Source organism: Glycine max, chromosome 6 (assembly GCF_000004515.6).
Source record: "Glycine max cultivar Williams 82 chromosome 6, Glycine_max_v4.0, whole genome shotgun sequence".
NCBI lineage: Eukaryota > Viridiplantae > Streptophyta > Magnoliopsida > Fabales > Fabaceae > Glycine > Glycine max.
The window spans coordinates 17205092-17266441 of record NC_038242.2 but is presented as its reverse complement, the minus strand read 5'-3'; the positions used below and the strand labels follow the sequence as shown (position 1 = coordinate 17266441).

Sequence of the window (61350 nt, the reverse complement as noted above, 5' to 3'; positions counted from 1 at the left end):
TACACCCAATTCATAATAATAACAATAGTAATAAAAGAACTTAAACTTTAAAATCAACAAGAAGTTGAAACTATCTTCTAAATATGACACAATCATGACTTCAAGTAATTTCGATCACAATATCAAGACTTTTGGAGCCTCTATGACAGCAATTGTACTGATCGGCAACTTTCCACAACAATAACAAAGAACACGACGACAAAATTGCGATCAAGACCACAATTTAAAACCTTGGACACAATGTTTATATATATATATATATATATATATATATATATATATATATATATATATATTCACACAACAAAATAATCAGAACTTACTTGTATATTCTTTATAAGGGTTTGCAGACTCATCAGCTTCCTATGTGGCCACCTCTGAATTCCTAACTCCCTACACCTTTTCTTCAAGTGTGTGAGGCCCACATTGAGCTCTCTTGCTGCTTTTGATATTGGCATGTAAAAGTATTGAGAAACAGTTGTTCTTGACAACATTTTCGCACTGCTACTAATTTTCTCTTCTCTGCATTTCTTAGCATTCAAATCCTCCTTCATTTCACTTACACTTTCTCCATCATTGCATGATGAAAACACAGGTTTATGATCAGAACCATCGATTTCGTTCCAATCAGAAAAGTCATAGTCTGCAATAGAAATTTATAAGGAACATTATCAAAACAAGGACAATGGATATACAGTATTATCAAGACTTGAAATGATGACACATATATATACTGATAATTGATAACCTTGTATGCTTAGTGAGGTTGGTTCAATGGGAAGAGTAGTTTCATACAAAATGTCATGAGGATAATAAAACTTCATAAAAGGGATAGCATCAAGATAGCTATCTTGCAAAGGAAATTCATGTGGCCAATGATACCCATCAGCGGCACTACCCCTGCAGAAATTAAACGTAATATTATAACATGTCAATTTTTTCATAAACTGGAATGTGTAGAGATTAGAGAAATTATGGGGACACAGGAGATTGTTTTACCAGCCGCAATAATCATATGAAGAAAATTGGCTCGTAGGTGCAAATGGATAATAGTCATCAATATCATAATTGGACTTCCAAAACGTTAGTTGCTGATTCTCCATGTCCAAGTTGACAGCATAGTACACTATGAAATGAGCACAGAGAATTTGACACTATATATTCGAAATAAGTAATTTCATGATGATCATGATGAGGATGAATCAATGAAATTAATGAGGTACAGTAATTAACTTTTGGAGAATGTGCGCGCCGCATGATTTAACGTTTAACGTGTGCGCTACTATCATGAGTTACAAGATGAATTCAATTACCTAGATATACCTTGATATTAATATTCTATATTATTCTACATAATGTGCAGCTATTATGCACATTGGTTCGATTTCAATTTTCATCTTTATGAACCAATTAGAAATGAACAATGTTTACAATAAATTAAAATTAGTACCACTAATTTTTAAGATGCATTAAATGTTAGTATTAATTTCATTCGTAACTCTCGGTAACAATAACTGTTTTCGGCCCACGTTTTATCTCTTTCTGGGAGAGAGAGAAAGAGATGATGAGAATGAATAATTAGTGGCTAATACAGGAGTAGTATATGATTGTAACTCTAATCCAATGAGAGATGAGGTTCTTCAACCCTTTTTTTTTTTTACATGAGGTTCTTCAACCTAAACCTAACCTCATAGTAATATTGAACTCAAAAGGTGATCCTACATATCAGTTATGATCAATTCATAGTTAACTTCATGTCCAATATGACTGAGAAATGAGAACGACTGATATAAGTATGTTCATCAGGGAGTAATAATAACCATTTTTATATGGGTTTTTTTCTTGATTTAATTTTTAAACTAAAAATAACAAAATTTGACTAAAAACCTCTATATATTAAGCATCCAACAATGTAATTATATACGGTTTCATTAACTATTGCCTTACGGAGTTACGGTTAATGATTAAAAAAATTAATAAATAAATTATCTTAATAAAAAATTAGTATAAAAATGCATTGATAATATTAAATGTTAAACTTTACAATAATAAATTTTTAGTTTTTATTATGGCAAATATTAATGAATATTTAAGGGTAGGGGTTAAAAACTCTAAAAGATTTTTTTATTACAAGGTATTATTATAAAACGTAATTTTAAATCAATGTTTCTATTTATTAATTTCTTTATCATCATCCTTACCAGTTAACAAAACTCTTTAGTTATCTAACATTTTTTCTTAAGATAAATAATTAACAAAACCCAATTACAGTAAAACGTTCAGACTGCATGTAATTAAATATTACTACCATTTGGGAAAAGCATTTTGAAGGCTACTTGTTCCTTTTTCTTCCGAATATACTGTAGTAATTCCTTATTTCCTACGGTTAATTAATTTTCTGCGTTTACTTCCAACTGAAGGCTCCGTTTAATTTCAACTTATGAAGGCCAAGGAAATGGACTAGAACTTTATTTCCACGCTGATGTGTAACGTAACGGCCACAGCGATCAAATTCTCCAATCACTGATACGTAACGTAACAGTTTTTACTTTTATTTTGAAGTTTTTATTTTATATTTTCACTTTTTATACTTAAAAATAATATTTTAGTTTAAAAAAAAACTAAGACTAACGTAATCTAAATCATTGTTCACAATTAAGTCGTGAGAAACATAATTTAGTCCACTAATGTGAATCAACTTATCAAGAAAATATTTAATGGAGACAAAAAATAATTTTTTTCATTAGTATCAAAGAAAATAATATATTATATCTTTGCAAAAGAAAAATATTATATATTTTTACAAAATATAAAATTTAAGATTAAAAAAATTCAAATTACTTATATAAAGCTTTTAAAAATTACAATTGAATGAAAGTGTGTGTTCCTCTTTAACTTTATGTATGTGTTTAATATTATAAGAAAAAATAATTAAAAAAATAAATGCTAAAATTAGTATATTTTTTATCTTTTAGTTATAACTTTCTATATTTATCAAAAAACTTATTTGAGAACAACACCTATTTTTTATGGGGACAAAATTTTTTTCCTATCGAATACATACATAAAAAAAATTTTATGAGCACAATTATCCCCACAATCCATAACCTGCATCTGTCCCTAACAGATAGCATCTGATTGGATTTGCCGAAACCAATGACATAACACAAACAAAATTCTAAAGATCAGTTGAAGACCCACCTCATTTTTTATCTCCATGAGCCAAATGGACTTGGACTAAAACATAAAAATTGCTAAAATTGACCTTAGTCCTACTCACCCAATTTGGATCACAAAGGTATACATCTAAAAAAACTTTGATGTATATTCGCAATAGTATAATCATTTAATTAAATTTCGTTTCAAGCCAAGCTAATGAACCATGTTCATAAACTAGCATAATTGATTTATTTTCATGGTATCATTTTGATATTTGGTTCATATGATTCAAACATGCAAACTCGAACAAACAATTCACAAACTTGATTCGACCCAAGTTCAATCTATCAAAAAACAGGTCATGTTCAACCCGAGTCAAATTTTAAAATTATTATTTTTTAAAAGTCAAACCAAACTACACATATTATAGTTCAGTTCGTTTTGATTCATTTCCAGCCATAATAAAAAATATGCAATTATATGGCCCAAAAAGCTTCATAACTTATAAAAAAACTGTAACAACAAAACTTGAAATGTAAATCAGCAGGAAACACGAAATAAGCAGGACAAGTATACAAAAAACATTTTAGATATCAGAATAAAACTCAGACCAGCAGCAACTATTGTATTTAATGTCTCCACTTTCCTCCTCTCCCATGACCACCACGTCCACCTCCTCCTCGTCCACCCCTCCCCCCTCTGCCACCCTTTCCTCCTCCATAATGCTTTCCTCCTCCACCACCACCACCACCCAATGCCTTGTTCGCATCAAATTTCAAATGCATCTCTTCCGGCAAGGGAAGAATGTGATCCACACACTTCCTGAAGCTAAAATCATCAGCAGAGTCATCCTCCCTGATGAGGAAAAAGCACCTGCTTTTGAAGGTAGGATGCTTGCGGACTTGGAAAGCCCGAACCCCTCCACCAATCTTTTTATCTGGCTCTGCATGGCCGTTCTTAAGCAACTCCAACAACATCAGATGTTCATACTGCCACACAAAACAACTTAATATTGATTCACATTTCACAGTAACAAGTAAATTCTAGTTGCAGCTATTGCAACATCAAAACAGAATCACAGATTACAGAGATATGAGAACAGCATACTAACACAGAACCATGTCAAATACCAATTTAAACATTTAGTAAAAATTTTGGCAATGAATTTTTTCATACAGTTTAATACTTCAATAGGGACATGCAAATATTCAGTGAAAGTGTGTTATCAATAAAACACTATGGTGGCAATGGAAAGTGATTCAAAACACTGGTGGCAATGGAAAGTGATTCAAAAACCCACGAATTGAAGCAACTAATTCTAATGTAGTTATGAAAACTTTTGCAAGGAAACTACATAAATTGATATTTGATATAATATGTAGATAAATTGCACCTAAGATGGCAACAATTGTTCTGCTCACAACAAGAAGGCACCAAAGTTATATACTTTTAATATGAAATCATAATCATAGAAAATCAAATACCAATCAACCCACATGAGATAGGGGGTTTATGAAATCACAATCATAGAAAATCAAATATCAATCAGTCCACGTTAGATAAGGGCAATTCAATTAATATCATGTTTGGCACTCAAATGACAAAAATGCACCTTGCTAGTTGCTATCAAAAAAACGGAAGAAAAAAGAAAAGGGGTTATTGGGGATACCTTGTTAACATTGAGATATTGAGGCCAGGTATGGAGAAAGTTGTAGAAGTAATGAAACATCTCCGAGGAAGAAACGAAGCTCTTGAATCCCAAGTTCACGGAACCACTTGCTTCCTTCTCTTCCTCTTCTTTTTCTGCTTCCTTTTCTTCTTTTTCATCGCGCTTCTCCAGCCGCTGTTCCTCTACGGACTGTTCCTTTTCCTCGGCCACCTTCTGCTTCTTCAAAACGTCGTCGTCGTCGCCCAGGGGCTCCTCTTCCTCCCTGGCGCGCTTCTGGTTCGGCTCGGCGCCGTTGTCGCCGGCCTCGATGTTCTCGACGTCCATGTCCACGGCGGCGGCGGCGGCGGCGGCGACGACGGTGTTGGGATCGACGACTTTCGGTGCTGCTTCTTCTGCCATGGAGGGTTTTGTGAAAATTCTAAAACCCTAGATTGTGATAGCGAGCGGGAAGTTACTATTGATTAGAGAGGAGAGGATAATGAGCGAATGACACTATGGACTCTGTTTTAATATTCCACTCAAGAGTTTAGAGGTTTCGGTTATAGGCCTTAGAGGTAATCTGGCCCGTTAAATACTACAGTAGATATGTTTCTCTCTTTAAAGTTGGATTTGAATTTTTTTTTTTTTTTGAAATAATCAAATTGATTAAAACAAAAAACAATGAGAACAAGGCGATCGCGCAGATCCAGCCCAACAACTCAAAACACTAAGAAATTAGAAGCCTAGCAATATATTCTCTCATCTTTTTATGAGTCCAACTTCTATAAACTATACTATCCATAATCTTTTTTCCTATGTGTGTATTATTGACTATACCCCTAAAACTCACTTCATTCCTATATTTCCAAAGCTCATACACAGTCTCGGTTAATGCGGTTTTGAGTAAAGTTGCTCTATGCCCCTTTCTTTTACCCTGCGCCATTTTTAAAGTTTTTCCGTGAGGGGCTGTTTTGTACGTAAATTGCATGGGGTCACAAAGCAAACCGCCAGTGAAACTGGCGAGTTTGCTGTCCGTGAAGGAATCGCCACTGGGAATGGCGATTTGGCCATGCATGCTGGAACCGCCAGTCAAACTGGCAAGTTCCAACAGCTAGGCGCAAGCGTAGGGGAGGTCAGGTCAGGGTGCAGGACACAGCGAAGCAGGAGTGGTGCAGCAGGGAGGCAGCAGTGGTGCAGAGGTAAGTCGTCAATCGTGTTGGCATTTTGCTATGAGAGAGAGGACTCGCCAGTGGTACTGGTGAGTCGCTTTATGAAAAATTTCACGTTATAAAAGAAGCTTCAACACTCCTCCATAGCTGCCCTTCGTTGCTTTCTTCTTCTTCCTAAGTTCCTCCTTGCAGTTTTGCTTTCTTCTTGTTCCTCCTAAGCGCTTTGTGTTCTTGGTAAGTATTTTTTAATGGTAACTTTAAATATTTGTTCTATTATATATATATATATATATATATATATATATATATATATATATATATATGTTAACTTAATTTTAATTGATATATGAAAATTATTTACATTAAGTTTGTTTATCCTCTTTGTAGGACATTGCCCTTCTTCTTCCAACTATGTGGTTTCTCTCTTCTTGGTAAGTGTTTCTTAACTTGATACCTGTAATTATTTTTCTGTATTATATATATATGTTAAGTTAATTTTAGTTGATATATTAATATTATTTAGGTTATGTTTTTTAAGTTATATGTTATTAGTTTTAGTTTTAGTTTTAGTTAATTTGATAATATTATTTTCTTTAAATTTTGTAAAATACTATGGTATTATTTGTTTTATATGTACATGCTACGTTTGAATTTTAAGTAGTACGTTAAAATATTAATATTATTTGTGTTATATTTATGTTATAAAATTTAGTTGGTATATTATTATTTGTTATACGGTGCGTTAGTTTTAGTTGATTTATTAATATGATTTTATTGAGATTTTTAAAATTTGTATGTTATTATTTGTGTTATATATATGTTTATGTTAATTTTAGTTGTTATGTTATTATTATTTGGTTTAGATTTTTTAGGTTTGTATGGTATTATTTATGTTATATATATGGTATGTTAGGTTTAGTTAGAATGTTAATATTATTTAGTTTAGCTATTTTAAGTTTTTATTGAAATATATGATATGTTATTAATGTTATATATATACATTGTTTAAATTTTTGTTTCTATAGTAATTTTTTTATTTATTTTAATTTATTTGAATAATATATGTTATTTAATTTTAATTTTATTAATTGGAAAAAAAAATTTGGTCATTTATTTAAATTTATGTATGTATTTTAATTTTTAATTTTGTTATTTGTAGAGTATTTTAGTTAGTAATTTAAGTTTTGCATCTATTTTAATTTAGTTGTATAATATATGTTATTTAATTTAAATTTTATTAAATGGAAAAAAAATTAGGTCATTTATTTAAATTTATGTATGTATTTTAATTTTTAATTTTGTTATTTGTAGAGTATTTTAGTTAGTAATTTAAGTTTTGCATCTATTTTAATTTAGTTTTATAATATATGTTATTTAATTTAAATTTTATTAAATGGAAAAAAAATTAGGTCAATTATTTAAATTTTATTTAAATTTTATTTCGATGTGTGAACAAGCTTGTTCTTGATTTTTTCTAAGTTCTTTAACAAGCTTTGAACAATATACTTGTCCTTCATTTAACTGTCTTTGGGTTTGGCGGCCACGATCAACAAAGTACTTTCGACACCTACTGTATGTTGATTTGGCCAACACTGTTATGGGTATGCTGCGACAATCCTTCAAAACTTTATTAATACATTCTGAGAGATTGGTTGTCATGTGGTCATATCGACGTCTTTCTCTATCATAAGTCATCGTCCATTTTTCCTTTGAAATGCAATCAATCCATGTTGCTATGGTTGGACTCAGTTGACAAATTTTTTCTAAATTTTGATAAAAAATGTGCTTGCAAGGAGTGTAGGCTGCATAAAATTAGTTATGAACAACAATTTTAAGTATATGTGCAACTTAAATTAACGTGACAATCAAATATGAAATCTTACCCAATTTCTTTAACATTTCTTTTTGTTTGGCATTATTGAATTTGCAATTGAAATTGCTTGCTATGTGTCGGACACAGTAAACATGATAACCGTGGGGAGGTTGCCAACCAAGTGCTTCATTAGCCACAACAGACTTTATACTCGCGTGACGATTAGATATGAGACAAATACCATTTTTATTTGTGACGTGTTCACGCAAGTGTGCCAAAAACCATGATCACGCTGTCAACGTCTCACCTTCGACCACGACGAATGCTAAAGGAAGGACACCACCATTTCCATCTTATGATGTGGCCATTAAGAGGGTCCCACGGTATTTGCCGTACAAATGTGTGACGTCAACTTGTATGATTGGCTTACCATACTTGAAAGCCTCTTTACATTAACCAAAAGTTCAAAACACTCTATGAAATTGACGGTGTTCGCGACTAACCGTATTCCCAATAATAAAATCATCATGTAGTATTTGAAAATATGATCCAGGAGAATGATTTTGCATGTGTGTTAGCCACAACGACAGTTTCGCATATGACTCTTCCCAATCGCCATATTCTATTGCAATGGATTTTTGTTTCGCCAACCAAGCTTTTTTGTACGACACCTTGTACGCAAATTCATTGTTAATCCTTTCTTGAATCAAAGAAACTTTTATTGATGGATCTTCTCTGATCATGCCTGTCAATAGAATAACAAAATTTAAATGACTTGTAGCAATTAAATCTGAATCAAGCTTCTCGTGATCTTGTGTCATGGTCATATTGAGATATGTGTGTGGTCCACCCCATTGTGTGACTTTCCAAGAATCAGTTTTTTTAGATAAAATTGTCCTCATATAGAAAGGGCAAGGACACTCCGCGCTTTTATTCAAGCAACAAATGACATACTTGTTCCATTTGCTTTCAACCACTTTGAAACTTTGATTCACCTTCATAACATATTGTTTGACTGCATTCTTGACCGCATCTTTACTATCAAAATCCATGCCAACATATAATTCTTGGCCAACATTAAAACTCGATGGCATCTCCAAACCACAAATGTCCTCCTCATCAGGATGACTCCAGTTGATATTATTATAATGCAAAACATCATTCCAAAATGGATTTTGAATTCCTTGTACACCTAATAGTCCAAAAAAATAAATTCAAATCATACTTATTTAGCATTAAATACAATTGTTTTGAAATGATAAATGTATTCACCTATTTTTTTAGAGGAAATTATACCTTTTGCTGGGTGAACAATTCTTACTGGTTGAATCATGTCGGTGACTTCATCGTCTGTATCAGATATACTGTCAATACTATCATCTTCGTCTAAAGACTCTTCCACGTATGAGTTAAACACAAGATAATCATCATCATCATCACCATGTAAATTGCTCACATTTCTTGGCGGTTGCGCCTCATTATTAGATAAATTATTTCCACATGATGTAAGTGAATTTGCAGAATGAAACATAGAACCACCAGCCACATCCTTTTTTACGTACAATTCGAGAACTGACATTTGATATTGTTGTTGAAAACTTTCGAGCATGGTTTCAACATCTTCGTCATCACAAATTTGTAACGCAACATATTTTTCAGACACTAAAAATCTACAACTAATAGGACAAATAATTTCATTATTTTCTAACTTTACCTTATCTCCAATTTTTTTCTTCAAAGCATTGAAACTAATTTCACGTTTAATCTGAATCGCTTTTTTGCTGCCTTCAAATATTACATCATCATTCTCTTCATATACCCTACCATTGAAATATAATACTGTTATAACCGACGAAAAGTCCCTTTACTAGAACTTGACATTAAAATTTTATTCTATACAAAAACTATTAACTTTAAATAAATATAATGGTAGACACTTAAAAAACATAAACGATTCCAACGTAGTAATTTTAAAGGCAAAATAAACCATAACCAAAGTTAGTATTATAAATAATTAATCTTAACAATAATAACTTCTAAATAAATAAACATAATTACAAAATTACTACAAATACATTAAAATAAAAATGATGCCAGAAACTTAAAAGTATAAATTTAAAAACGCAGAACTAAACAACACTTTAAAAGTACACATATTAATTACATACTACACACTTCATATTGAAATTTTAAATACCATTCAAGTTCAACGCTCATAAATTTTTAACACACACCAACAAACCATTAACATCAACCTAATCTAATTAAAAAAATTTTACTACAACCTCATATTAAAAAAAATTCCACACTCAAAATACTTCAAATAAATATGATGCTACAAAAAGCATCAACACCAACCTAATCTTATTAAAAATATACTAAAAAGTTGAAATTCAAAATAAAATTTTCGGACTCAAAATATTTTCTTCAAATAAAGATGATGGTACAAATTTCTTTTATTTTAGACATACACCAACAACCATATGAAATATAAAGCTAATTTAATTAAAAAATTATTCAAAACTTCACATTCAAAAAAAATTACTTGACTGGAAATTTTGATGCTACAAATTATTTGACTGCAAATTTTGAATTTGACAAATTTAAACCTGAACTACCAAATTTGGAAAGCTTATGGCTGAACAAATGTAAATGTGAAGAAGGAAATTTTGAGCTCAGAACTTTTGAAAATATTGGAAATTTTCAACACACACTGAAGCAAGATGAGGGACGTATATAAAGACACTAAATCGCCAATGCTGCTGGCATCTCCCATGTGCCTAACTCGCAAATACCAATGGCAACTCCAGTTTAGGCTAACTCGCCTATAGCCGTGGCAATTTCCCTTTAGCTGCTTGCGCTTGCCATCTCTAAAAAGCCTGAGCCTACCTCCTGTGCTGTGGAACTCGCCAGTTTGACTGGTGGTTCCCCATGCATGGCCAAATCGCCATTCCCAGTGGCGATTCCTTCACGGACAGCAAACTCGCCAGTTTCACTGGCGATTTGCTTTGTGACCCCATGCAATTTACGTACAAAACAACCCCGTCGTGGAAAAACTTTAAAAATGACCCCATCTAGGGAATAAGTTTCTAAAAGTGTCCCAAAGGGGGCAATTTGCCGCATGGGTTCTCCGGTCAGTTTAGGTTTGGATGATTTTTATAACTATTCAAACATTAGGTTAAATTCAAATTTTAGCCCTATATAAGAAAAAAAAGAGTTTTTGATTTTATCCCAACACGAGAAAATCTTTTAAAATTAATTCTTGTTATATATATAAAAAATAGGATAATAATTAGACCAATTTTATGAGTTATTTTTTAACAAAAATATTTATTTAAAAAAAATCTTCAACTAAAGTTTTTTATGAATTTTTCTTATCTCTTTTAACCTATCCTTTTCGTTTTTTTTTAATTTTTAATCTCAATATTTATTTTTAAAAAAATTGTCAATTGTTAAAATTAATCTTATATCACTAAGTTATTTATCATAAGTTTTAATTATATAAAAAAATTTATCACGTGTTTTTGGCTTCTTGCGGTGACGAGATGAATTTATCCCCCACCTTATTAAATGATTATTATTTTATTTAAAGCACTAAAGGAAATAATGCATTACCACACATTCCTTGATTGTCAAATTATTTTTTAGTTTATATATATATATATATATATATATATATATATATATATATATAATAAAATTTATATTTTAATTACAGATTCACGAATCGGTTCAACGGGTCAACGGTTCTATAAATCTAAACTCATAACCCGACTCGTACAAAAATGATTTTGATCGGTTTGATTTTATCCAAAATATATAAATAACTCAATCCAAACTGTTTAGATCAGCTCGGGTTCATAAATGACCCATACATATGAACACCCCTACAATTAATGGATAAAATGAAAATTTTGAAGGTATTGCAGTTGCTTTTGTTTTTCAGGGTTTTATAGATATTATATTTTCCGGATAAATATATTGTTATTGATGCATTGATTAACGAACTCAAAAAATTGAAAAGGGAAAAGCGAGATAGGAGGATATTACATTAGATCGTGGGTTACTGAATTGAAATTTTAAACCTTTTTATGTTTATATTATTTTTCCATTTTATCCTTTAACTAAGTACACAACTTTATTTATCAATATAAGTTAATATAAGTTTTGAAGGATAAAATAATCTAAAAAAGTGAAGAGGCAGTTACTTAAGGATGTATTCCCTTCATTTATTTTTATAGATTATAAATTATAAATTATTATTAGCATAACCACACGCATGACATGCACATTTCTATTGTGTTAAATTGGATATAAATTAATGACAGAAAACACATGCATTGTTGTATATTTGTTTTATTGTTTGGAAAAATATTTTTTATATTTCATTTAAAAAAACATATTTCAAGTTTTTTAGAATAAAAATAAAATTAAAGGAAATAGCGGGATAATTTGGAATTTTAAAATAAAAAAGAAATGATAATATTTAAGTAATACTAATTTATTTTAAAAAACTAAGAAAATAATGGGATAGTATCAAATCTTAAATTTTAAAAAAAATATATTTTTTCTAAATTACAATAGTTAGTTTATGATGTTGATCCTTAAAAGGGTGAAAAAAAATCTACTTTATTCAATCAAAGTCGCTAACAAATATGAATCTCATAATATTTATTTAAAAAAAATGATATATAGTTGTTAGTTTTTTAAAATTAAAATAAAAAATTAGACTGTATAAAAAAGCCAATAGAAAATTGGAGTAGTTTAAATTTAAAAATTAAAAAAATAGTGATTTCTTTTTAAAGAAACTAAGATGAGAATAGCGGGGTAGTTTGAAATTTTAAATTAAAAAAAATATTTTTTAAAATAACAATAGTTTAGTTTATGTTGGTTTTTTTTAAAATATTTCATGAAGTGTTAGTTTTTTTAAGGTAAGATGAGAATAGTGGGATACGTTACGTTGTTTATTAATTAATATTATGTTTATTATTATTTTTATTTTAATTTATGCTTGTTTTTTTTTGTTTTTTTAAGTATTTATTATAATGTTATGCTTGTAACGATAATAGATGAGAAAGATAAGGATTAAAATATATTTTACTTTTAAATGAAACGAAAAGTGGGGTATGATAAATTAGTCCAACGGAAACATACTAACATTTTGATAAAAAAAAATTATTGACATTTTGGTACAATGAAAAATTAATAACATTTTGATCTAATGATAACTTATTGATATTTTAGTCAAATGGAAACAAATTAACATTTTTGTCCAAAAAAAATATTGACATTTTGAGTCCAATGAAAAATTACTGACATTTTAGTCCAATAACAACTTAGTGACATTTTGGTCCGATGAAAACGTATTGACATTTTTGTCCAAAAAAATTAGTATCATTTTGTTCCAATTGAAAATTATTGACATTTTGGTCAAATGGTAATTTATTGACATTTTGGTCCAGTGATAACTTATTGATATGCTGGTTCAATTTATTCAGCAGTCATGTTGACAATCATTTTTGTGATATTTTCGTCCCTTACGAAGGCTCTTTCATTAACGGTGAACGAAAGTTAATGAATAGATGAATTTGTCGTATTTTTTTTTTCACTTCCGGGGATTACAATTTGAATTTTTATTTTTCTGATATGAATTTGTCAACGCTTTACACATTTAAATATAAAAGTGACTATTTACTCTAATATTATTAAGTCTAGTAAGAAATTAGTCAAATTACAAGGTCACACACATGCAAAAACTAATTAACTGAAACATATGGATAAATTAAATGTGATCTGATTTAATTCATAGTTAATTAATACAATAAGATATAATTAATTAATAATATATTTAATTAAATAAGACACCATCTAATGAAATAATTAATTACATCATACTAAAGTAATTATGTATAAATCTTATTAGATAATTATCTATAGATTTAAATCAAATAAAGTTTAATTACAAAATTATTTATATTAAATAAGATTCAATAAATATAAAATTTAATTAAAATTTAGATAAAATCCCCCATATATATATATATATGAAAGCGGTGAAAATGACACATTATAATTTCCTTATTCATTATTTAAATAAGTTTTTCAATTAATTTTAAATGATTTGAAAATATAACCAAAATGAAGTGCCCATAGAGCAGTGCCGGCAGCAAGGCAAGGCATGTCAGTATCGGTGACAAAGCACTGACAAGTCACCGACCATGGGCATTATATTATGCCCCTTCTCTTGTCAATACGACACATCAATGAAATTTGGGTATCTTTCTATCTACGTTTCACTCATTACAACAAATCCCACATTTTCACCATTAATCAATAAATACTAATTATATTTCTTCCTCATCAACTCCGTTCTCTCGTTCTCACTCTCTCTCTTTCCCTCGCCATCGCTTTTCTTACTCCACCACTTCGCCACTACACTTTTCTCACCACTACCCATTAATTTTCAGGTAATTTATTCATTCATTCTTTTTATAAACCAAGAAAAATTCCCAATTTTTCCATCAATCTCATTCTCATTTCTCCGTTTATTTATCACTGTTTCTCCTAATTCTGATTTAGCTCTAGCTTTTTTTGGGGTTGAAATATTAAGTTAGTTAATTAATTAATTACTGAGTGCATGCAATTGGTTCTTTTGATTCAGGAACAATGGGGGAGCACGTGGTTTTATCTGTTCTTGACTCTCTTATAGCACCTGCAACTTTGCAACCACAACATGATGGTGATGGTGATGCTTTAGGTTCACTCATTGAGGGTGCTACTCATGTTAATGATGTTGGGGAATGTGATACACTTGAAGAAGAAGAAGAAGAAGAAGAAGACCTTATCAAAATGGTGGAATGTCGCATTTGCCAGGAGGATGATACCCTTCAAAATTTGGACATACCCTGTGCTTGCAGTGGAACTTTGAAGGTATTCTTATACTAAACTTTCCAATTTGAGCAATGAGGAGACTAAGCAATGAAATTGAGGTTTTTTTGGATTGTTGCTTTCTGTATACATTCTTAGTAAGCAATAAGGACAATGGATTGTTGCTTTCAATGGGAGAATGAGTTATGCTAGCTAGCAGTGAAATTCTTTGGGATAAAAGTACTAGCATGATGTTTGTAATAAGAGGGTTTCCTTTTTCTTCAATCAATGGTTCAGATTTCAGAGGCTTGACTTTTGTAGCAGTTATTGTGTGTATAAGAAATTGTGGGACTGCAGATTGATGTATTTCCACGTGAGATAGTTTGAATTGCTATAGTAGTACAGTTATATACTTTTCTCATATCTAATAATAGGTTTTTCTATAAAATATTTTGGATTTTTTATTGTTGGTCACTTGACTATTATTACTTGATCTCCCGGTTCACTCTCGTCATTGTAAACTCTGCCCAATTTGACAATTGCAATAATAGGGGTTTCTTTTTATACCAGTTTGCTCATACGAAATGTGTTCAAATATGGTGCTACGAGAAGGGTGATACAATTTGTGAGATCTGCAATCAGGTGGCTTGTTGAACTCTTTACATTAATATGATATATCTTGTGTTAAAAAGCATTTATATTGTAATTGACATGTATCTTAGTTGAATTTTAGGCATTGTATATTTTAAGGAGTTTTGTGTTGATTTTCTTGTGGCTGTGTATGGAGTAGGGGTATGTGGGATACACCCAGAATATTGATAATTTTGCATATAGATTATATAATGTAACTATTGTAGGAAACATTGTGGGAAAGCCCTGATAGACTCTACATTAATAGTTAATTAGAGTATCTATTTGCAACTTTTAATTCTGCCCTGTTGATGATTTGTTTTGGGAATGAGTGCCTGCCTAACATTGAGGCATGTATAAAAATGCCAGTGCATTTTTTTTCCTTCCTAGATGCTTGGTGTGCAGTTGCCAAGATTATGTGTGTACGATAAATTTAAGGCTTAGGAAACCCTAAAAAATCAGCTTGGAAGGTGAGAACTGTCCAAGCCTTATAAGAACTACTAAGGTTATATCTCTATGTAATGTGCCCCCTCACCCAACACAATGAAGGTGCTGGAGGCTGCATTAAGGTGGGCTAGGGGGGTGGCCACTGGCCACAAATAAGATGGGTTTCACACAGAATTAATTTTATGGAGAATCTCAACATAGGAAAAGGAGAATGCCCTGAAAGAGCAAAAAAAGACCCGGCAATAATAGATGGCTGTAAGTAATGAGGTGAAAGAGAAATGAATGGCTTTTAAGTACCAGAAGCTGATAAGTTGGAAAACAATTACGAAGTCATAGATATTGCATTTAGTAGTTGCTCACATTAAGTTATAGTTTTTCACTGAAAAATTTACTTGACTTACAGCCATTCAAACCTGGTTATACTGCAAATTCACCTGTCTGCCATCCTGGAGATACTTCAATTGATATCAGGTAATTACACCTTTTGGCTGTTGACTTGATGTCTTTCAGATGTTTTATTCTTTTTAACATACACAGGAGTTTATGTGCATGTGTTCATTCATATGTAGATATGGTGGCAATTTGCTTGCTCGTATTTGTTTTACTTTTAGACTTCATTATGTTAAGTGAGACTAAATTTAAGAGATCTCTGATGAAAAGAATGGAGAATTTGTTCGGGGGTTAGGTGGGTTTAAACTTATTTATTGGTATCTTCCCTTTTATGCTAGTCAATATTCATTTCCTTTTTATGTACTTTATACACCTGCAATATTATGAATACCCCTTGACCATGCCAAGCAATCATTATCTGACCTGTGAACTGTAGATCTATGATTGAACTATGATATTGTGTCTTCCTATATGTAACTGCTTTTTGTTCTATGATTTAATATATGCTTATGCATATTGCACAGTGATGACTGGGCAACCACTAGGAATCCTTTAGATTTGCACAATGCTCGACTTTTGGCTATTGCAGCTGTGGACTACCAAGTTCCAGAGACTGAGCACGAAGATTATGTCAATGCTGGCACTGGTGGAACCACATTGTGGCACTCTGTTGGTCTAATTGTAAGTCTTTTTAATTAGTTCTTGAAGTTCAATAGTATGGTTTTCAGATGTTTTATATTAGGCATGGGAATTTAATATTCTTGGATTTTTTCTTTTCTATTATCCACCGGACTACTGCACCTTTTCTGGTTGTTGTCCTTCAGATCTATTTATGTTAAGGTATATGTGGTACCTACCCATGTATTTTTGTTGGGTCTTGGGTGTATGATTGCAATATTAATTTTCTTATGATGGCTTTTCTGGGATGTAGTGTCTGATGCAGTGCTTTTAGGTATGCTGTTAATTCTTGGGAAATAAGTCCCAATATTTGTAAATCTTATGTATTAAATCTTTTTCATGGTCAGTTTCCTTAGTATGTTTGGGTCTGTCCCAAAATTTGCAGTTAATGGCTCTTTTACTTCTGAGGCATGCTGCTCCCCTCTTCAATGCTGATGTGGAGAAAGCTATAGCATATTTTTATGTAAGTTGTAATCAATGTGATTAGTCATGATGTATTTTATATTGCTGACTGATGGATTACATAATACTTAATGTTTTCCAGTTTTTCTTTCTTGGCGCGGCTGCTGTTATCCTTCCATGCTATCTTGTGGCCTGGATAATTCGCATAATACAGCATCAAAGGCAAAGACAAGTTACTACCCTGTGCTTATTCTAATATTGAAGTATTTGTATTATTTTCATTTCCGTTTTTCCGTTTTTCATATTTTGATTAATCATATGATGCTGTTTGGTAAGCCATTTAAGATTTAACTGAGGGTACTAATAGGAATTCCAACAACATATGGTGCACATGGCATGGTTCTCTTATCACTGGTGAAAAACAATGAATGCTGAACTATTTTGCTCGTCTATAGTCTCTACTAGAAACCTTGAAAGTTGATAGTAATTGCAGACAAGTTTTAGAGATGGGAAATGTTTATGTCTGGATTCTCTTCTCAAGATGTGCTTATTTTAGTACATCTTTGCTTTCTGCTATATATTCTTTTTATTGAGAACTAACAGGATCATATATTTATTTTGGATCAGCAATCAGCTGAAGAACTTGCATTTATGCTACAGGCAGAGGAACAATAAGGTTAGCAGTTTGCAGTATCACCAGGACCTGTTTTTCACTGATTAATTCCCAAAAGTATTGTGCAATGCCATCCCTAACACAAGGGCCTTAGAAATTGTAGTTGTCTGATCAGTGGTGCAGCAGAATAAGATCTGATGGATCTGCTTCTGGTTCTCCATTTGTATCTTTCTCTGGTTACATTTATATTCCCACTCTCTCTCCCTCTTTCTCTCTTCTGTAAATAGGTATATTACATACTTTATCTCATCAGCCCAAATACAGCTTTTGCTGTTGCTAATTGTGAAATTGATGTTAAGTGAAGGTGTTCTTCACCTATGAAAATATTTGCATAAAAATTACATTTTATTTGATATCCTTAATATATTCTGAAAATAGAATAAATTCACCTAACATGTTGCTCTGCATTTAAAACCACTTGTTTCTATAGTTTGAATCTGCAGACTACTTAAACTCTATTTGCTGGCTTGTCAATCAACTTCCTGACAAGACTAGGCCCATTTTGGCTAAACTTGTTCAGAAATATTTATGGGAGAAAAAAATTAAGATAATAAAATATATTCCTCTCATAAGTTAAAATTAGTTTATCTAACTTTTTTTAGAAGTTCATAATAACTTCTCAAAACGTTGAGATGCATAAATTATTTTTAACTTGTAGGAAAATTTTGATTCATTTGATATTGTCTTCTTCTATAAGAGCTTATTGAAAAATTTGTCAATGTTGTCTCAAAGTGGAGTATTATGTGTATCATAAAAGATTATGATAGTTATGCATAAGTAAATATCGGGCATTTTTTGGGTATCTTTTCTGATTTTGGTTTTCGGTACCTGTCATTTGTAACAGTTGTCTAATGAAAACCGTTGTAATTAGTAATTGGTTATACCATTACTGATTTTTCATGTACCAATTTGAGTTTGCTGTGTGTGTGTGTGCGGGGGCGTGCGTGTGTGTCTTTTTTTATTCTTGGTTGGTGAAACTAGTGAGAGGAGGATACAATAAACTGATAAAGTGCAGGCACAGCCCACTTAGTGAGATTTTATCCAAAACAATAATCTCCAAAAGTTATGGCTCTTGGTTTTCTTCCTTCTTTTTTTTTTTCAATGTGCTTGGGAATAAATGTTTATGTGGTCTTGGATCATGATGTGGCTGTTGTCTTCAATATTCATCAATCGTTACATTATACATAATCGAGTTTTTCTGGTTACAAGAGAATTAATAAAATTTGATAATGTGTCACATAAAAATTGATCAAGATTATGGGGATCCTTGATTATGTAGTAATTTTTCACTCCCTAATATGATTTAGTGGCTCCTTCATAAAGATATTAGTCATGGCACATTTTACTCAACATCATAGGATAAGATAACTATAAAAATATAGGTTTTCCTATGTAACATGAAAGTTTACTGTTAAGAGATATGCACATGTGACATGCCGTTTTAAGCTTTTAATATATATGTGATAAGCTATAATCATTTGGTCCAAACTATTATGGTTCAGAAACTATATTATCATTGATGAATCTTGAAAGCTGTATTCGCGGAGGAAGGATTGTTTTTGAAAGCAACAGTTCATTCATTTCTTTTACTTTTTTTTTTCCTTGAGAAAACGGTCAGATAATTCTTTTACTTTAATACAGCTCTAAAGTGGTCAGAAAGAATATCTTAGTTGTTAGCTATGCTCTTCAATTCACCTCCGTAAATTTCTTTCCTCTTTCATGGTTATACTTCATTAAGCATATGAAGTAACTTATTCACTGGAACCACATAAATTTATAAATTAGAAAAGAAAAAAGGGGGAGAGATAGAGAATACAACTAGGAAGAAGATTGTTTAATTGTGGTCCTCATGGATAAGTGAGAAAAATAAAGGGGAACATAAAGACTGGATTTAGAAGCTAAAAAAATGTGTTCTTTTAAAACTTTGAATGGAGGGAGTGGGTCACAATGGTGATCTTTTAAAGCAAACTTATTCTTAAAGTAGATAAATATAAGGATGCATTCATTCTTAAATTTTAGGGAAATGTTTTTTTTAATCATATTGTTAAAGCAAAGTATCCATAAGTTTTTCTTATGATTAATTTTTACTGAAAAATTTGACTGAATATTTTTAATAGGATATTTCTCTTAAACATGATTTTTTTTTATCTACAAAATTCGAACTTAAAACTTTAGTTAAGGAGATCAAATTCAATTTCATTCAAACTAACAATTAGTTGGTTTGTGAAATGTTTTTAAGTGTGTAAATATATCCTTACACAAATTCAATATGAAATACTACTTGTTATTGTTATGCGTTTTTTTTAAATAAATATAATAAAAAATAAAAAATGAAAGAGAAATTGGCAGAAATCAATAGTGGTTGTGCTTTAGAGATGCTGAACATTTCGTTGAATAATTTTTTGTAGCACTGAAAATTTCTGTACTTAAATGTTTTAGAGATCAGTTCACTTCGGTAGAAGTGTTTTGAATCTAGGCAATACAAATAGAGGGAAGAAAAGCATAAAGGAAATCCACTGAGCACTATAAACCAAGACTAGGATTTTATTGCATGGAGTGAAGAGCTTGGAATTCTAAAGACTGTTAGCTTAAAGAAAGTTGTTGAACATGAAAGCCTGTTATTGGTTGGTTTGTTTTTTCTGGAGTGGCTGCTATTCCCTACCTTCCAAAATTCTCTACTTTTAATGGCTTTCTTGTCTCTGTTGCATTAGCATTCTAAATGAGTCACTTACTCCTACATTTTATCTTGGTTGCCATGTCACCATTCTAGTTTGGGTGACAACACCTCTTACATAAGTAAACTTGATATTTAACAAAAAAAAAAAATGATAAACTTGATACTATAAATGCTTATTGGTTCGTTGGTCTTGTTTTCTAGTTTTGGATTCTTTCATTAGCGTCCTTTTATTTTATATTTTGTGTTTGAGTGTGTTTTTCTAAAATTAATTTTATAATTGATTTTGATTCTCATTAAAATTAAGATAAAGTGAAAATTTTTATATTTAAATGTTTACTGTAAAAACACATTAGTAGTTAAAGTCGTATAAAACTTCTGATTCAACACAAAAATTATAAAAATAAATAAATTTAAAAAAATTCAGGACCTAAAATCAATTTTTTAACATGAAATTAAATATGTGAACATTTACCTAAATCTAGGTTAGTCGATATTTTTAACGTGACTTTGGATGATTTGATTTAAAATCATACATGCACTAAATTAACTGCACCTTTTAGAGCATATTTAAATTAATCTTAATTATTGATTTGAAATTAGAGTGTGTTTAAATTTAAATTAATCTTAATTATGTTATGGATGCGGATTTTTTTTTTGTTGGCAATAAGCCCAAGCGTGCCTTTAGAGCATTTCTAGTGGGTGAAATTTAAGTTATCTTATGTTAATTGATCTCCATTATACCACATTATAATTAAGTAACTTGTATATATTTTGTTCTAATGGTATAATTTTAAGTAACTTTTAAATTATCCTTAAATTATCCCTTTAAATTATCTTTAAATGACAGAAAATATTTTTTTTACTCATAAACAACTGGTGCTTATGCAAGCAACCGAAACTTAATTTTAAACAACAACAACCTAATATGACATGTAGATAATTTTCAATGATAAAAAAAAGCAACAATGTCTAAAAATAAGCAACCAAAGTTGGAGATACTCTTAGAGTATATTAAGCAAAAGTTATTTAAGGTTCTTACACTTAAGAATTACTACTTTCGAGCTTAAATATAAGTCTTTTTTGATTAATTTACACCTATTAAAAAGATAGTTAATTTAGTTAATAACATTAAATTTATTAATAATTTGTTTTATATTTTCAAAATTACTCTTAAAAATTATTAGGATTTATCATTTCACTCTTTTCACTTAATTATTTTTTTATGTGTGTTAGTCATCTTTTTTAATCCTCTAAAGAAAGATAATGAATTTATCTTATTAATTTATAACATTTATGTAATGTAATTAAGGATATTTTTGTTGAAAAATAATTAGTAGAAAAGACAAAATGCGAATCTTATAAAAATAGGCAATAAACATAAAAGAGTCTAATGTATATGGACAAAGGTAATACATTAGTTTTTATACAGTTTCCTCATTGAAGCTATTGACATGACAACTCTTCCCTAAGGACCGCTGCCTATATAAGTAATGAAACTTTGAGATAATTATAAGACCCATTTTAAGATGTTAGGATTGCACTGTTAAAGAGAAAACTTGTTATAGTTCTTAAATTTCATATAGCATTATACGACCCACCAAAAATTAGTTAAACAATTATACTATGGTTGCACTGCACTGTGGTGGTACTCTCACAGTCTCACTAGTAAAAGAAAAATCGTTTCTTTCGGAGAGGGGTTGTTTTGGATCACAATCACTTTTTATGATTCCATTGCCTCTTCATCCAGGTATATAATTTAGAGGGTTTAGTTTTTTCATGGGACACCTCAGAAAAAAAGAAACAGTTCTCCCAATAAAATAAACTCAGAAGGCTGCTGATTCAACTAAACTAAGCAATATGCAGAGAATCATTCCTCTCATTGGCATATATGTTATGTCATGTCTTCAGGATATGGACATGTCAGCAAGGGAAAAGATGACATGGCAAACTAATAAAGAGTTTGAAGACACACAAGGTTCGGTCTTTGTTTGGTGAAAAAAGACCTACAAATGATAGGGATGTAGGGAAACTGAATGAAAAGATACTTGGCTTCCCAAGGATATGTTGTTCCAATCAACTTTTTATTCAAACCTGTCACTGTCAGTCTTCTAAATCAGCCTTATATATTTGCTTCTATAGCATTTGCTTATGATTGGGGTGAATCTAAAACTTCCCTACATGTTCTAGGCTTCTTATGCCTTTTGCTTTTAGACTTCCAAATCCCACAGAAGATAGATAAACTGCAGCATTATTCTTGTTGCAGCTATGAGCAACAAGAAATAGGAGACAAAGACATAACAGTTTCAAACACACCAACACCTTCTCTTCTTTGCTTCAAACTGAGAAAGCTTTTATTTTTTCCCCCTCCAAATTGTCCATAGCAATAGACATGATGAGTTTCTTGACTTTGAGAGGGTTCTTTGTTTTACTTTGTGTTGGGATGTTAGCTTCTCAACCATGCATGGTTTCTGGCCTGAGAAGCAAAGATCTTGCTCTGAGATGGGATCACAAGCAATCACCACTTGCTCGAATAGCTCGTGTGGTAAAGGGTGTTGCAATAGAGGATTTGCAATCACAACTGGAGTTGGCACCTGCACCTTCAATGACAACATTTGATCCTAATCAATCAAACAAAAGGACTGTTCGAAAAGGGTCAGACCCAATTCACAATAGATGTTAACAACTTAACATGCTGTGGCTATTTCCTTTTTGCTATGCTTCTGAGAGATGATGACAAGTGAGCTACCTAATGAGAAGATTGTTCTTTGCTTCGGTTACAGTTTCTTAATGAGGTTGGTCGGTTTCGATGTTTCTTTTTCCCCCCAATTTGTTTTTTTTTTTTAGTTTTGTTGAGTCTATCTGTCAGGTGATGAATTGCTGCTGAAACATTGTGTAAAGAAAATCATAGATATTGAAGAATAGCTAGATAGTTTCAAGATATTGTTAGCTATCAAATACAGAATATAGTGGATTTCTCTCTCTCACTTTCACGCCCTCTCTACATCTATATATATACAAATGACTTGCTCTAGTACACTAATACCATCACGGTTTGAAATGCTTCTTTCTAGTTTCTACCTCAAGCACTCAGGTTCGACACATGTATCCAAAAGTACACTAATACCGATTTTCTGGGGAAAACAGATTACCAATGATTTGTGATTATAATTTAATTACAATATAATCATTGGAAGAATTTCACACAGTGAACTAATAAAAACTTATCATTAATATGACTTTTAATTATTATAAAAATAACAATTTGCAATTATACAACAATTGATGATTTTTGCATTTGAAGAAACATCGATTAGTGATTGAATAATAGCATAAACAACTTTTAAACTATTAGTATATATTAAATTCTTTTTTCTTTTAGTTTTTCCTAAGATTCATATGCCAAGAAGAGGACAAATAATGATGTATGATTTGACTTTAAAATAAAATCAACAAGATGTGTTATTCAGCAAAAAAAAAAAAAAAAGAAGAAAGAAACCAATGAAGAGAATGAGAAGCATGCTAGTGGCAAACAAATGAGACTAGGTTTGTGTCTTCCACTAGCATGTTGAACTTGACTGTGACCAAGGTCAACAGATTCTAATGTGACAGAATCTCAGCATTTCAGTTACTCTTAACACGAAGCTGAGATCTCTGGTATCTGTTCTTCCTGTGCAAATTGAACCTTATTGAAGATATCTTACGTTCAACTTGCTGCCATATCATATTCACTGCATCCCCAGGTTGGGATGGATATTGATACTCAAAGTGATGTGTAATCTGCTTCAATCTTTCCCACATCTTGCTCCACTCCTTCTGCGTGATTGACCGAAGGAGATTCAGCAGGTAGCCTTTCTTCATAGAGTCAGAGGCACGGACAAATATGGAAAAGTCTGAGTAGTCTAAGACATCTTCAAAGGGTAGCTCAATTTCATCACTTATGATCACAGGAACACAGTGGCTTACTATGGCATCAAAGAGGCGATTCGACGATGGGGTATCCCCTGCAATGTTGAGGCAGAATTTTGACATGGCCATGCCCTGGCTTGCCTGATTAATCCCATTTCCTCCTATGCTCCCAAATGTGAAATGCACATCTTTTTCATCTTTAAGGAGGTAGTACAGTTCTTGGCGAATGGCTCCTCCCTAGAGTTTTAACATGATAATTTAATCAAAATGAAGAAAGACTCATCTGGCACAACTAGATTTAATACAATAAAGTTGACAAGGGAAGTAGTAATGATGGAAAGATGGCAGAAACTATGTCATTGGAATGATTCTCAAAGCAATCTTAGCAGGATGTGTATTAGGATTCCAAAGAATTGATCCTAAATCATGTGCCCGATATAAGTTCATAGATGTCAAAAGAAAAGAAAATAAAATCAATAAAAATTGTTTTTGAAAACAACAACCAATGTGCTTTCTTATAGTTGTATCAGAATTGAAGGCTTATATACAAGTGATGACGGACCTACTACATTTTCTGATAAAACTTCCATGTGATTATATATTCAACTAATGCATTATTGTCAGCTTAGTGACACTGCTATTTAAATCTTGATTTCCTTTTGAAGTTCAATAAAAATATGATCTACGGTTGACATCTTGACAGAGGTGCAGTTAGTGCCAAAGAACATGGAGTTGAAGTATTTTTAAAAATAAATAAATAAATTTAATACCAAGGACAAGAATGACATGCAGCTTGTTGCTAAAAGAGGCAGGGTGACAGTAGAATATCTGTCATGTGTTGGTTGTCTATGTTCATATCAAATTAGTTACAAGAAGGTGTCAGGGTGAAGGTAAGTTCCTGGGATCAAATCTTACCTTCAAAAAGGCCCAGGCACCTGAGGTGTAGTGTGTGTGTGCACGCATGTGCGCTCTTAAGATGACATGAGTGAGTTATCTACTGGTGGAAATCTGAAGGGTTTCTGAGATCTACTAAGCCAAAAAATATAAAAATGTTACAACCGGGAAGTTGTTAATTCTGATTTCAATTCATTAACAAGTTAAGAAGGTAAAGCACCTTGACATAACCCCAATACTCAATACAATGGAACACAAACATTTTGCTAATCTTAAATGAGCATAATCAATAATTACTTTAGTCATCAACAAAGTTACCACCAAAAAACAGAATGGAATAATACTAATAGTCAATGTGGGAATTTTTTCATAATAAGATAGTAATGCATTAAACAGATAACATGAGTGTAGTAGAAACTCACATCTTTCCTGTATATTGCTCCCTGGAAATACACCAGTGTGGTACGTTTTTCAAATGAAGCTGATTTGGCTTTTGGTATGGTGCTTACTAGATGCCTGTAGGGGGCTATTATATCTTTCTTGATATTTGCTAATTCAGTAGGATACCTTCCAAAATCAGCAAGTACAAGCATAGCAGCACCCAACTTTCTTCTAGCATCCAACAAGCTGTTAGGATGGTGGGCTACAATTAGATGATCCTTCCCTCCTGAACGTTTCCATTCTTTCTGGCCCATTAAGAACTGTACCAATCTGTCTTGCAACATTTTGTTAAGGCTAACTTTTTCCTCTCCATTAAGCTTGGAATGCCTATTGTAACTCAGAGATGAAAAAAATGGAACAAAAATAACATCTGCTTGACTTGAATCCTGCACTCTAATTGCAGTGCAAGGCTGGCCAACTTTTGATGACAGAAGATCAAGGGTGAGCCAGTATTCCATGCTGTGCTGCAAGTTCAGACCACCCGGATAGCGCGGGATACGTTTGGGGTTATTCACCTCAGGCCATGTTTGATTCACACTTCTCTTCCAACCCAATAACCCGAAGTGAAATTCAGGAGGCAAGTCATACATGAATACTTTCAATAGTGGTCGAGTTGGGTAGGATACCATATTCATTTGCTGTCCTACAGAAGTTGTTTTCTGGCTTGAATTAGAAGTTTGACAGTCAGATTCTCTGGGATTTTGTGATTGAAATTTTAAATCCCCAGAAGGGTAGGGAGGGTGTAAAACTTGTTCTCTCTTCAAATTGGGCATGAAGTAAAGCGACGCGTTATTGACAAGAATAAGTTCTAACACTGATCTAGGTATCAAAGAATGACTGCTAAACTGGAGCAGGAAAATGGAAGACAGGATCAAAAGGAACAGAGAAATTATCATCATGCAAAATATAAACCTTGAGTGAACCATGATCTTCTCTGACATTGTTGAAGATCAAACAAGGTCCAATGAAGCAACCTCCTACCAAACACAGCAAATGGAACAAAACACCAAATGAAAATAGACAGAGCAGCTCAAGCGATTTCCACAAACACACAAAGCAAAAACCTTGATGGGGGTTATGGTTTTAACAATTAGCCCTCTTCAATCTGCATCCAAAGCTTAAATCCCTCAAGCACAGAAAACCATACCCACCAATTAATGTCTTCTCAACCTTCTACAGTGTTGGAGAAGATCTTCAACAGTTCTCAAATGCAATGACTTGCCACATACAAAGCAATGGGAAAATCCCAATTTCTTATAGAACACACTGATGAGATATAGCATCAACCATCAACCAAGAATTCCTTCGAAATCCAACCTTTGCTGAGACAAAAGAAACCTAAAAACAAATAAACACCCCCCCCCCCCCCCCAAAAAAAAAAAAAGAGTTCTCCGCTTCAGCATTCAGCATTCCTAAAAACAATCTTAGGATATAAAATCATAAGAAACCCAAGAAAACTGAAGAGGAATTGCCATCTGGGTAGACATGAATTATTTGAAAAAGTGGAGTTGTTGGGTTGAGAAAGAATGGGTACCTGAGATTGAGGTTGATGCACCACTTCACTTCATCACTGTGCCGTGTCTTCGCATTCAGACAGCAGAGTTGAAAAAGGAAGAAACTTTCTTAGCAAAGCTTTATGTTTTGTTTAGCGGTGCACGCCCAACGTGTGCGAATTGCTAAATGCGAGTTTCATCACACTCATTTATTCTTCTTCCATTCTCAACCTTTCTTGCGGAATTCAAATACCCATCAAATAAATGTATAGAACTATTAGTAAGTAGTTCTTAATTTCATTTTTTTTAAGCAAAAAATATTTGTATTCTCATTTATGGCTGTTCATAATGAGAAATTAAAGGAAGTAGAGAACACTTTTCTGTCTGTTTCTGACTTAGTTATCACATAACACCTTCAACATAATTTGAGTTTAATTTCTCTGTACTGATAGTATAAAAAATTACACTATTAATTAATTAGAATTATTATTAATATAAAATTTAGTAAATTTATCATTTGGTTAATAGCATAATTTTTTTATTATTGTTGGTATATACATCTTTTTTTGACTTGAAAATTTAAGTGACTTAGATTCAAGAACTTATTGCATTCAATGTAGGTTTTAAGACTCAAATAAAACTTATAAAGATACTTTCAAATTAATTATACTAACAAGATTCTTACATTGATAATAAGAATTAAACCATTTGTTGATATCCATATAGAAGAACTAATCCACGTTGCCAACTATGGGACCATTGTCCCCACTAAATAATTTTTTTACTTGAATATTTTAAATAATTATTATTTTTGTTTCATGAAAAATTAGGTATTATTCTCATAAATATATATTTTTTAAATAAGAGAATGTAAAAATAAAAGAGAAAATAAATTGACATTAATTTTATCCATTTTATCTTGTTAAATTTGTAAAAGTTTAGATATTTTGATTTTTTATTATAAAATTGTGTATTTTACAAAAACTTATAATATTTTTTTGTCAAAGTGAAAATACAACAGACTATTTCTTTACCCCCAATAAGAAATTATTTGCATCTGTCACTATCAGTACATACAATTTTTTACACTAGTTAGGTTTTATGCCACCAATTAGGGAATTATTAAGTTTAAAATTTGAAGGATTAGGGTGTCTCATTGCGTCAAATAATTTTTGGCGAAAAGTCAAAATCTTGATTTGCACAAAGGATTGTGGAAAATAATCTTACCATGAAGAAACAATGGATTGACTAGAGATGGTTGGCTTTTTTTTATCACGATTTTGATAGTTTTGTACTATTTCACTGGGATATTTCTAGGTGCTATTAGGAATATGAATATAAATTTCCACCTAAAAATAGAGAAATTAAATGTAACTAGAAAAAAGGCTTTGAATAGATGCTCTAAATAATAACCTATGGTTTTTATTGCTATTGGTTCATGCAGTAAATGAACAAAACAACTGTAAAGTAAGCGCATGAGAAGGGAAAGAACCTTAGTCTTTTAACTTTATGCACCGACTTATCTATATTTTTAGAACGTATAATAAAGTATGCTGCATGCTTTATTGTGGATATATGCATCATTTTGACATTTTCTCTATTTTTGGTAGGTCAGAAAATAGAAAATACTATGAAATTAAGGAATACCATGAACTCCTAATCCTATTCTATTTTGTTTCGCATAATTCCATACAATATCTCGAGGATAAAATAAACTGATGGACCACTTCCTTTTACTTAATTATCTTCTGCCACTAATTATTTATATTTTCGTATGCATCACAAAACAAAGCACATTATTAGGGAACTTTTTTCGGCCAAACACAGGATGATAAGGTTTCACGTGTCTACCGACACCATGTCAAGAAACTTTTCTTTACTGAAGTTTCTTATCTTATATTTTCTGGGCCAGGAAAATTGAAATGACAACTTAATCACGTTGTCTAATTTACCTATTGGGCAGAAGAACGTCATAATAATAACAAAATTTAGATTCGCTTAGTTCGTAAGAAAGAGTGGTCTCAATAAATAATGGTAATAACGATGTGTCACTCCTTTTTAAGGTCTCTTATATTTGTAAGAAGCCAATAATATATGTTCACTCTTCTTTTTCTTTGTTGGGTTACTCGCTCTTTCGGCTTGCCCATGCAAAACAATTGGGCCTAGAAACTGATAGCGGAAGTAAATAGTTGCTATTCTCATCCCAAAATTGTTACTCCCACCCCATACTTTTTAAAAATTACATGTAAAGACACTCCTACCCCTAACAGATTTCCCTAACCCCCTCCTTCGTTGCCTTCTCACACTCTGCAACCCCACTTCTTCTAACCTCCTCTCATTGCTCCTTCCATTTTCGAGCCCAATTGTGTCTAGTTGTTTCATTTTCAAGCCCCTTACCTCTTATCATTCTCATTGTTGTGTACATTCAAAAAGATGTTTTGTTTTGTTCCAATGGAAAAATGATTCCATTTTGTAAAATCTATAATAGAATCACATTTCCATTAAAGTTGAATAAGAAAACTATTGTAGAATCGTACTTATGTTTTGTCATTTGCATATACATAACGAAAGTATGTTTTCCAGTGAATATCTCAATTGAGACACAATAGAAACATATTTTCATTATACATTGGTAAAAAGGGTATATTAGGAATAAAAAATTAAACACATGGACTGAGAATAACAATCTAGAGATGAGAAAAGCAATTATGCAGTTCAATTTTTTCAATGTATAGTCCATTAAAAGAAAAGACTTTTTGAAGAAAAAAAAAACTCTTCAGCAAAGCCATTTATATATCTATAAATCTACATATCTATATATACTGGGTTTTACTAATGTACATACTCTTTTTTTTTAATATGAGTATTCTAACCAGTTATAACTAGATAATGTCTTAAAATACACAATTATATATATATATATATATATATATATATATATATATATATATATATATACTATTAAACAAAGTCTTCCTTCCATGCATGTCACTTTAAAAAAAATATTAATCGCTCCTAAAGTTTTGTGAAATTACACAAATATCTTCTATTTTTTTAACCATTATAATAGTCTTCCTTACAGGGGTTAGTGTAATGAATAATAATGTGTTAGTATAATATTTTCAAGCATTAAGCGGATGTTAATGTAACATATAGAGTGTCAATGAAATGTTTTCAAATATAAAGTGGTAAAAAGTAGCCCATGACATGATGCCGTCCATATTTGAGACTTGTCCACTTTGAGCATTACCTATTCACTAGGCATGGTTGAGGACGAATATGTCGTTTCTCATCCCCGTTCTTGCTCTACTCAACAACATTGTTCTCGTCCAATATTCCCAATGGAGATAAAATTTTGTACTCATCTTCATTCTTGTTTGAGCTCGCCATGTCCCCATCTTTGCCTACCAAAAATTGTTACTACATTATAACAATATATTTATACATTTTTTTCTCTAATTTCAATTCTAAAACCTATTTTAGAGGTCATTACATTGAATAAAGTTATCATAATACAATGATTCATAACATAAATTCAACATAATAAAAAAAGTTGTCAATTTTTATAAAAAGATTAAATAAATAAGGAAATTATAATAAGTATATATTTCGGGGATGAGGATAGATACATGGATGAGGCATGTAGTTATATACTCATACCTATTTTAAAAGTTAGGTAATATCTATATCTAATCAAAGTAGATATTTTCTATCAAAACCAGGGCAAATTTAGGAGGATACCCGCATGCATGGAGGTTCTTGCAATCCCTAATCACCACTTTTGTCAACGTTCTTTGACTCCATAGAATAAAAATATATTTTTGAAATTTGAGGGATTAAAGTATTTTTTTTCTCAATCTGGAAGACTAAAAAAGAATTTATCCAAGATCAAATAGATTTTTTTGTTCTCATATGTTTTTCCTTTCACTTAAATATATTTTTTTATTAGTCAATTGTAAGTTGTTAGTTTTATTAGTGGGAGATTCGAACTCACAATCTCTTCCTTCCTTCATTCTGGTATTTTTTTTATTCACTACTAAATCACTCTTATAACTTCTACAAAATATAATTTTTTAAAAGGTCATTTTAAAAAATAATTATACTAGGACCAAATCTAAAAAATAATATATTATAAAGACTAAAAAAATATTTAATTTTTTTTCTTTTTAGGTTTAAATTCTTTTTTAGTCATTAAGATTTACTATTTTTTTTTTCGTCCTTAAAAAATTACTTTTTATTTTTAGTCAATACACAAATTATGTTTATTTTATTTTTAGTTCTTAAAACACTTGAAATAACACTTTGAACAATAAAAAATCATTTTTTAAAATGCTATAAGAACGGAAACTAAAACAAATAAAATTTGAAAAAAATATAAAAAAATTACAAGGAAAAAAAATTAAATTATGAAAAGTAAAAAAATATTAATTTTTTTTATATATTTTGTACGTCCCATGTGTAATTTTTGTAAGTATCATTGATCCAAATGTCAGATTCTATACTGAAATACATGCAAGCCACTGGATTATTGAAGGTTTTTTTATATATATTTATTTTTCATATCTTATATTCTTATTTTGTTTATCTTTACAATTTATGAAATTTTGATTTATTTTATGCATGAATATATTCTGGAAAAATTTTATTCTATGCATATATATATATATATATATATATATATATATATATATATATATATATATATATATGAAATCAAATGCATAATATTATGTTTCAATTATGAAATTATATATGAAAATTTTATTCACCATTGTATTATATCTTGATCTTGAAATTCATAATATGATTTATTCTCATATGATTAAGTTTTATGTCTAAGTGATCTTTATAATTTTGATTAATTATGGATTAGCCACAACATCTATAATTTGATTAATATTATATATTAAGTTGTTTAAAGATCGTATAAGGAATTAGACATAATATTGTGATTAATTATACTTTATATAATGAGTTTTATCCCCCAAGAATTTTTATTATATTTGTATAATTAATTGGAATAAAATGACATTATTTTCATGGTTTACTCACAGGGATCACGAGGTATGTATAATTTGTCAATTTTATCATAAAGTAAATATTTGCGATAGAAAATTAAATTATTTTCACGTTGTACCCGTAAAGCATGAATATGAGTATGTAATTTGATTATTCTATCATAAAGTCTAATTGTTTCTTATCGAATTAAAAATTTAGCCCACAAACAATTTTTATGTCACAAGCTTCAATTTTTTGGTATGTTTACAATGGTAAAACATACAATTAAGATTAATATGTCTCAAATTTTGACATATGCCTTTGGATTTTGCAGTTTCTCAAGCTGTTAGTTTTTCTGATATTTAATGTAATGTTCCTGAACTCAAAGGAGATAATTATAAGATATGGAAGGAGAGAATTCTTCTTCAATTGAGGTGGATGGACATATACTAAGTTATAAGGAAAGACAAACTACCTACAATCACTGATGAAAGTAGCCCAATTGTGGTTGTGCTATATGAGCGATGGGACCGATCCAACCGGCTTAACGTGATATTCATTAAGACCAAAATCTCGGTCGGGATTCGTGGTTCTGTCGACCAACATGATAAGGTTCAAGACTTGCTTAAGGCCATTGATGACCAGTTCATCACTTCAGATAAGGCTTTAACAAACACCCTGATCATAAAGTTCTCATTTCTCCGGCTCACCAGTGTGAAAGGAGTGTGTGAGTACATAATGCAAATGCAAGATATTTCGGCTTAGCTTAAAAAACTAGAGGTTGATATGTCTGAGTCCTTCATGGTGCACTTCATTTTGAACACCCTTCTGCAGGAATATGGGTCGTTTAAGATTTCCTACAACACACATAAGGACAAATGGTCTATCAATGATTAATGACCATGTGTGTTTAGGAAGAAGAAAGGCTTTTAATGGAGATCGGTGAGAGTGCATTGCTAACAACTACTTGTGGGAAGAACAAAGCAGCTAAGTCTCAAGCTAATCAGAAAGGGAATGGTAAAATACCACCTCTAGCTAATATTAAGAAGGTGTCAAAGTGTTTCTTTTGTAAGAAGAAATGACACATGAAGAAGAATTGCCCCAGATTTCAGAAATGGCTTGAGAAGAAAAGTAAATCAATCTCATTAGTATGTTATGAATCTAATATGACTAGTGTCAATATTAACACCTGGTGGATTGATTCTGGATCTGCTATCCATATTGAAAATTCTTTACAGGGTATGCAAAACCTAAGGAAACTAGTGGGAAGTGAGCAAAACATCTTATTAGGCAATAAGCTAGGCTCACTTGTGGTGGCTATTGGAACTTACATTTTAACTTTAAGTAGTGACTTTATTTTGAAATTAGAAAGGACCTTTTATGTGTCAAGTTTTTCTCGAAACTTGATTTCTATTTCCAGACTCATACCTTTTGGATATTCCTTTAATTTTAAAGACACATCGTTTAAGTTATTTTATAATTTTGAATGTGTTAAGAATGATATCTTGTCTGATGGTCTTTATCTTCTTGGTTTACAAAATTATGCCACATATAGTTCAATGATTGTTCAAACTAGTATTAAAAGGTGTAATATTAATGGGAATTCATCTATGTTATGGCACCAAAGATTAGGACATATCTCCATTGAGATGATTAAAAGGTTAGTGAAAGATGGGGTACTCAACACTCTAGATTTTGTTGATTTTAAGACTTGTGTGGACTACATTAAGGGTAAGCAGACCAACATGTCTAAGAAAGGTGCTAATAGGAGTTCAAACGTATTAGAAATAATTCATACTGATATTTGTTGTCCAGATATGGATGCACGTGGTCAAAAATATTTTATCACCTTTATAGATGATTCACGATATATGAATGTTTATTTGCTTCATAAAAACTAAAGTTGAGAACCAATGTGACAAGCAAATAAAAATAGTGAGATCAAATAGAGGTAGAGAATATTATGGCATATATGCTGAGAATGGACAAGCACCTGGTCCTTTTGCAAAGTTTCTTCAAGAACATGAGATTGTTGCCCAGTACATTATGTCTGGTTCTCCAAATCAAAATGGTATGACAGAAAGAAGGAACCGAACATTATTGGACATGGTACGAAGTACGTTTAGCAACTCCAATCTTTGTAAATCCTTGTGGGCTGAAGCACTAAAGACGACTGTGTATATATTAAACCGTGTTTCAACCAAAGTTGTCCCAAAGACACCATTTGAGTTGTTTAAAGGTTGGAAATTGAGTTTGAAACATATGCGTGTTTGGGGTTGTCCGTCTGAGGTGAGAATATATAACCCACAAGAGAAGAAACTTGACCCGAGGACTATTAGTTGGTATTTCATTGTAAATGTCGAAAGGTCTAAAGGTTATAGGTTTTATTGTCCATATCATATTACTAGGATTGTGGAATCAAGAAATACCAAGTTTCTTGAAAATGATTTGATCAGTGGGAGTGATCAATTGAGAGACTTAGGTTCTGAAATTGATTATATAGAGTCTCAACCTTCCACATCAAGTGAAAGATTGGTTGTAATTCATACCCCTTAAGTTCAAAGGGATGATGAAAAACACATGACTGGCATTCCACAAGCTGTTGTTGATAATCCAGTATATCAAGTTGATCATCAAATTCCTGAAAATGATGAATAACCAGCTGAACAACATGATCCCTAAGAAAATGTTGATGCAACATTAAGGAGGTCTACTAGAGTAATAAAATCATCTATTCCTAGTGATTATACTGTATATTTGCAAGAATCTAACTATAATATTGGAGCTGAAAATGGTTTGAAACTTTTGATCAAGCCATAAGTTGTAAAGAGTCAAATTTATGGTATGATTCCATGAAAGATGAAATGAATTCCATGTAGAGTAACAGAGTTTGGAACCTTGTAGAGTTACCTAATGGGGCAAAGGCCATTGACTATAAATGAGTCGTTAAGACCAAAAGGGATTCATTAGGCAACATTGAGAGATACAAGGCAAGACTCGTTGCTAAAGAATTTACTCAAATAGAAGGAATCGACTACACATATTCTTTTTCTCCTATATCTAAGAAAGATTCTCTTCATACTATCTTGGTATTAGTTGCTCATTTTGACCTCGAGTTGCAACAAATGGATGTGAAAATAGTCTTTCTTAATGGTGATTTAGAGGAGGAGATTTATATGAAACAATTTGAAGGTTTCTCCTCTAGTAGTGGTGAACATTTGGTTTGCAAGCTTAATAAATCTATATATGGTTTAAAATAAGCCTCCCGTCAGTGGTACCTTAAGTTTCATGGGATAATTTCTTCATTTGGTTTTGATGAAAACCCCATGGATCAATGCATATATCACAAGGTCAATGGGAGTAAAATATGTTTTCTTGTTTTATATGTAGATGATATTTTACTTGCAGCCAATGATCTGGGTTTGCTATATGAGGTGAAACAGTTTCTTTCTAAGAATTTTGACATGAAGGATATGAGTGATGCATCTTATGTCATCGACATTAAGATACATAGAGATAGACCTCGAGGTATTTTAGGTCTATCACAGGAAACCTATACTAACAAAATTTTAAAGAGATTTCGAATGAAAGATTGTTCACCAAGTGTTGCTCCCATTGTGAAGGGTGATAGGTTTAATTTGAACAAATGCCCAAAGAATGACTTTGAGAGGGAACAAATGAAAACATTTCTTAGGCTTCAGTTGTTAGAAGCCTCATGTATGCTCAAGTGTGCATAAGGCCTGACATTGCTTTTACAGTTGGAATGCTAGGAAGATATCAAAGTTATCCAGGTATTGACCACTGGAGAGCTGCAAAGAAAATGATGAGGTACCTTCAGGGGACCAAAGATTACATGCTTATGTATAGACAAACAAACAATCTAAACGTGATTGGTTATTCAGACTCAGACTTTGCTGGCTGTGTTGATTCTCGCAAATCAACATCTGGGTACATTTTCATGATGGCTGGTGGAGTTATTTTGTGGATGAGTGTTAAGCAGACTTTGACTGCTACTTCTATCATGGAAGCTGAGTTTGTTTCTTGTTTTAAAGCTATGTCACATGGTGTATGGCTTAAGAGTTTCATTTTTGTGCTGAAGATAGTTGATACTGTTTTAAGGCCTTTGAGAATTTTCTGCGATAACTTAGTTGTTATCTTTATGGCTAAGAATAACAAAAGTGAAAGTCAAAGTAAGCACATCAACATTAAGTACTTAGCCATTAGAGAAAGAGTAAAAGAAAATAAAGTGATCATTGAGCATATAAACACTGAGTTGATGATCGTTTATCCTTTGACTAAGGGCATGCCACAGTTTAAATTTAAGGATCATGTAGAAAGGATGAGACTTGATTCCACTTTATGATTGTATACATACAAGTTAGAGTTGAAAATTTTATATTGTGATATTTTCTCATATTCATGTGCACATTGATTTATTTGAGAAAAAAATATGTTTTGGACCAAGAATAAATGTTAACTCATTGGCAAGTGTACCAATTTATCACAAGTAGTAAAGTTTAAAATGGAAGTCTGAGTGTCAAGTCTACAGGGACTTTGTTTATACTTGAATTGATATATACCCAATTTGCAAGCAAGAGATAAGGAATTGCAATAGAGATAAGAAGAAGGAAAAAATTTGAAATTAAAAAGGAAAGAGCAATAAAATAAACAAGATTTAATGCAAAAGATAACTTCAGAATTTAAATATGTTGGGACCTAGCATGCCTAACTATCCTTGATGCAATATTAATATTTTTCTCTATTAAATGTTTTCCCAATTTCCACCCACATTTACTAAGATACTTAACCCTGATCCTTCACGATGAAGAACTTAATTTATCTATTATCTCTTCTAAATCCCTTTGCAAAGATTGAATAGTAAATCACATGAAATATGGAGATGTATTCCGAGACAAAACAAAGTCACTCTATCCCTAACAATGAATTATTTAGATGTCATTTCTCAGTTCTTTAAAAATTATCATTTCTCAATGTATAACCCCTAAAACTAATGCATGGATGAGCAGACCATACAATAAAGATAAAGAGTAGAAGAGAAGCAATAGAAATAGAAATTGCATTTAATAGACATTAAAGGGTGTTGGCTGTTAGGTTCCCAATAAAGGGGCTTATCCTCTCATGGCCATGAGAGGCTTTACACTTCAGGGGCTAATGTGGATGGAAGAAGGGGTTGGATGACCAGAAGAAAATAAGAGAGGAATGGAAAGAGAAGAGAGTTTCCCTTATGAGATAGGTTCAGGCTTTGGATAGCTTCAATAGAGAGCTCTGAGACTCAATGTGTCTTTTCCTTTGGCTTCCTTCTCTTTTTATAAGTCCAAGGTAGCTTACTTTTCATGCAAACTTCGCGCTAAACACGCATCTTCTGGGCTTAGGGAGGTGGTCACGCACTTAGCGCTGAATGTCGCATTAAGCGCACCTTTGGACTTCTTCGTGGGCCTTCTTTGCGCTAAGCCCGAACTTGCCTGCTAAGCCTAACCTGTGCGCTAAGCGAGCTGTTCAATTCTTCCAACTTTTCTTCAAGGTTTTTTCTTCCAGTTTTTGCATCAATTTTCCTCTAAAACACTTGAAATCTTCTTCTTTTGAATTCTGCTAATAAAAAATTACAAAGATATTAATTTATTTATTATTTCATTAAAAATAATAGTAAAGTAAAGAAATTGCAATCATTCTTAGCCAAAACTGACTATCAAATTAACATAAATTTCACAGTTATCAATAAATATTGAGTTTATTCATTAAGTTTTATTACCACTTTGAGTATAGTGCTTGAGAAATTGAGCATATTATAATACATGAATGATATTACTCGTTATAAGAGGAACTATAACTATGATTCGTATATTCATTTCTTAAGAAGATTGAGCATTGACTTATTTTAATTAATGAGTCAAAACGTTTGGACCAAGTAAGAGAATGTAATAATTTGGTCTGTACATTTTGAAAAATAAAATGCTCCATCAGTTTTGGAATTCAGAAGCCAAATATTGAATGACTACTAATAGGTGGTAATGACTACTAATGAGTGGTAATGACTATTAAATGCATTCTTGATGGTAGAATGCCTATATATAATACATGTATTTGGTCTCTGACTCACCTCTTCTAATTTCATCTGATACACCATCTACATATACAGGAATAAAGTGAGAGCTTGGAAGAACCAAAATAAGGCAACTTTTTCATGGCAGAAGGTACATTTTTATTTTTTTATTTTTTCGCATTTTGTTAATGAACCGTGTTTCGTTTTGTAATTTGTAACATCACAGGTTAAAAAATTTACTCTAACATTCGTAATAATACTGATGAGACAAAAATTATAAAATAACTTCATTATATATAATACTCCAAATTCACTATATATAATACTCCAAAAAGAACAATGACAAAGATGATTGACTAATCAGGAGAACACCCCTCTCATATTTGTTTAGGAAAGGGAATAACATATAGGTTTTTTCATTAAATTAATAATTGAATTAATTTCATGATAGAGAACAAGATGGTATACCCTATTGTAGTAGGTGATACCTAAACATATAGCAATGGCCATATATAGTTTATAGTTCCACTTTGAGTAATATAAAATTGTAGGTGAAATCATGTTTATAATTTCAATTTTCAAGGGCATTTGGGTCCTCCACGCTTGTTCTTCCAGTTGTTGTAGCAGGGGCACACAGACTTGTTGCCATAGTAGCCAGGAGGAACACAAAGGCACACTTTGCAGCATTCTTGGCAGAAAAACATGCACGGCTTGTGGTACTGTGTCTGGCTACATCTTCTTGTGCATTCAGAAGGGCACTCTGATATATCAAACCAAATTCAGAATTGTTAATCATTAGATCACACTTAATTAATTCACATAATAGAAAGCAAATGAACTGGAAATATTAGATCATTTGGTAAATCTGAAGCAACTCTAGATTCATGAAGCATGGTAAACAAATAATACAACTAAGTGTGCAAAAAAATGGAGTATGATTACTCACGTGAGGTCTTTAGACTCCCAGGTCCATAACTCCTCTGCAAATTAATGGAAAAAAATTAATAATCAAGATATGAATTTTAAGTCTCGCAAAAGGCCCACTAATCAAGATAAATTGTTATGTGGTCTCGGACTACATGTAGTTTGACTAATTTCTACCTGACATGTTATTAACACTTTCTTTTAAATTAAAAGTAAAAGTGTAGTTACGTGTCATGGAGAGATTAGCCAGATCATATGATTTCAGACTATACAATAATTTTTCAACAATTAGGAGACCAAAAGGGAGGTGGAAAATGCTCAAAATTAACACAGAGAAGAGATACTCACTCCATCCAAGTGATAGGCAGAATCTGTTGCCATAACCTGAAACCATATAGTAAAAATTTAATTTAAAGCAAAATTCATAGTTAGAGCATATAGCATAAAAAAATGGTACGTACATGCAACATGTTAGTGAATAATAATGAGTTATAGTATTTTTTTAGAAGGGACAAATTAACTAACTTGAGTTGTGATCATGGAAATGCCAAGGAATGCCAGAAGCAGAACACATACAAGCTTAGCCATGGCCATTGCACTTACACAAAAGGGTCGGTCCAAGACCTAATTGTGGAGAAAGAGAGGAAAAAATACGACACACTAAAAGAGTGTGGGGAAAGTGGTTTGAGGGGCCTTTGTTTTAAGAGAACCTAAATTGGTTTGGTAAGTTTGGTTTGATTCAGATGAAGCGGTTGGATGGGCTATAAATAGATGCGGTTAGCTTTTAACTATGAAACCAGCAGCAGATTGGATAATAGAAGTTTTGGATTCCCCACTGTGTATTATTTATTATAAATAGTAGTATTGTATTTATTATGTGTACCGGTTTTTCATGATAACGTGAGCTTCTTGTACCTTTGATTGCTATCTATGCTAGTACCATCTTATCCCAATTTTTTGCACCATTCAATTATCTTATTTTATTTACTAGCTGTTGATGCTGCTGTATACAAAATATTTATTCTTGACAAATACAATGCATAACTCTTAAAATATTGAGAGAGAAAATAAATGTATCTGTGAAATCATTGTATGGGGAAAGCAATGTGATGCTATAATAAAAATTTTAACAATATAAAAGTATATATAGATTTCGTACGCGTGAAGTAGTATTATTTTTCTAAAGAAAAAAGTATATATTCATGAAAAGAATAAAAGTATATATAATATTTAATTTCATTTCAACTTGCCAACTTAAAAGAATATATCAATCAATCTACTAATCAACAATGACAGAAAGGGAAGCATTAATGTCAATCGAGTCATAATTCATTTTCTCCCCTCTACTTGAATTAATCGTTAATTTGAATTAATTAATAAATTATACTACAATGTAAATCATTGTATCTTTGTATATCATATATAATACTTTTCCCATGTTGTATTTGTGATCTTAACCTCTTTTTGCATAGCTTTCTATAATGCAAGTTACATATAATAAATAATCTTCACTCTTTCTACTCATCTAAAAAATTAATAAAGAGTATCTATTGATTTTTTTAGTTTTTAGTTTTTTAAATCAAATTTCTAAATTATTAAAATTAACATGATATTTAAAGTTATTTTGGATAAGATCACCCAAAGTGATGATACTAATAACAAAAATCATAATTCTAAAAAATAAAGTCAGTATGAAAATATACATATTAATTTAAAAATTCAAAACATAGCTTCAAAGTAAAAAGTTAGAGGATAATTTTATTTATAAAAAAAAAGCTACTTTTGCTGTGAAGGAATCAACACAACTACATCGTTCATGATTTGGAAATCATTTAGAAGTGGCATGGGAAACCAACCGTATCTGTGGTGCAAGAAACAAAAGACATTTATTATTACTACTGTGGTTGTTTGTTGTTGAAGAGGGAATTTGCAATGAGATCGAAAAATGCATGCATGTGATGTGAGAGAAGCTAATAGAAAAGATTAGTGAGAAAATGAGGAGGAGAGATTAGTAATTTTGAGAGGGGTGCAAATGGAGGCCTATCACATGGGTAGGGTGGTTAAGAGTGGGGTCACAAAGGGAGTGAGGGCTATATAATTGAAAAGGAAAGAAGGGTAAGCCATGTGCATGAGTGCATTCGCACATGACTCAAAAGATAAGCCAAAAAAAAGGACAGCAATGCGCACGATACGCTGTCACCCCTCAATTTCCGATGTCAATCACTTGGAAGTTGGAGGAACATGCGGAAGGAAGGACTTAAGGCATTCACATTCACCTCATCTTTCTCTTTTGGGCTTTTTGCAATACACACTCATACTAGCTAGTGGGGTGGCCCTTCTAAGTTACAACATCTTTTTTTTTTCAGCCCATGCTATTGAAGCTATTGTTTAGTTTTTGTTTTTCTCACTTTCTTTTTACATCTACAACAACAAAGTCTTATTCCCACTAAGTGTCACTTATTTTCTTAAAAAGTTCTTAAAAGAAATTAGGTTTTGTTATATATGACATTACAAAATGAGGGTACAACCATGGCACAATGGTAAAGTTGTGTCGAGGTGATCAGTTGGTCGTGAATTTAAATCCAAAAACTATCTTTTTACATATGTAAGGGTAAGGTTGTATACAATTACCCTCCACATTGTATAGCGAGGAGCAAGTTTACAAGACCTAACCCAAAAGTATTTAAGTGAGAAAGTGCAATATGTCCTTTTAGGCTGGTCTCCGAGGTTCTTATCCTTGAGGCATCCATCCCTCATCTCGTATCGGTAATCCAAGCCTTTAACTCTCCACTAATTGCCATGATTGATATTGTGTAATTCCCGGGTTGCTGTTATCACTTGAGGTTAGGGCATTGCGGGTGAGTCAATGCTCGATAGCCAATCATCAAGGACCATGAAGAGGACTCGTGTGATGATTAGTAGTCTACCGATGAGGTAAACAGTCCCTCAACCTTGAGTACATAAACACAAAGTGGCTTGAACTTGGAGGTCAATCATCTAGTGACCGACCAGGTACAATTATATATGACTATACAATACAAATTAAATTAGTTTTTGTCATGTATTTTGACACAATTTTATTAATTAGTACACAACAAAATTAGGTTTTATTGTGTATCTTGCCATATAGGAAGTTAATTTTTTGATAAATCGGTGACATGCAATATATAAATATAAACATAATATTGTTGGAGTAGAATAGAGGTGTGAAAACTCATATAGAAAATACAATGAACAAGAGCAATACTTATAAAAAGAAAGTAAAATGATGCTGGAGAGTGGGAGAGGAGTTGAGAAGGTTAGAATATAAATTCCTTCAAACAAAAAATAACTAGGAAAGGGGGTTGAATGATGAAAAGGGTGACAATATTTTTAGGCCTTGTTTTATGGGCCTTGTTCTATTTGTTTGATATAACATCTTTTAGACCAATATATGTTTAGGAATCTTTGTCCGCAGCGACGTCACTCACCCACCCACCCTCTTAATTCTTTTATACAACCAAGTTTACCATTGCTAATAATATATTTATATTTCTGTCAAAAAGCAATATATTAATATTAGAATTGAGAGTTTAATTTTCAATATTTTATCTTTCTTTCTATTAAAATCATCACATCATATATTGTATATTATTATATCTATTATGTTTACTATTACTATTAGCCTGTTATTATAATATCACGCACACGCACACGTGATATAATATTATATCGTCATAATGTAATAATTATATTCATTATAATACTATTCAATAATATAATAATAAAGAATTTGTTGACGTACATCCATTTTTTCCCCGAAAGAGTACACTAACAAATACAATTAATCTTAAAATATATTCAAGTTACACTTGCTAATATATTCTTAAAAAATAAGTAAATATATATTAAAAAAAATACTTATTGGGTTTGCTAAGATACACTTTTACTTAATTTTTAGAAAAAATATATTGAAAAATTATAACTATCTCAAAATATATTTGGGTGTAGGCGCCTAAAATATTGCTTCTAAAAGAAATAAGTGTGTAGATAGCAAATTCCAACAATAAATAATATTAATAATTTTTATATTTATGAAAATACATATTTAAGATTAACCAAAAAAACATTTAAGGCTATTTTTATTATTATTTGTATGTGTATTGGACTCGAATTCAATCGTTTATGTGCATTGTTAATTATCAATTTAGGGGTGGGTAAATGAGTTCAGGTCCATGGATTAGCCCACGAGTAACACATCAATTTTTTTAAACGGTTCATGGTTATGTCATATTTTTGGGTTCGTCCCGCTTAACCCGCGGACTATGCGAGTTTGGCACGTGGGGTCCATGGGTTGCCCGCATTAAGATTTTATTACTTCAAATATGAAATCATTTGTTGTTGGAGATGTTTAAGTTTCATATTTTAGATTTATTGCTTGAATTTTCTTTTGTTAAAACATTATTTATTTTATTGATGTAATTGACTAATTGTTAAGATTTTATTTACATTTGTATTGAACTTAATTTGATTGTATTGTATCTTTATTGAAATTGAAATTCTTTTAAAACTAGACCCACGGACCGGTCCGTTTGACCCGCGGGGTCCGCAGGACGGGGGTGGACCAATTTATTTGGTCCGTGTAAGAATGCGGGACGAGCTGGTCCGGTCCACTGCCAATGCGGGCGGGCCTTACGCGAGGCGGGCTGACTTACTTACCCACCCTTAATTATCATAGGGACCAAGGCTGTATAATTTTTTCATTATTGTCAACACACATTATTATTGAAAGATAATCGAACAACCTATTTTGTTGTTCATGTTAATTACTCATTTGTGTAATTTTTTATTTATTTTTTTCATCAAATTAAAAGATCCTTTAAGGCATTTTTTTTTTGTTTTATTGTTTGTTTCTGTGATTTTTTTTATTAATTTGATTCTTTTTTCTGTAAATTTTTTCACTCATTTACAACATATTTTTAACCATTTTTCTACTTATCCGTATTGTTTTTTCTTATTATTTTAATGATTCTTTGTTTTTATTTTTGAAAAATCTACTTTTTGACATAATATCAAAGTCTATCCTAAATGGATCCTTATGTTTATTGTTGGTTAAAGTTGAAAATCGAGATGATACTGGATAAATCTGAAGTCGTGTATAACACTTTCAGATTGAATCAAATTTCGGGGTTCAACCAAAATTGTTCAATCGGATAAAATCAGAAGATTATAATTCAAGAGTTTTGTTTTGGTCTTGTATGTTTTGTCACATAGTTATGCTTTCTGAACCAGAATGATTATTTATGATCAAAGAAAAGGTGGTTTTTGGCGGTTGATGGAAGTTATTTCTTTTTAAAAATTGCCGTTGATGGAAGTTTTAGTAACTTCCATATAACTTCCAACCGTTGATGGAAGTTTTAGTAACTTCCATGTAACTTCCAACCTTTGCCTAAACCGAACATCTCGTTATTACATTAAAACAAGCGTGCACTCTTATTTTAACATAATAAAGAAATCAATTACACTAAAATGTCCAACAAACCTCCCCTATTTTAGTGTAATTACCGATCAAATCACCAAAGTCATAACATACAACAAACTACTGCATAGATGAAATATCGTGACGATTGAATTTCATCTTAGCAAATTACACGTTTCAAATATTCGAATATCAGGGTGTCACTAAGGATTGAACCCTTTCTATTCATAATGAATACATAAAGATAATTTGCACAATAGTTTATAACATTACTCTTGCTCGACACTAGTTTTACTAGCCTATGTCCCTATTCTTCATAAGCATATCAAAGCCAAGTCCCAGCTTCTTGAAGCGGCTAAACTTCATGCTTATATAGGTAGTCCTTTTCTTTCTTGCACCTGCAAATGCAATTTTTCAAAAGAACCATTGAGAAGTTATACTTCAACCTCATTAACTTGCAGAACCGAACACATACCTTTTGGGATACTTTCGATGATGTGTTCCAATCTCTACATGTTAAGCTTTCCACATTGAATTCAGCACCTAATGTCATATTAGATGGAAATTGGGTATCTTAACATAAGAGATTTCAGATGGACTTTAATCCTAATCCCACAGCCGACCTTTTCACGAGATCTCTACTTAACCCTTTGGTTAAATGATCGGCCAAATTATGCTGAGTTCTCACAGCCCTACATCCCCAAATTTTGAGATAACTCAAATTTGGTGTCTTTTTGTGCCAAAGTTCATATGGGGTAACCTTATTCCTTTTGTTAGGAATTCGGTTCAACAAGTAACAGGCTGCCAACATAGCCTCACCCCAAAATCCTTCACTTAAACCTGAATAGGATAACATGGAATTCACCATTTCTTTCAAGGTTCTATTCTTCCTTTCGGCTACACCATTCTGTTGTGGTGTATATGGAGCTGTAGTTTGATGTATTATTCCAGTAGATTGAAAATAAACTGGATCATAATACTCACCTCCCCTATCCGTACGAAGAGTTTTGATTAGCCCATTTTGATGAAGTTCTACCTCTTTCTTATAAATTTTAAATTTATCAAGAGCTTCATCTTTTGTATTTAATAAATATACATAACAAAACCTTGATGCATCATCAATAAAAGTAACAAGATATTTTTTATGACCTAATGATGGAGTAGCATGCAAATCACACAAATCACTATGAATAAGGTCTAAGACTTTAGTCTCACTTTTAACATCCTTAAAAGGTTTCCTAGTGATCTTGGTCAACATGCAAGTTTTGCATTTTCCAATGTTCATATCAAAAGGAGGAATCATACTTGTTTTTGACATATCTTTTAATCTTTTGTAATGAACATGTCCTAATCTAGCATGCCAAATTTCTAATTTTGTCATATTAGTTATAGAACTACACGAGGCCATACAAACAGATTCATGAACAAAAGGAACATCAATGTTTAATTTAAACATTCCATTACAACGATAACCAAATCCAACAAACGAGCCATGTCTTGACAAGATGTACTTGTCAGTTTCAAGTACTTGCTTGAAACCACAATTATTTAAAACCATACCAGACAATAAGTTCTTACGAATACCAGGTACAAATAAGACATTATCCAAATACAAACTTTTTCCGGAAGTAAAAACTAAATTCACACAACCTAATCCTAGGATTGGTTTAGTTGCAACATTGCCCATCTTCACAATAGAGCCATCATCGATTGGTCTAAATTCCTTGAACCAACGACGATCTTTGCACACATGTCTTGTTGCTCCCGAATCAAACCACCAAGCAACATCATCATCCTGCACATAGAATGCATCAGATATTAGTGATACATAATTTGAATTCGTATTCGAATTAAAATTATTCACTACAATCTGACCTTGTTGCTTTTCAGGATCATTAGACCCACTTGGACCAGCCTTGTTCTTTCCTTTGAACACTTGGCAATCCCTCTTTAAATGACCAGGTTTCCCACACTTCCAACATGACAATTTTGTCTGTTTGTTTGGACCTTTGTTCTTATTTCCTTGAAATTTTCGTTTGTTACCTTTAGCATTGTAATTTTGCTTAACTGTTCCACTTTCCTCTACCATATTAACGGAAGAGGAACCTGCTACGTTTTTATCATTGACTTTGTCAATTTCCTGAGCCCTCAGCGACTCCTCAATCATGAAATGACTACTGAGTTGAACCAAAGTCAACTCTTCCTTCTTATGTTTCAAGGTATGCTTGAAGTCTTTCCAAGAAGAAGGCAGTTTATCAATTATAGATGAAACTGCAATTGATTCATCCATTTTCAAATCATGTTGAGTAAACTGACCCAAAATCCGCAGCAGTTCATTATATTGTTCCATAACAGGCCTCGAATCAATCATTTTGTAATTAAAGAAATTACTAACTAAGAATTTGTTACTTGAGGCATCTTGTGCCATATACTTGGATTCAAGAGAGTCCCATAATTCTTTAGCAGACTCAACATTTTGATAAATATCAAAGAGAGAGTCAGACATACCGTTCAGAATGTGTCTACGACAAATGTAATCGTCGTTCTCCCATTTCGAACGCTTCCTTGTTTGATCCAGAGTTTCGCCTTCCATATACACCGGCATCGGTGTACTCAGCACATACACCACATTCAATGTTGTCAAGAGAAAGTGCATCTTCTTCTGCCATCTTCTAAAATCCTGCCCTTCAAACTTGTCCAACTTCGCAAACTTGCTTGTCATCTTCGAACTATCGTTCGTCATCTCGAAAGATTTGATTCAATCTTTTGTTGGTTAAAGTTGAAAATCGAGATGATACTGGATAAATCTGAAGTCGTGTATAACACTTTCAGATTGAATCAAATTTCGGGATTCAACCAAAATTGTTCAATCGGATAAAATCAGAAGATTATAATTCAAGAGTTTTGTTTTGGTCTTGTATGTTTTGTCACATAGTTATGCTTTCTGAACCAGAATGATTATTTATGATCAAAGAAAAGGTGGCTTTTGGCGGTTGATGGAAGTTATTTCTTTTTAAAAATTGCCGTTGATGGAAGTTTTAGTAACTTCCATGTAACTTCTAACCGTTGATGGAAGTTTTAGTAACTTCCATGTAACTTCCAACCTTTGCCTAAACCGAACATCTCGTTATTACATTAAAACAAGCGTGCACTCTTATTTTAACATAATAAAAAGATCAATTACACTAAAATGTCCAACATTTATCACACTCTAGGCAGGTAGCCTTGAGCCTGAGGGGAGATGTGGTCACACCTAGATAGAAGGGTGTGTTGAAAGTCTCACGTGGCGGATTGCCATAAGGAAAATGAGGTATATTTGAAGTTCCACATCAAATAAAAATAATGTCGAGATAAACTATATAAGTGAGGAGTAATTCTCACTTCATAAGCTGATTTTGTAGAGTTGAGTTAAGCTTATGAAAAACTCACTTTCTGTGGTCACACCTAGATAGAGGGGTGTGTTGAAAGTTATTGGAATAACTTTTTCTTGGCCATTGAAATGTGTAATAACTCATTTGAATGCGTTTTTTTTTTTTTTTGGCTAAATTTTTCGCTCGTTTAATATTTTTTCTCACTTATTTTGAATACGAGACCACGTACATAGATTTTGTTTTAATAATTTAGTACACGCATATGAAATGTAGTCCAGGATTGAAGTTATGTGCACTTTTTTTCCAATAAAAGGTTTTGTGCATTTAGTTCATGCAGGATTGAAGTTATGTGCACTTTTTTTCCAATAAAAGGTTTTGTGCATTTAGTTCATGCTATTTGTTTAGAATTTTCACACACATATATAATATTAGATAACTGTTGAACAATACTAATAATAACAATTTTGGTAATGATAATAATGTTAGAGAGAACACAAAAATTTAGACAGAATGGGAATTATATATGTTTTTTTAAAAGGATAGTGTATTTATAGGTACAAATTATAATAGAGCGGTTACAAATAATTAAATAACATTAAGGATAAATATCAATAGTAATGAAATAGAAATTAGAATTAGAGTTAGAGTTCTATTTCAGCAACCTTTATTGATATTTGATTATTATAGAAATTACTTAGAATTCTATTTCTGATTAAAGATTAATACTAAAAATATCTTCGAAATTCTATTTAAGTTTTGCCAACACTTAAATTAATTATTCATATGATGTATAACTTTTCCTAATACCAAAAGGATTGGATTTAGTTGAAGCGGCTAGCTAGTCTCCACAACCAATCCCAACTTTAAATCTCGACTACAAGAGGTGCCCACAACTAGTACTGGCCATGCCATGAACAAAATTACCGCAACGTGTTAGTACAAAAAAAGTTTGAAGGTCTTTCTACTTATAGGTTTTTAGATTACTATCTAATATTTTTTTAACAAGTATCTGAAAAAAAATTTAATTTATTTTACTATTTATTGTTAGTCATCTTTTGTTAAGTGATGACGTGGTAGACAGAGTGTCATATCACATGCCTTGTCATAGATATTTTATTGTCACATCACCACCTTCAATGACAGACAGGATAATAACGTGTCACTGATGGATGTGATGATGTGATACTTTGTTTGATACATCATCACTTAACGAAATGAGACTAACGACAGACAATAAGTTGAAACATAAAAATTTTATGGGTAGTTATTTGAAAAAAAAATGGATTTTTAAGTAATAATCTCAAAATAATCTATTTTTCAAGTATAAAAAACTTAATTAAGTTAATATAAAAACAATTTTTTAGTTAACAAATGATGAAGAGAAGTTCTATTAAAATAAATAATTTAATTTCAGATAAAATGATAAATGATAAATTTTATTTTTTTATTGAAAATAAAAAATGATAATTATAAATTTAAATTATGTTTAAAAGCAAATCTTATAAGTCAAAAAGAAAAAATCGTTTCTTAAATACTTTTATTTGATCAAATATTTGTAAATTTATCAAAAACCTAAAAATAAATTAAAATAACTTGATGAACATATATGTAATTTGCTTATATATAAACTTAAGAAACTTTATCTTATTTATTTTTTAAAGATAATTCTTCATTCAAAATAAGAAATGCATTTAATTAATAAAATATTTTTTTATTGATAGGAATAAAAAAACACTATTTGGAATTTACAATAGCTCGCCTATTAATTTATCATGTTTAATCAATTGAACTAGATTAATAAGATAGTACTAAAGATAAAATTAAAGAGTATAAATGCATACATTTAATATCTGGATAAAGCTAAAAGAGAACCAAGAAGATCAAATGTTTAGATATATATTTTGGGTCTAGAGAATAGTAAAGGAAGAGTGAGAAAAGATATAACATGTTACATGTGTACATTGATCATAGACCGCAAAACATCAATTATATATAATTTAAATAAGTATTTCATACATGAAAAATAGGTCATTTTTATATTACTACCTAAAAATTCATTTTTTGTCAAATACCTACCTAATTTTTTTTTATGTTTCAACTTACCATTTGTCATTAATCCCCTTCCATTAAGTGATGATGTAACACTCCGTCTGCCACATCATCACTTAACAGAAAGTGATTAATGACAGGTAGTAAAATGAAACTAAATTCTTTCCAGGTACTTGGTTGAAAAAAAAAAAAATGTTAGGTAGTATTCTAAAAACGGTCTATATTTCAGATATAAAAAATTTAATAAAACCTTTTTTTTTTCAATGATTCTCGTGCTTAAAAACTTTGGATTCAAATTTTGTCTTTAATTATTTTAATACTAAAAAAGGAATGTCCCCCCTGCCCCCAACTAGGTTGGAATTACTCCTCTCCCCTTAACCTAAAAAAAATAGCTAAGGCACACTCATCTGATTAATTAAAAATAAAAAGAGATACAAACCATGGGCAAAAGCTAACCTTGCAACAAAAATCAACAACTAACCTTTGAACCTGAAAAAAAAAAAAAGGCAAGTTCTATCTATTTCTATATAAATCAAGGAAAACAAAATCAAGAGGAGATTGAGTCCCACCAACCAAAAAAGGAACAATGGACTCCAAAGTTAGCAAGTTTATCAGCATAGGAATTTCCTTATCCAAAGATGTGGGAGATATGAAAATGCATCTTAGAAGTGAGGTATAGACAATTTTTCCATCTGTTGACAAGGTTCCAAGGGACCAAACTTGTACATTTAAAAGCTTCGATGACAGAAAAGGAATCACACACCAACCAAAAGGAATACCAACCTTTAGAGTGAGCTAGTTCAATGGTAGACATGGAAGTCACTATGATAACTGCGAAATTTGAATTAATTTGATAGTTAATTTTGGTTAAGAATGATTGTAATTTCTTTACTTTACTTTTGTTTTTAATGAAACAATAAAGAAATTAATATCTTTGCAGTTTTTTATTAGCAGAATTCAAAAGAAGAAGATTTCAAGTATTTTAGAGGAAAATTAAGGTAAAAACTGGAAGAAAAAGTCTTGAAGAAAAGTTGGAAGAATTGGACAGTTCGCTTAACGCACGATACTAGCCCAACGTGTGTGCTTGCTTAACGAACAACTCATGCTTAGCGCAAAAAAGGCCCACGAGAAAGCCTAAGGTCACTTAGCGCGAACACTGTGCTAAGCGCGTGGTTAAACCGCCATTCTCGCTAAGCTCAGGAGTGTGCGCTTAACGCAAAGTCAACGTGAAAAGTAATCTACCTTAGGCTTATAAAAGGAGTATGAAGCAGAAGGGAAAGACACACCGAGTCTCATAACTCTCTAGTGAAGAAATCCAAAGCGTGAGCACCTCTAATAGAGGATACCCTCCTTCTCTAGCCATTCCTCCTTTATTTTCTTTTAGTCATCCAACCATTTCTTCCATCCACATTAGCCCCTGAAGTGTAAAGCCTCTCATGACTATGAGAGACTAAACCCCCTTTGTTGGGAGCCTGACAGAACAAACTCTTGTAATGTAACTCTTTTTCATTATCTATTTAATGCAATCTTGTTTTTATTATTCTTCTTTGTGTTTTTCTATTTATTATGGCCTGATCTTCCATATAATGTTTAGAGGGTAATGCATTGAAAAATGGTTATTTTCTAAAGAACTGAGGAAGGGTATCTAAGTAAATTCATTGTTAGAAATAGATTGATATTTGTTTTGTCCAATTTATGCATCTCTAATTTTAGTGTGATTTATTATTTTTATCTTTGCAAATAAATTTGGGAGAAAAGAATAAATAAATTAGGCTTTTCGTGTGGAAAACTAAAGATAGAGTGTCTTAGTAGATGTGGGTAGAAATATGAATTTCATTAGATAGGAAAAATCATTAACATTGCATTACAAGTAGTTTTAGCATGCTAGGTCCCAACATTATCATATTTTGAATTCATCTTTCTGCATTTAAATCATTGTTTATTTTCCTTGTTATTTCTTTCTTTTTCCCTTACTCCAATTTTCACACTTACAATCCCATATATCTTCTATTTCTCCTAATTGTTTAATAATTGAGTTTGCATAACTTTAAGTAGAACCAAAGTTCCTGTGGATTCGACACTCGGACTTTCGAGTCTTTTACTACTTAAAATGAATTGGTACACTTGCCAACGAGTTAAACATTAGCTCAGCTTGAAAGGAAGTGGAAATTAAAGGCCAAGGGGAGAAGCAGAATCCCCAAGAAAATCTCAACTGAAGTTACAAAGAAGACCTCCAATCGCAGAGAGGCCTAGATTACCCTTGAAGGAACCATTGAAGTTGCATGGGAGGAGTTCAGTTAACTTTAATAATGGTTAGGATTTTAGAAGATTGCACCGTGAATGAGAAGGCCTTCAGAATGGTAAATTCAGAGATGAAGGAAAACATGGTGTCTCTAGATAGATTTCCCGACAAAGAGACACCCCCAAAAATCAAGGTGAGCACAATGCTAGCACCATGGTTTTGTTCCTAAGCTTTTCTTGATTTCTCTCAAACCAAAGACCCCTTAAAGATGACCTGTAATATCCCTGCTTTTCAACTTCTCGACGGCTCTCACACTACGACACTTCACACGATGACACTTCACTTAACATTCTTGTTGGTCAAAACTCTCCAATGGTTAGAATCCTTCATAGGTAGTCCTTTCTGAGACCTAAAAAATCAGCTATGTCTACCTCTAAGATCAATGATTGACTGTATAAACCAACAAAATGTTTTTCAGCGTGTTTTGCCCTCACTCACATTTTCTCGGAAACTTCCCACAAGGTCACCTATGTCATAACTACTCCAAGCCAAGCAGCTTAACTATGAATTTCTAAAGCGATGGGTTACCAAAAAGTAGATGCATGTTGTTGCTATCTGTAGTACTAATTAATTCCTTTAAGTCATCCTTAGTCGTACAGTTCCATACCTGCACAATCTTTGGATCCCACTCATTCTAGTGTGATTTGATTGGGGTGTTACATGACCACTTCAGTTTGCAAGACAAAAAGAAATAATGTCCAGTAAGGAAAAGATAGACAAGTCAACTTGGATCAAAGTAGGAAACAAAGACCAAAGCTTCATGGCAAAGGGGCAACTCCAAAAGAGATGACTGGAAGTCTCCAAACCAAAATAGTAGTACAACATCTTTTCTGCAAATTTTCATCAATGGGGATCCTGTTGTGCAAAAGTCTCTTGAGAAGAAAAGATTTTGAAGGGGGAACAACAACACTCTAACTTTTCCCCTAACTAAGCCGAGGAGAAACTGGATTAAGGTGTTGAAAAGCTAATTTGGAAGACAATATACCATCAGAAGCATCCTCCCAAATCAAATGGTCTTTGACAGGCTTAAGATGGATGATTATATTATAAATTTTAGAAGTAATTAACGAATACTTGCCAACCATGGAAGAAATGAGGTACCATTTATCTTTAATTATTTGTTTCTTGACTAATACTTTTTACCTAAGTGAATGCCAACAACGTAATGATTGTGATTTAAATTTAATAATAGTTATTAGAATTCTTTGTTGGTAAACATAAACGAATCGAACTTGTATTAATCTAAGGGAATGATGATAATTTTTCCCATTATGTCGAATTCTTTTTGTTTGTCATCGTTGCTTTCCATTGTTCTCTATGCTAAAGGGAGTGGGTACTTGCAAAGAGACTCTGACTCTCAAATTGATCAGATATCATCATCTCACTATAATAAATGAAGGTAACAAATGAAAGTATACAATTTTGTTATCTCAAAAATCTAACCTTTTATATACACATATTTCTCGACCTTGGAGTCCATAGCCCATACCTTAATCTTAAAGTAGTGTTAATCCTTCATTACCTAATGGTATTATGTTAGTATAGAGATTACATAACTAAAAGCTAACTCAACTATTTATCCATTAGGCCTTGTGTTCAATTAGAACTTTGGTCATTTTCTAGGGGTCATCGGCCTAAATAGGGGTACAAAACCCCCCTAGATCAATATTGTGTAACAAGTTTTTGACTTCCTAATTTTTTATGTCAAAAAACCATTTGTTTCAAATTTTGATCCTACTTAATTAAAATGGAGGAGTTATAATGTTGGTTTGGTGATTGAAGAGAGAAGGAATATGAGCGAGAAATTATGAGTTTGAATCTTTCACTAATAATTAATATTTGCTAATAAAAATAACTTAATTTTAATGGATCCATCTAAAAAGAAAATATTTTTTTATCAATAAATATTAATTATTAATTTATTAATTTTTGTTAATAAGAAAATTTGAATCGTAATCCATTCCTCCGGCCTCCCTTCACCCTTTATCATCATATCAATCTTATGTCTCTAAGAGAAAAATAATTTATTTTGGGTCTCATTGCAAGTGTTGGCTAGTACGTATCCTTACTCTTAGCGATGTATCATTGTATTTGCATCTTGCCTCAGAAGGATCTCATCAATTTTTCCTTACAATCACGCACTCAGATACATAAATTGTACCTGCACGACATGATAAAATGAAAATAAAATAAAAATAAGTTTTTCTCTCATGCATTATATTGAATTGTGTTAGGGGGAGAATTAGGAGAAGTGTTATTTGGAGGACAGCGGTGGTTCTGTTTTTCTCTTGTCGCAATGCAAACATGACATACTCATCAGCACCGACGTGTATTTCACGCGTTGCCTATTGAATCCAATTAACCATCAAATTATGATATAACACTTTCTGTACTTGTTGCCCTTTTGAGCACACCCATGTGACGTAGCTAGAGATCAGGTCATGTGAGTTGTGACAAAATGCCCTAGAGAGAACGGAACCAATTAAGCAAGATAGCTAGCTAGCTAGTAGTACTAAATTAACCAGCATGTAAATTAATATAGGGTTTAAATAACAATTTGTATAACAAATTTTACAATAAAAAGAAAAAAAAAGAGAGAAGAGAGAAAAAAGAATAAGATGTAATGAATGAAGTGATAGAAAGAAAAAAAAGTGTTATTATATAAATTGCTGTACAAATAACACAACTCTTAATATAATGAACCAACCCAACATGTGTATTTTATGTGAAAGCATCAAACAAAACTTGATGTAGCTTTCCTTTTATCGTGGAAATAAATTTGATTTTTTTTATCATACCGTGTACTTGACCAAACACGTCTAATCAAAGTATTACTTTCGTCCTATTTCTTTTGAAGTTAAATGCTTTTTTAGAGTAAGCTAAAGGTTATTAATAGGAAATATTAATTAGACTAAATCAAAGTACTACTAGACCAAACATGTCTTTTAATATTGTACATAAATTAAGAAATATTTAATAAAATTAAAAATTATTATATTTAATTAGATTAAAATGTTCTTATTTAATATATTGATTTTTAATACTTACACCACTAGTAATATTATTAAATACAAATATATATGAGAAAATAATATTGATTAAACTTTGAAATGCTAAAAGATTAATTGTTTTGGAGAAAAAAAATAGGAAAAGCTAAAACCTAAAAATAAAATAAAATGAAATGAAGATAGTACTTTGAACGAAATGGTTTCAATTAACTTAAAATATTCAATGATATATACTCTTATTTTTCAACCTTATACATTTACTCACTTTTGAAAAAAATTAATATATTGGTTATGTGAATGTTTATGTTTATTCATTTGACAGATGAATGTTTATCTCTATGTATCATGATTATAATTTGATTTACAACCATCATTCATATACAGTTTTATATGAGTTTTGTTTATAGAAATCGTGATAAGCTAGTCAAAACTTTAAGAAACTAATTTACTCAAAAACTACTAGCAACAAATTAGATGTTATTAAGCAAACTTATTAAATAAATTAAAAAAAATTGGTAAAATTAATTGTTGAACAAACTAATAAATATTAAATAATACATATCCATATATTTTATATATGAAATCTATTCTTTATAGAATAAATATATTTTAAAGAAATTTTAATTTTAAATATTTTATTTAATTTCAAATTTTATCATTTTCTAAATATCACATTTTATTAAAATGATAAATAAATGGTGTAAAAAAATAAAATAATATCGTAATGTTAAAAATAATAATAATAGGATAATAGTAATTAAAGTATATATTTAGGATCATTTTGAATACATTTTCTAATGTTATGTATTCCTAATTAAACACCTACAAGATCATTTTCAATGCATTTACAATTATAATATTTCATGTAAGTTACTTTATTATATATATATATATATATATATATATATATATATATATATATATATATATATATATATCAAACAAACTTATATATTAGTAAAAGTAAAATAAATTATGCATGTAGATAGAGAGACAAATAGAGAGAAGGCGGGAATTATGTACTAATTTAACTATTGCGAATGATAAAAATAACCTTAAGTGAATGGTGAGATTAAGGGGATAAAATAGAGAAACATTTTAGTAACACTTTGGTCTTTTAACATGACACAACGCATGTTGTTTATGTTCCACATGTGAATGTGCCTTGTCAATAACAATTATCTATTAACGTTAACTCAAAATGATGATAGGTTAATAATAATCTTAAATTGTTGTAACATTTACATGTTTGGGGACTAAATTAGTGATTTTCATTTTTTAAGCATGACTTTAATACTGAGTGGATCTTTCATGGACCAAATACGTCATTTACCTAATTTTAAAAGTGTTAATCTCTATTCTCCACTCCTCATTTGTTTAGGGTTAGTTGAATGATAAGTGATACATAAAATAAATTTTAAAGAAAAAGTTATTACTTTAAATAAAAGTTATATGTTAAACTTTTTTCCATCATATATGTGGTCTTTTTGTTAATATATGAGATATTTTTTAATTTATAAAAATTATGAACAAATATCTTTTTTATTGGTAGACTTAAAGTTGAGCTTCAATTGCTTTATTTTTAGGTCAGCATTTTATTTTAATTTAACCATAATAACAAGTAACTTATCTTTAACGATTGGAGAGCAATTTTTTTAAAAATTACTCTGAGAATATATTGGCAAGAGTTATTATGTTAGAATTAGTATCAATAAAATTGATTTCTTCAATAGCAGAGTGTATCATATTATCGATAGTAAAAGTGTAATATTGAGTCCAAAGTTGCTAACTTTATTCAGCCACCTAGAGCTATATAGCTATATATCTAGAAATATATTTATTCGTACTATCACACCGTTGGTAATGGTTAGGTTGGGTAAGCGACAAGCGGTTGTTTCCTGAGTTCTTTCTAATATCTGTCATCCTTTTCTGTTAGGCCTCTATCTTCAAAGAGAAATATAAATGATTAAACAAATTTATTGGCTCCAAATAGTCCAAAAACAAGAGTCACTTCAGCGTAGGCCCTATTAGATATGATTAATATATAACTTATACATATCATTTTTTTATATATTTTATACACTAATATTTTTCGCATACTTTTCTTTCTCTTCTCTTCCTATCACTTGTGTGTAAAAATTATTGTATAATAGTTCAGTATGAATACAAATATACAATTACTCATTATATATACATTCTCAACATCCAAAAGATCGAAGTCCCTCTCGAGGCACTTATATATATAAGACGTTTTTTCCTCCTTCAAAACATACACTCAGCAAGCTTCCTTCCATATGTCAAGGTTGCTTTACATGGTATAATAACATAAAAGGAATTCAAAGTCCCATCACCATCATTAGTAGTGCTTGATTTTGCATGAGATTGTTAGTGGTAATAATAAAAGTTCTTTCTGAAAGCTACCAATTTTAATTTTCAACGGACCGGTTAAATCCATTTTAAGTTTTTGTAAAGAAAGTTTTTGGTTACCATATTATTTCATTAAGTTTGTTATATTAATTGAAGGGTTGCTTTGAAAATCTAAGCATAACTCAATTTCGAAGAATCCAGTAGTAGTGTATGATCAAAGTTCAAGTCTCATTATTTTTTAAAGCTAGTAGCAAGATCATGCTAAATTGCTAATGACTTGGGCAAGTGAAATTTTTAAAAAAAAAAATAAAGAAGCTACGACTGACTCAATCACTTTTGGTTGCCATTATTTCATCCCTCTTGATATTATAGAAATAGCCGAGGTGGTAGAGATTGACTCAAAGGAATTTTTATGCTTTTCATGAGCTTGCATTGTAGAATATTAGCCAAATTAACAGAAAGGGAGAATGAGCAAGACAAAGAAGGACATGCACTCTTATCCACCCCGACAAAGCATAGACACATTTTAAGGCCAACCATCTATCTATACCTAATTAGGGGCTCACATGCATGATTAAACCTTATTCTTTTGCACACTTGACGATCCCCAACAATACCTTTAGCTGTTTTTCACCTTACGATATGCTTGTGTGAGTGATTGGTTGTGTCTGTCATATATTTAATTGGCTATCCAAATTGGGCGTTTTTTTTTTTATAAATCGAAACATTGATGGCCCTCTAAAAGTATTCTCCATGAATCCCTAACTGAAAAAGAAACAATATTAGGCACCACATTGAGTGGGTTTTATTGGTCTTTATTAAATTTTCTATTTAGGCAATAGGCATTTGATTCAACTATAATAATGGCACGCACCTGGAAACTTGATGCAACAAATCAATGCCTTTTGCCTTTTGAGATAATTCCCATGCTTGGTATTATATATAATTTCAATAATTTATCCAACATGATTATTTTTTTAAATAGGGTCCAGATAAAATTTATAAATAAGTCAAAAAGAAAAAAAATTAAGAATGTTTTCATACTGACATGACAATCTAGATTCTCATTATACCAATTATTGATAAATTATATTTTTTATTTTGATATTAATAAAATTTCCTACATATTACTAATACTTGTTACAAAAACAATAAAATAAGCATTCCAGAACTCAAGGGAAAAATAGATTTGCTAATTTACACTTATATCAAGGTGATAATTAAGTCTGCTCAAAGACAAGATACCAACATATTCTTCGTTCACCTCGAACAATAATAAACAACTGAAGAGCCCATACATCACAGGGCAAAAGAGAGGAGTTGTGCAGTTGCCACCACTTCCAACTATTAAAGCTACTTGGATTTTGTTGTATTTTTCTACCTTTATTGAAACAATTCCCGTTTGGTGTGTGAGAAATTCCACTGACTGCCCAAAAGAGAAGTGGTCATCTCCTCCACAACAACACTAATTACCTTTAATCAGCTTTAATTAATATATCAACAATATATAAAAAAAAATATTAAGGCATATCCTTAACATGATTGAATACAAGTGGGCCTTAAGGAATTATATAATATTTCAAACACTAAATGATTGGGAGAAAGATAATTTATTTTCATGACGTAAACATAACCTGTTTTTTCTTGCCTTGAAGGCATGACAAGGAGGAATATATAGTTATATACACAGTTCATATCTCTTGGCTTTCTCAGCAGTATATAACTTCCACTGAAATAAAATGTTTCTGTATAATTTATTAGGCTCAGTTTGAGTAAATTATAGATTCTGCTGAGAAAGCCAAGAGATATGAACTGTGTATATAACTATATATTCCTCCTTGTCATGCCTTCAAGGCAAGAAAAAACAGGTTATGTTTACGTCATGAAACAGGGCGCGTTGAGAAGTTATCTAACATTTTAATTAAACTATACAGAAACATTTTATTTCAGTGGAAGTTATATACTGCTGTCAATCTATGTGTATACAAAGATTGATCAACTTTGATGTTATATACAGCTAGCATGATTGTATATATATGTAATTAACCCCAGCAACTTTGATTGTATATATCAAACTATACAGTTATCATGGTAAATATACAAATCAGAAACAAAATTGGACAGCTCATTAACTGCAATACATAGCAGAAGGATTTAATTCCCAAATCAAAACATATTATCATTATTAAGATCCATATTATAAATATGAGGAATCATATGGCTTTAGGTTAAGTTTCTATATGGTAATTAATAATGTAATATACCAGTGAAAACAATATATCTCTTCAAATTCTCAGTTCCTCAATCATCATCAGATTGATTAATAGATTAATTGCTCACTCACCATTTCGCCTTAATCGTCTGAGATTCATAACCTTCCTTACAGGAAATTATGTTACAAGGATTAAAAAAATGACAAAAAGAGGAAGAAGAAAAAGAATGGAAGCTAGGGGGAAAAGAATAATATATAGAAAGCCTGGAATCTGGATACATATAACATTCCAAAACACCTGGAGCTTAATTAAAATTTTCTTTTACAAGAATAATTCTCTGTTGATAATCAATCATCAATCCATCCACGCTTACAAGAACACAAATGAAAGAAATTAAATATGGAAAGAAAAATTCAATTATCAGTTAACTAATTTGATAATACACAAACTCTTCTCACTCAATTTTTTTCTTCCCTTTTTTTTCTTTAGCGACCAGAATTAGGAGGAGAGTACTCACAAACTACCTCAGTATTCACTTCCCTTCTGTGGAAGTTCCTGTGGCAGCCACAAGCCGCACATGTAAGTGCCCCACCAGCACCTTCCCTGTACTAGCCATGAATTCCCTGCAACCATCAACAGCATACCCTCCAATATTCGCTGCATGATTCTTCTGGCACTCACCATATCTTATGTTTCTCATCACTGAAGATGAAGTGTTGGCCACACTTTTCACCACTACCTGTCTCTTCTTCATGATGCTTGATATCACACAAACCCTAATCAACTTGATCTCTAATTTCTCGATGTTTGACTTGTGTGTATATTTTGGGCTCCAATCAGTTTATTGTTTCACCCAAAATATATGTAACCCCAGCAAATCAGATTGCCAGATGATGATCACACTAGGGATAGCTCTAGCTCTATTTATATATACATATATGAGTCAGTGTTTGCTGGTGGTGACTAACCCTAACCCTAGTGTGTGTGTAATTTTGTGAGTGACTTGTTTGGGTAAAGCACTAGGAACAAAAGATGGAAATAAAAGGTCATGATGATGGTTCTTGAGGTATTGAGCAGCCTTATTTTACCAACTTTTTGGTGCTCATGTATCATGTATTTCAACTTGGGAGTATAATTAAGGACACGCACATGGGAACACTTGGTCCCTAAAGTATTGAGATAGGGACTTACAAGATCATGTTCTAAAATTACATGTATTATATTTTTACCTCTCACAACTATATATGAAAAACATTGGAATTAGGAAGATGAGATGACGAAAGAGAGAATAATACACATGTTATACTTTTAT

General features: G+C 31.4%; 6 protein-coding genes across 7 annotated transcripts in view; 1 reads left to right on the top strand and 5 right to left on the bottom strand.

The window, feature by feature from the left end:
• The window catches only part of LOC100815615 (protein RKD1), a 1335-nt gene extending 232 nt beyond the window's left edge, over positions 1-1103 (bottom strand). Inside the window, exons 1-3 of the mRNA XM_041016135.1 lie at positions 1000-1103; positions 749-900; positions 324-643 (exon numbers count right to left, since the gene is read on the bottom strand). Coding sequence (XP_040872069.1) covers positions 324-643; positions 749-900; positions 1000-1103 — 576 coding nt within the window. The remainder of the gene's footprint in view (positions 1-323; positions 644-748; positions 901-999) is intronic.
• Positions 1104-3640: 2537 nt separating this feature from the next.
• LOC100796421 (protein EMBRYO DEFECTIVE 514) lies at positions 3641-5366 on the bottom strand. The gene is made up of 2 exons (XM_003527035.5): positions 4829-5366; positions 3641-4148 (listed from the first exon to the last, which is right to left on the bottom strand). Exons 1-2 carry the CDS (start codon positions 5225-5227, stop codon positions 3789-3791), a joined length of 759 nt encoding a protein of 252 aa, XP_003527083.1. The 5' UTR covers positions 5228-5366; the 3' UTR covers positions 3641-3788.
• Positions 5367-14043: 8677 nt separating this feature from the next.
• Positions 14044-19015, top strand: LOC100795900 (uncharacterized). Of its 2 annotated transcripts, none has more exons than XM_014776569.3 (8): positions 14044-14256; positions 14451-14719; positions 15227-15298; positions 16137-16204; positions 16648-16804; positions 17187-17264; positions 17346-17425; positions 17831-19015. In XM_014776569.3, exons 2-8 carry the CDS (start codon positions 14456-14458, stop codon positions 17922-17924), a joined length of 813 nt encoding a protein of 270 aa, XP_014632055.1. In that variant the 5' UTR covers positions 14044-14256; positions 14451-14455; the 3' UTR covers positions 17925-19015. The 2 variants fall into 2 exon arrangements, with proteins under 2 accessions (XP_014632055.1, XP_014632056.1); XM_014776570.3 differs by having other exon boundaries at positions 14047-14256; positions 17346-17435.
• A 4946-nt stretch (positions 19016-23961) lies between these two features.
• LOC100795371 (probable arabinosyltransferase ARAD1) lies at positions 23962-27549 on the bottom strand. The gene is made up of 3 exons (XM_003527033.5): positions 27329-27549; positions 25776-27132; positions 23962-24696 (listed from the first exon to the last, which is right to left on the bottom strand). The coding sequence occupies exons 2-3, from the start codon at positions 26733-26735 to the stop codon at positions 24175-24177; spliced, it is 1482 nt and encodes a 493-aa protein (XP_003527081.1). The 5' UTR covers positions 26736-27132; positions 27329-27549; the 3' UTR covers positions 23962-24174.
• Positions 27550-38620: 11071 nt separating this feature from the next.
• GASA11 (gibberellin-regulated protein 11) lies at positions 38621-40009 on the bottom strand. The gene is made up of 4 exons (NM_001250569.2): positions 39796-40009; positions 39619-39654; positions 39293-39326; positions 38621-39106 (listed from the first exon to the last, which is right to left on the bottom strand). Exons 1-4 carry the CDS (start codon positions 39862-39864, stop codon positions 38925-38927), a joined length of 321 nt encoding a protein of 106 aa, NP_001237498.2. The 5' UTR covers positions 39865-40009; the 3' UTR covers positions 38621-38924.
• Positions 40010-60313: 20304 nt separating this feature from the next.
• The window catches only part of LOC100794835 (mini zinc finger protein 3), a 1038-nt gene continuing 1 nt past the window's right edge, over positions 60314-61350 (bottom strand). Inside the window, 2 exon segments of the mRNA XM_014777135.2 lie at positions 60314-60643; positions 60646-61350. The exon segment at positions 60646-61350 is cut by the window's right edge and continues 1 nt beyond it. Of these exon segments, the coding sequence (XP_014632621.2) occupies positions 60524-60643; positions 60646-60792 (267 nt within the window). The 5' untranslated portion in view covers positions 60793-61350 and the 3' untranslated portion in view covers positions 60314-60523.

What these genes read in the sequence shown, in the direction of transcription:
- GASA11 (NM_001250569.2), bottom strand. Translation starts at nt 39,864, where the DNA reads ATGGCCATGGCTAAGCTTGTATGTGTTCTGCTTCTGGCATTCCTTGGC. An exon ending in CTGCCTATCACTTGGATGGA is followed by an intron (nt 39,327 to 39,618) that starts GTGAGTATCTCT and finishes ATTAATTTGCAG; the next exon opens with AGGAGTTATGGACCTGGGAG. An exon ending in TGGGAGTCTAAAGACCTCAC is followed by an intron (nt 39,107 to 39,292) that starts GTGAGTAATCAT and finishes TTGATATATCAG; the next exon opens with AGTGCCCTTCTGAATGCACA.
- LOC100795900 (XM_014776569.3), top strand. Translation starts at nt 14,456, where the DNA reads ATGGGGGAGCACGTGGTTTTATCTGTTCTTGACTCTCTTATAGCACCT. An exon ending in TTTGTGAGATCTGCAATCAG is followed by an intron (nt 15,299 to 16,136) that starts GTGGCTTGTTGA and finishes CTTGACTTACAG; the next exon opens with CCATTCAAACCTGGTTATAC. An exon ending in GATACTTCAATTGATATCAG is followed by an intron (nt 16,205 to 16,647) that starts GTAATTACACCT and finishes CATATTGCACAG; the next exon opens with TGATGACTGGGCAACCACTA.
- LOC100796421 (XM_003527035.5), bottom strand. Translation starts at nt 5,227, where the DNA reads ATGGCAGAAGAAGCAGCACCGAAAGTCGTCGATCCCAACACCGTCGTC. An exon ending in AATATCTCAATGTTAACAAG is followed by an intron (nt 4,149 to 4,828) that starts GTATCCCCAATA and finishes TTTGTGTGGCAG; the next exon opens with TATGAACATCTGATGTTGTT.
- LOC100795371 (XM_003527033.5), bottom strand. Translation starts at nt 26,735, where the DNA reads ATGTCAGAGAAGATCATGGTTCACTCAAGGTTTATATTTTGCATGATG. An exon ending in GAGCAATATACAGGAAAGAT is followed by an intron (nt 24,697 to 25,775) that starts GTGAGTTTCTAC and finishes TTAAAACTCTAG; the next exon opens with GGAGGAGCCATTCGCCAAGA.